Raw genomic sequence first — 70,225 nt, forward strand, 5'->3', positions numbered from 1 at the left:
AAATCTCAAGCCAAAAATCTTCTTTTTTTAAAGACAGACTGCGTACACATTGATAACATCGCACAGAGAGAGTGATAAAAAAAAAAGGGAGACATTACAGTTGAAGAAGAAGCAGTGGCCTTGGCTTGCAGCCTTGTGAGCCGTCTCTCCATTCCTTGAAAAGTTGATGTAATGGCTTTCCTCTTCATTCTTGTTTTCTTCTGTTTCTCTGGCTACTGTCCAGAGTCACCTTAAAAGACCCAAGAACAAAGACAAGGTTACGTGAGTACTATGTCAGATAATGGGAACCAATGGAACTCATGTAATGTAGAGTCAGGTTCACACTTTACATCAAGTTGAATTCTTTTTGACTCTTGACTTGGGGTCGATTTAAGTTTCATGTCATTCTCAAGTAAGGGTGATAATATTACGGTTCAAATCTAATTTAACTCGATTTTTTTAAATATTATATAATTTATAAAAATTAAAATTTAACATAAATTTTAATTTAATTTTTAATTAATTTAAACCGAATAAAATTAAATTTTATCAATTCAGTTTAATTTAATCTATTGATTTTTATTTTTTTTAATTTTTATATATTATTTTAATATAAAATTTTAATAAATGTAAGTAATTTTTAATACAAAATTAAAATTTTTATTTTATAAAAATTTAAAATATATATATATAAATTAAAAAATATATAATTCAAATCGATTTTTTAAAATTTTTAAATTTTTAATTTAAAATTTAATTTAAATCTAATATATATATTTAATATCCTATCTAAACTAAATAAAAACAAAACCAATCCAAACGTAAGCAAACAAAAACTACAAATTTAAATGGATTTTCAAAATTTTCTATTTTTTTTCCACCTCTAACTGCAACCTTTCCATAGAGTTTGCTCACTCAGTCACTTCTTTATTTCCATGCAAACTTGGAACTGAATAGTTTGGGCTAAACTTCAAGCCCAAAATTTACCCGACCCGTTTTTGCCACTAGGGCTTATGCCTAAACCCCTCTCGAATCTTCGTAATTTTCTTTAATTCCTCACCATCCCATCCCATGATTTCATTGAACTAAAACAAAAAAAACAGCCAAATTGAAAATTGAAACGAAAAATTAGAAAAAAAAAAAATGAGAAACTTACGGTTTTTTTGTTCTCATTTAAGTCGAATCCAGAAAACTCTTCATCAAAATCCAAGCATTTTCTCTTCCATCCAATCTTTAAACAACATTAACCTTACTTTCACACGAAATTACAACACCCCATCACAGGAACCCACCAAACAAGCTCCTTCCGAAAATGTCGCCGCAATCGTCGATGAACTCACTAGTTTGACTCTGCTCGAGGTCATGGACTTAACCGAAGTCCTCCGCCAAAAAATGGATGTTAAAGAGATGCCAATCATGGCAGTGATGATGCCAGGGATGGGATTTGGTGGGGCCATGAAAGGAGCCGGGAAAGGCGGGGCTGGTGGGCCCGGGAAAGGGGAAGAGAAGAAGGAGGAAAAGATGGTTTTTGATGTGAAGCTTGAAGGGTTCGATGCGGCGGCTAAGATTAAGGTGATTAAGGAAGTTAGAGGGTTTACGGATTTGGGATTGAAAGAAGCTAAAGATTTGGTGGAAAAGGCGCCTACTTTGTTGAAGAAAGGGGTTACTAAAGAGGAAGCTGAGAAGATTATTCAGAAGATGAAGGATGTTGGAGCGAAAGTCTCCATGGAGTGAGGTAACCTGAATTTTGTTTGATTTTGATTTTTTTTAATGGGCTTTTGGTTTTTTAAGCTTTGATAATCTGAGTTAAGTTTTGTATTTATAATTTGATGATTTATTAAAGTCTTAGCTTCTATTGCTTAAAAGAGATGATTAAGGATAGATGTTTATAACTTCTTCATAATAGTTGCTTCTATTAGTCTGTTTTAAGCACTGTATTCTTTGGGAATATTAGCAAATGGCGATATAGAGGTTTATCATTATCAATGATAGGAATGGATAGTATCATTCAAGAACCTTGGGAGACTTTGGACAGAAGAGAGATGAATAATCTATGTAGTACTGGATTGTGGATAGATATAAACTACATTTACAAATTTTATTTTTCTGTAATCAGATCAATGAGGTACTTGGGAACACAAATCTTGCAGTTAGCATTGTTTATTGCTATTGTTAGTCTTATTTGTGTATCTTGATAATCAGAAACCAAGAAAATTAATTGTAGTTGTTGCTGATATAGTAAGATTAGTTAATGACTGTAAAATTCAGAGTACAAGTTTATGATCATTATTTTATTGGGTGAGGTTCTCTTATTTTAGAACCATAAAGGACTTTAGGGAAAGAGTGGGAGTAGGGAAAGAGAAAAGGGTTAGAGGTTGCATTTGGTAGTGTATTGACGACCTAACATTTGTAATGATGATGACTGGTAAATGAAAATGTCAAACCAAAATTAAAACATTGCAGTTATAAATGATGGGGGCACATAATTCATTTTGAGCAATTGAAGAAACATACAGGAGTATATGTACATGAGCTAAGGGCTGGTGATGATGTAGGAAAGGATGAACCGAAGCAGAACCATGCTACAACCTCTGTTAGTATGTTAGGCATTGGTTAGAACATGGTCGAGCCAACCATGGAAAAAAAGGAAGGTGATTATTAATGGAAGTTATGGGTATTTTTAATTGAAATATGGGGAATATTGTTAATTTGTTACATTAAAATTTGATACTGCTCTACTGTGTGGATGAAAATTATGTTATGAAATTTCAGTAACGAATTATTTTTGATTGTTAACTTTGCTAGACTTCTCTGAGGAAAATGGGACAAAGAATAAGTGTCAGGCATTTGCGAATGGTTTGTTAAAATGCAGATTGACTGATATTGATGTATAATTGACAGGATTACTGTCAGGTGAAGGAGATCAATTCAGGGGTTTATTGACAAAGCCAGAACATTCTTTGAAATTTTGATTTGCTGCGTAGCTGAGTTGATATTTTGTTTTCATTTTCATCGGTCATCATTATAATTTCTTAATGATTGTAAATCACCTGTTGTAGAACTAAATTTTGATGATAGATGCACTTCACAAACCATCGTTTCGATTTTCCCGTGATGAATTTCTGTGAATCTTTACTGGCTACTGCTATGAATCAGTTGTATCCTGGAACAGAGATAAATGTCAAATAAAGTGAAAAGAAAAAAAAATCATTGGAGACTGGAGTTGTCTATTTGTTGTTCAACTTCGATTAGGACCAAGTTGTGTCGCTTTATTACTCAAGTCAATTTGTGGTAAAAGTGTTTTAACCAAATCATAAGACATATACAGCCAAAGAACAAACATGCTTTATGTGTTCAATTCACCTCAAACATGTTCAGCTGTTCACCGTCTGGGAAGCCTTTTTTCTTTTTTTGGTCCAGCAGAAGCATTTCTGATGCCAAACAATAAAAGTTGTTAAGGTTTGGGCATTTTTATCAAGCAAATTCAATCTCTTGGTTAGACTTGGACAAATACTCCAAAAGCTCTCTTCCGATTAGACCTTCATGGATTATAATTAGTTAAAGACAGAAGGCCCAAAAAGAAACCGAGCCCGACTAATTGGGCCGTTTTCATCCAGAAAAAGGTTGTTGTATGCTTGGAGCCCAATTAAATGAACCGGAAATAACGGCAGCGCAAGATGTGATCGGTTTTGCTGCTGCTTCTTCACTAGCTGCTAGTATCGCCGTAATTCGAAACGGCCGGTTCCTTTTCATTATTATTATTTTTTCAAAAAGAAATGTCACAATCACTGTGGCAATGGGGGAACGCAACGCCAGTGAGTGGCGGGCTTCGCCACCGTCGCAGCGATGTACCCTCTGGACATCGTTCGTACGAGATTTCAAGGTCGTCCTCTTCTTCTTCTATTTCCACCTCGTTCTTTATATATACATATAGTTTAGACAAAAAGTTTCAGTCTTTTTGGTGCTGAGTGGATCGAGTTTTCAAATAGTTAACGCTGGTCGACTCACCAATTTCCCGACTTACAAGAACACCGCCTACGCCATTTTTACCATTACTCGCTTAGAGGTTCTCGCTATTTTTATTCTTTTTTTTTTTCATTTAATTAGGCTTAGGTACTTTAATTTTCTTTTCTCTTCATGTAAAGTTGAGGTCTTTCTCGCTTTCATTGGAGATTAGAGTTTCTCTTTTGTATGCCGTTTTTCTTTGGATATATGCTAACAGTTTATGGGTTTGTCATGCAGGGTTTGAGAGGGCTTTATGCAGACTTCTTTCCTGCAGTTTTAGCGTCCTCTGTTCCATGGGGTTTATATTTCTTCTTGTAAGTGCCATCATCAATTTACATGGTACAACTTTTCCTTTTGATTACAGTACATTTGTTGTCAAATATATGTGCACATGTGAATTTAACTGCAGCTTAACTACATATATGCTGATGTTTTTTAATGTAAATAGATTGATTTTAATATGCAATGGGGAATACAAAGAGCTAACGTATTTTGATTTGTTGAAAAAATGTACTGTGACAATCACTCTAAAGTGGTTTTTTTTTAAACTATTTTTAGCTATGGCAGAGCTAAACAAAGGTATTCTATAAGCAGGGAGGAGAAGCTGAGCCCTGGTCTTCATCTCGCTTCTGCTGCAGAAGCTGGAGCTTTGGTGAGTATACAAACTTCAAACAATAAGACTTGGAGGAAAGACAGAAGGTTAACACTTATTAATAGTTTCAAAATCGACTGCTGATATTAGAAAGACTCAAAGAATTTCTTTTTTAATAGTAAAATTTATTGAGAACTGAGCTTAAAGTCTATTAGGATGGGTGGGTTACTATTGTGGCATGTTTGGTGGTCTAAGATGCTAAATGCCAATAGCATGTGACTGCAATTGTTTTTAAGAATTGTCAATCTAAGTTTTACCTTTTTAGTTGTTGATGCAGTTAGATACTAATTGAATGGTCTTGGTTTAAAGTAGTCATATACTCATATCTCAACGCTGATGCTTTGTTGGATTGGTCTCTAATTGGTGTTAATTAAGATACATTACAGTTTGTATTCTTTTAACAATTTCAATCTTGTTGCCTTTTCAGGTTTCCTTGTGCACAAATCCTATTTGGCTTATAAAAACAAGATTGCAGCTTCAGATTTCTCTTCATCAAAGTTGACCTTACTTTGGCGTTTATGGTCTGCTCTTCATCTTATGTTAATTTGCTAGAAAAATGCTCTGAGATATCCATATCCTTAATGAGTCATATTAACTCTGACTCCAATTATTAGCAAGCAATTAGGTTGGATATCAATCTCCTGCAGGAAAGTCGATTCATGAAATTTTAGAAGATTCACCTTTTATATGTAGATTTCTTATGCTGGTTGATATTTTTATAGATGATTGAACTCTACAAATCAGATATGCTTTTCAGCATTCTGGTTGTGAATTTAGCCCCCCTCTTGAAAATGATAGATGATCAAGAGCTGTTTTTTATTTTTCAAGATGAATACCTTTTGTACCTTTATTCTTTTCACCCGGAATTTCAATCATAGAAAATGGTTTTCCAGTGCATATAATGGCCTTTCCTAATGCTGCTAGTCCCTTAATATTGTTTTATGTCTTAATCATTTCAGATGCCTTAAGAACCATACTAAGAGAGGAAGGATGAACTGCACTCTATAAAGGACTTGGTCCTGGTCTCTTGATGGTAGTTTGCTGACTGTTTTATTCTTATTTCAGCTCTCACTTTTTACATCACTGTATAGGGTTTTCAACATTTGAATATCTCGGAGCTAAACAATTCCAAGTTGTTTAAGTAGTAGTATAGCTTATGTTATTCCCTATACTTTTGCAATTTACAATGCTTATTTTAACTTCAGCAGGTTTCCCATGGAGCTATTCAGTTCACTGCATATGAGGAACTTCATAGAATAATGGTTGATTATAAAGAGAGAAAATGGAAATCTGAAAGTGCCAAAATTTGTTGGTATGCACATGCAGTTTCCGTTTGTCTGAACTTTGGGTTTCCCTTACAATAAATTTTGATTGATACATACCAGTTGATGTACAAGCTTGAGACTGGGAGTATGCCCGCAAGTGCCTATATTTACTGTGTTTTCATGCGTACATGGTTTAACAAACTCAAATACATCTGGAGGTATTTCATTATTTACTTAAGTTTTTATTTGAGAAGCAGTTGCAGCTTTGTTAATTTGCTTGTTTAAGCATGCTAAGCAGACAAAAACACTCTTTGAACAAGTGAATTTCTACAACTGAATCATCAATTGTAGTGTTATATGTTAGGATTGTTTTCTGTTATAACCCTCTTGCTGACTTTGGTAGTTTGAACATGATACTATCAAGATCTTTTGCAGTCTCCTTGTGGTTCAACCATGCAAGGAGGCTGCAATGGGTAATGATTTGTAACAATCCCTAGTATTTTGCACAGAATTCATTTGATTATGCTGCGCTGGGGGGGTCTTCTAAAATTGCTGCCATTCTTGTTACATTTCCATTTCAGGTATGCATGCTTATAATTGGTATGAAGTCTTTGTATATATTCATCTTCTCTCAGCTGGCTGGTCATGGTGCCTAATGAGGGTGGGGAAATTGTTTTTTTTTTTTTTTTTTCATGTTATTCAAACTCGATCACAGGTGAACGAAAAATTAATTGTTATTAAGTCTTTGTATATATTCATCTTCTCTCAGCTGGCTGGTCATGGTGCCTAATGAGGGTGGGGAAATTTTTTTTTTTTTTTCAGGTTATTCAAACTCAATCATAGGTAATCAAAAAATTAAACTTTCATTTATGAATACATTTGACTTGAAAAAATGCTTCAAGTTGGAATAAACAAGGCTTTCATGAGGCTGCAGGGATATTTCCTTAAACATTGATGAATAAATGGGACAGATAGTGAAGTTGACTTGAGATAATCTGCAACTTACTGTTCTGGAATTTGAATTTGTATCAAAGGCTGTAATTTGGAATTACCTCCTATCTTATGCAGCAACAACCTAGTAATGAGGGACTTCCAAGATATATGAGTAGTTGACATGTTGTGAAGGAAACTGCATGGTGAGAACATATTCAAACCCAAATTTAACATCATTATTGCTGAGGAATAAAATTTAATCTGTATTAAACACTGAAAATATTATTAATTGCTATTTCCTTCCTCTGTATGTTGATCTCATTTGCTTCTGAGGACCTGCAGGTTTGAGGGTTTTCATTGATTTTACAAGGGCATCACCCCAAACCTTCTGAAAAACGTTCCTGCTTCTTCAATAACTTTGTATTCAAATTGTTAAGCCCAACAAGAAGGAATGATTGAAAAAAACATTTGCTCTGTCCTTAGTTTAGGAATGATTGAAAAAGACATTTGTTCTGTCCATAGTTTTCTTTACACTCTTCTATTGTTATCCATCAACAATAATATAAATGAGATTAAGAAGTAGAAAGAAAGAATTTCATTCTTGTGAGTCTCACTGTACTATGTGAAGAGTATCCATTTCTAAAGAATTTTATTCGTGTGAGTCTCATTGGACTGTGTGAAGATTATCCATTTCTGTTATCTTATTATTTTGCATTGAATCGTGAAATAGCTATGAAGGGTTTGAATATACATGGATGAAATGATGGTGTTGTTAGTAGACCGAGTGAAAAAAAAAGTAGAAAACATGATTTCACAATTCTGGAGGCAATATATCATGTAGGAATTAATGCTGTTAACCAAGCTTTCTAAAATCTGGGTCGTCTGCAAGTTAAAGCTTTCACATATCATAGGGTTAGGCAGAAACCATTCACCTCTATATTATTGGTCAAAACTTGTTCACTACTTGAGAACAATGAACTGATGACAGTTGTGGTAGGAGAGAGACAATTCTGTTTTGCAGCAATATGTCCATTGATTAGAAAACTCAGTAGACAATAATAAAGCCTGCGATGACCGCATCTTTAATAAGCATTAGTTAACGGAGATAAATCATTGAGTCTTGATAATATTGATTATGGTATCAGACTCTTTGATGGAAAAGAAATTATTGGAATATGGCAGGTCTTCAGTTGGTAATGTACAAAAAATTCAGTTGTAGGTATTCTGCTTCTATCACACGAAGGTGCCATAAACATCACAAACATCTTGTTGGATTCGGAAAACTTGTTGCTTTGTTAGTTTTATACATCATGGCTTGGACACAACTAGTTGTTTGATGATCTGATTGAAGAATCGTAATCCTGGTAAAAGCTAATAGCACATACATTTTATTCGCTAAAATTTTCTATTTTTTATGGTTTATTTACTGATAAACAACTTATACCCTTTGTTCACAACAAGCTGTCCAGGAAAGTTAATATGTACTTGCCTTACAGGTAGACATGTCCGAGCTATCTGTGCAATGGCAGAATTGTAGCTCATACAGAATTGCAGAAGAAAGCAATAGAATGAATACAATCTGAATACAATCTGTATCTTCATAACATATGAAGAATGTTCAGTCAACCGAATTGTGCTTCTGGCCAACCAACATTTTGGTGACTGCCAAGACCTGCAAACCGAGATGCAGATGTAGAAAGTAAGGTTTAATTCATGCTAATATAAGTGCTCCATTTTTATTTAAATAACAAGTCTATTGAAAGGTTAGCGTACCTATTGCCAACATGTCTGTGGTCGATTTGATTGATGGGGTGTGTTTGAACTCAAAGAAGTCTTTAGTTCTGAGTCTGTATTCAAACTCAACTGGCATTCCAACAATTTCTAGTTCTTTGAGGGCAGTTGATTGCTTCAGTCTGTCTGGAATCTTTTTTAATTTCTCACAACGGTTTATCACCAAATGCTTGAGCTTTGGCATTGCCCTTTCTTCAACTATCCACTCTTCCAATTCTTTCAGAAGATGAAGTCGAAGGATCTCCAGTTTAGGAAAACTTTCAGAGGAGAAAGTCATATCTCTCCAATTGTATGACCCATCACCCAAAACAAGCATTTCAAGGTTTGGTAGTCGTTCCAATTTGGTAATTGCATCCCTCTGCAGTTGGGAATTGTAAAGGGTTAGCTTAATCAGGTTGTATGGGAATTCTTGTGGGTCAGGTAGCTTCTCCATCTTTCCATAGAAACACAGCTTCTGAAGGTGCTCACAGTTAGAGAGTCCTGTGAGTGTTGGAAACGTTTCCAGTTCGATTAGCAGCAGAGACAAAGATTGAAGGTCCTGCAGTCTTTCTATGGTTGAAATGACAGAAGTAACCTGTTCTCTTGACAACCCATCAATGCCCAGTTGTCGAAGATTAGTCATGTTAGCTAACCCACCATCATCTATCCAACTTCCAGCCTCTATATATGGTAGGCTCTGGAGATTGCATAAGGTGTCCATCCTCAAATGCCAACTGTCTGGGGAATCAAATGGAGTATAAAGGAGCAAATGTCTGAGATGCACCATTTTCCAGATGACATTTGGTATCCTCTTAAGAAAACAACTATACCTTAAATCTAAGGTTAGTAGGTTCTGCAAGTTTCCAATAGATAGAGGAAGCTCCTCTTCTAAATTTGTCTTCCGCAATCCTAGATACCTTAGTTGAATTAAGCTTCCAATTGTGTCTGGGAGACTGACAACACGTACACCTTCCAAATCCAGGACCCTCAGCAGTTTAAAATTCTTGTAAATGACATTCAATTTCTTCTCAAACCTGAAACCAATTATCTTTCTCTTCCTTGCCACATCTACATTATACTCTCGATTGAAAAACAGAAGGGAGCGTAAATGAGGAGCAAAGTGTTTCAGGAAAGCATACTGGTCATAGCGAGAATGGATAGCATGCCTTCGGGATCTTATTGAGGTAGATTCTGATGACTCTGCCTTGTTTCCATGATGAATTTCAAGGAAATTTTCCTCCCTTCCCTGAGAGATGGCAAGGTCTCTCAGAAGATCATGAATACGGACTGTTTTGACTCTGCCAAGTAAACTTAATCTTCCCACTTGAATCATGCACCGGTCAATCAACTCATTTAAGCATTTCTCAGCCACGCCTTCAGCTGTTTCTTCACCTTCTTGTGGTAAAAATCCTTCTGCGACCCACATATGGATCAGTTTTTTCGTCTGGACAGAGACATCCTCCGGGAATAGTCCCAGATAGAGAAAGCAAGATTTTAAATGGGACGGGAGATCATTGTAGCTTAGTGATAAAATGGCAGCTATCCGGTCTTGGCCTTTGGTTAAGTGCCAGGTGATGTTACGAAGAACGCGGTGCCATTCTTCTGTTGACTTGATTTTCCGGGAGAGCAATCCTCCAAGCACTACCACTGCCAGTGGCAAGCCACCACATCTCACTACCATATCCCTGCCAAGCTTCTTTAATTCAGGGGGAAGACTGTTCATTCCATGAAATGCTTTCTTGCAGAACAATTTTAGACTTTCATCCTCCGTTAAAATCCTTGGTTCATGTGGAATGCCCCCTCCATCAGCATGCAGAGCAACCTCCTTGTTTCTGGTGGTGAGCATCACTTTGCTTCCAGTTTTCCCACTAGGGAATGCATTTTCTAGACAATCCCAAACCTCCAAACTCCACACATCATCAAGAACGACTAAATACCTCCTCTCTTCCAGGAATTCATGCAGCTTCTTCAGCAACTCTTCCTCTTTCAATTTCTCCAAAACTTCCATTTCATCTCTGTTAAGTGCATTTACATCTGTAATAATTCCTTGCAAGATCTCTCTTCTTCTGTACTCTTTGGATACATAAATCCATGCTCTACAATCAAAGTGATTCTTAACATCATTGTGGTTATACAATCTCTTTGCAAGAGTTGTTTTGCCCAACCCTCCCATACCCACAATAGAAACCACACGGCGACTTGACTCCATGCTAGTTAGTTGTGTAAGCAACGCTTTTGTGTCTTCCACTAGTTCAATAATATCATCCTCCTCAACGTGGGGTGATGGCTGTCTCCACCATCTCAGCCTTTCATTTGCATCACTTCCCTCTCTTGCACTTCTACCATTTCTCACAACACCATAAGTTTCTCGTCTGCCAGATATTTCACGAATCCTAGATCGAATACTTTCAATCTTCCTCCCCACCTTGTACAGATAAAATGGTTTGGCGACTAAATCAAATGTATTTTGAGATGCCGCCCTGGAAACATATGTTTCTATTACTTCCTCTGTGTCGTAGGCCACATCTCTAATATCAGACACCCATTGTTGCATCAATTCATTGTCTTCTTGCTTCATGTCTGCTTCCTTCAGAAAACTTTGCATCCACCTCAGTTCGTTACTCAGTTGCACAATTTTTTGGTTAACCCCGTCCAAGTATGCTGCTTCTTGTGCCAGTAAGTTTGTAAGCTTTTCCACAACTAAGGAAACAGCAAACTCTGCCATCTCTCTGTCTCGTTATCTGCCTCTTCTTCTTGTTTCTGTTTGTGAAAATGTGGAAAGAGCTACTTCCTTCTCCAGTAGAAGTCCTATTAACACTTACATATTGGTATCAGATGAAGTTTCCTTGCCAGCTTCCATTCGCATTCACCGAAATTTAGGTGCTCCTAGGGGATCATTATTCAACTATGCAGTTTCCACCTCAGGTCCCAACTTTCTTTGACAGAAATTTCCCTGAGGTTTACAGAATCTCTTAAAAAATAGTATTAATCAATTGGTTTTTGTTTTTTCATAGACCTTTTCAAATAGGCCAAATGTGTAAACTACTCTATTCTCTGTATTTCTTCTACTTTTCCTTTGTCCTTACACGCTCAAAAACCATTGACTTTGTGCATTCGTCTTCTAGAAATGGAGATAGCTATATATGGAGGTGGGAAAGATGCGCAATCTTGTCTTTTCTTTCCATCTGGCTAGGAGCTTGGTTATAATCAATGGTTGTGTTTGCAAATTGATTACCTTTTTCATATTTGTGTAAACTTTCCGAGTCATCATTTATCAGATAAGCCTTAACTGTGAATTGTCGAAGTAATTTTTAACTCTGTTGCATACTTGTAAACGAACGAAACGTTTTACTATCGGTTCGCAAATAAGTTCTTTGTTCGTCTATTAAATTTAATAAATAATTATTAATAATATTTTTGAGTTCATTAATTAAATAAATAAATCATAAACATAATAAAATTTGTTTGTGTTTATACTTAAAAATATAAATGGATAGACAAACAATTAGTAAATAAAGTTTATTTTTATTTATTTATTAAATTTAACAAACAATTAAGAATAATATTTTAAAGTTCACTAATCAAACAAATGGATCAGAAAATAACAAAATTAATGTTTATCTAGGACATTTCCAGCTGTTTGGTGTTAAATTTCCCGTGGACAATCAAAGGCTTTATTAAAGTGGGGTAGAGCTTTATTCAATGTCTGTGAAGTTTCATACTGAGATTAACTTGCTTATTTATTTAAGGTAATTGGAAATACCTTTCTACTCTAGAACCATACAAGACGAGTATACAGAGGAAAACAATAAATCAAGACTAGTCATATAAGCCTAATTTCCCAGTAAAATGCAAAACCAGAGAAGTCTGCTACTCTGCAGGAAATTTGTGAAGAAAGGATAGAATTTCCTCCGAAACTTCTTGGTGTTTTTCTTGTTGGAGAAAATGATGACCATTTAGAATAACAACTTCGAGGTTGGGAACAAGGCTCCTGAACACATTTCCCTGTACGTATTCTCTTATACCGCTGGCTTCAAAACCCAGGTCATTGTCACCCACTAGGAATTTGACTGGAACCGTAATTTCTGATCCTTGCCATGGTGCAGTGAGCTCCCAATTCCTGTTACCAATTTGAACGTTAGTTCAGTGCGGAAAAACATTCAGAGATATGAAGTCAATCATTTCTGATAAAGATTTCTAAGCAAAATAATATAACTTGATTCTTGAGGCTGACAGTCCCAAAGGAAGGCTGAAACTTACAAGTCCATAGCACGGTAGTAATTAAAAGCACCCGTGAAACCAGATTCTTGAAACTTGTCCGCGTAAACCTGGAGCTCCTCTTCAGTAATCCATGGTGGTAACCATGACGGTGTCTCAAGATAATCGATAATCTCCATGCCAGGAGGTGCTATCAGATTATCAGTCCGTGTCATTAGCAAGAACTTCTTCATCACTGTCAAATAATCGTACCTGGCAAATGCCCTCTCTGCTCTTCCTGGTTCCTATTGAACAAATCCCCCAAAGCAGTGATTAGTATAACATCCTTATGAACATGCATGTCATGACTCTTGATTGAATAGACAGAGAAGTTACCTGGAATTGGGAGATATAAAACCCATCTCCAAATGTTCTAATTAAGGATTCACCATATTTGGCTTCCGGGTTTCTACCAAAGTATGGAACAGATAAATTGATCAATCCTTTGACTCTCTCAGGCCTAAACAGGCATAAATGCCAACCAATAACAGCTCCCCAGTCATGTCCCACAACAAAAGCCTTGCCATAAATAATGAACACAAAACAGTTAAAAACTTTGATTTTTTAGACAACACAAATTGGAAAATATGTGCCATGTTCATGAGTTTATGGAAAGTGGAAATACCTGTTGTTCCCCAAAATGGTCAAGCAGGCCAATGATGTCCCCAACAAGGTGCATAACAGTGTAAGAGCCGGGGCTAAGAGGGGAATCCGAGTCTCCATAGCCTCTTAAATCAGGAGCAACTAAATGGTAGCCATGGCTAGCCAAGAAAGTGATCTGGTGGCGCCATGAATACCATATTTCTGGGAAGCCATGAAGCAATAAAACTAGTGGTCCTGTCCCTTGCTCCGCTACGTGCAGCCATATCCCATTTGTTTTTATCCTTTGATGACTCACTTCATTCATGGTCCTTCGCTTTTCTTTCAATCTCAGGGAAAAAGGATAAGAGCAGCCGAGTGCTGTTCAGTAATGACCAGTCTGGTTGACTAATACTATGAAAAAATTAATGAGGAAGTTAGTGTGTTTGAAGGTAAAAGTCAAAATTGGAAACTTAGAAATTAGACAAAGGTGACATTAGATTAGATTACTCCTACAATTAAAAATGAAAAATAAAAGACCAATGGGAAGTTAACGTGTGTAACTTGCTTGCAGCGCAAGAATATCGAGCAATCATAGTCTAACCGCAGTTTTCCAATCACGTAACCAGCCGTGGACTTTCTTTTTATATTGTACCACACATAGTCCTGGCTCCTGGAAGCAGTTAAAAATGCATTGCATTTTGCAGAATACGTTTTAGAACTGTAACTCTTGATTCACCATTTTTTTAGCGGTAAGGGTTTTTGACTAAATCCCTTTCTAGATTGGCCCAATGATATTTATTTTTGTTGAACTTAGCAAATTCTTATAAAGGTCTTATTAAGTTTATTTACGTCAAATTTAATAAATTTATAAAAAAAATTAATTTTTTACAATCTCTTAACGGATTTTAATTCAAAAGAAAAATATTCTTTTTGTTGTTTGAATTAGCCTTACACCTCAACCGTTCTAACTCTAAAAGAAAAGTACAAGCTTTTTATCATTTGAACTAGCATTTCTAACTCGAGAAAGGTACTATCTTTTTATCATTTGAACCAACAATTCTAACTAAAAAAAAATACTCTTTTTATTATTTGAACCATTATTTACACTATATTTAGATAAACATTAGTAAAAAAAAAAAAAGCAAAGCAAAGATAAAGAAAGTTTTTTAAAAAAAAAAAAAATATATGTACTCTTTATTTGAATAGCTAAAATTAATAAAAAATAAAAAAATCCTAACAATTATTATTTGATTAAATAATGGAAAGGAAACGAAATGACTTATTATATTATTTTTTTTATTATACTGTTTGATAATTTTTATTTTTACTATAACATTTATATATTTATGTTAACGTATTTTATGTTTTTAATTTTTTTTATTTTTTCATAAAAATAATCAAATTTATAAAAATAAGAAAAAAAAAATTAGAGACAATAAATTTATTAGTAAATGCTATTTTGTATTCTTAATTTAATTTTAAAATTCAAAATCATATATTTTTAATTTTAAAAAATTAATAACGATATAATAGTTATTTTATATTTTAAGAATTTTATTCTTTTCCTTTCCCTTCATTTTCCTGCAATTTGGAGTAATTAAAAAACAAAGAAAATTGAGGGAAATCAAGGAGAGTTAATTATATCTTCTTTTTATTATTATTTTTATTTATGTCATATACAAATAAAAAAAATTTTTCTTTTTTTTTTTCCTTTCCATTCCTTTCTTTTTTTTACTCTTACTTCAATCCAAACGTACTATAAATATGGGCCGTCAGGGTCGGTCCGTTTCTATTTATTTTGGGATTCTTAGGCAACAAAAACAGAAGTTACATCATCTGAACAAATGCAAGAGCATTACCACCGGCTGAGAAGGGTAGAAAAAGGCTTGTCCACTTGAAATTAGACAAAATTAGAACCCAAGTTCTAGTAGTGGTCGATTCCTAATGAAAATTTTATCTTGAATGAGATATGGTTACCATGCATTGAAGGTTTTCAGAGTTTTGGAACCAATAAGAAACCAATTCTAGGACCCTGGAATCGTAATTACTTAAAACTTGGTCATTCCCTGCAACTTTTACAATGTTTACAAATCGACGACTCACCACAGCATATATAAACAGTGATTTCAAATGATAGTGATCCAGCACATATAACGCTCTAAAACAAGACCCATATTTCAGCTTTGGATGAACCATTAGTTCCATCAGCTGCCAAGTTATAATCATAGAACTCACAATATTCAGAAACTAGTTTCAGAATGATAAAGTTTCTCATTCATGTGCTCACAGTGCACCAAGCTTCTCTCGCACGTGTTAAACACCATTAGCTGAGTAAGCATGTTCCTTACAAGTTGCTAAACAAAGACTGACTTTTCTCTTTTATGAAATACCAGCATAACATTTTGCAGGAGTTATTGAGCATTTAACTTTGATTGGGAAAATGCTTTCTCCTTTTGTTTCAATTTTCCTTAAAAGTGAAAGCTGTTTGTCTAATCTAGTTATTAAACTAATTGATACAGGAAGATACTCCTGCTGTTAAACTTTGTCATCATGGAACCACCACCTGGTCTGCTTGGGAGATCGGCCATTTCTACAGTTCTTTACATAGCGATCGTTGTCTTCAGGGCATTGCTGCAGGCATGGTTAAGAGTATTAAAAGGAGTTGTGGATTTAAAAAAACAAAAATAAGATAACAATCGCCCTCATTTGCAAATATCATCATGTCATCTGGAATCATTTAGGACATGCCCATCATTTACAAAAACAGCAGTGCCAATTCCCAGTTAGGAAATTTGAGCCACAAATAAAAAATTGGCAGTATGCCCTATGCATGACACAGATGCTGAACAAGAATGACTTGAAGAAAGAGTGGAATAACAAAGCACCCAGAGAATCAATTGAATGTCTAATCAAACCTTCACAGTTGAGCTTGATAGCATGGAGAGAATGCTGATACAGATGGAACTAACTGTCATGGCAGGGGACCATGAATCATATAGGATATCTGCAAAATACAATGGAACAATCATGTATTATCTGTTTGTCTTGTCTCAAGTTATGCAATAAAACATAGCGAAAGCACATACATGTGGAAATTGAGCAACATTACTATATGTGCATGCATGTGTGCAAGTGTGTGTTTGTGTGTGTATGAGAGAGAGAGAGAGAGAGAGAGAGAAAACATCTGAATTTTACAAATATTTGTTAAATTAACAAAATCAGCTATGCTTGGAATTTGGCAAACAATGTTGGAAAGGCACAGCAAGTAGGAAAAATAAGACATTATCATTAGCTCATTTCCCAAGCCATTGCTATCCCCACCTTGTCCGGTTGAAGAAACCACAAAAAGAATTAAAAGCAAGTCACAACCTTGTGAATGAAGCTATGTGCGTCAAGATAATGATGCAGAAATAACCTAAGATCACCCATTACTGTAACAGAACAATAGCATCACCCCACGGCCAGGAACGAGAAGGAAAAAGCTAGATTATAGTTCTCAAACATCTCATTACAGAGAAAACCCCATACAGGAAAATCAGTTTCTGTGTAAGTCTCACAAAGCTCACGACAAAGGGAAGAACATTTATACTGCTCACTTAAAGCTACCATCTATAACTTTCTTTTTCCCTTTTGTTTTCCCTATTATTATACAATGTTTAAGACAAAGCTAACAAGGGTTTTCAGTTACCAGTTATAGTAAATATTTGGAGACAAAAATTGGACTTCTACCTTTTTCCATATAGTATATATTTTGGTGAAAATGATAGGAAGATAGATACATGATACAATAATATCCAAATATCAGTGAAAATAATCTCACATAAACATCAAAGATCCTTTTAAGAATGTAAAGGAAAACACTTTTAAAGGTAACAACAAATGGAGGCAACAGTTTCAAAAAAAAAAAAAATCACTTTCAAAGGATAAATGGATAAAAATTAAGATGAAAGCAAAGGGACAAATCAGATCATGGCATATCAATTGCAATATATATTTATATAAAAGATAAAAATCTATGAAAACCTAAGAGGAATCGAAAATCACTAAAAAAAAGAGAATTTTTATGGAAAATTAATATAAATTCTTACCTAAACAAATATGGCCATTGCTATAAATATGTGGATGGAGAGGGGCCGGCTGAAGAAATATCACCTGCCACCGACAACCCAAAAATAAAAAGAAACGAAAGAGAAGAGCAAAATAATATATATGAAAAGACACAAGCTTGAAAAATATGAATATTAAAAATGGGTTTTTGAATAAAAATTAAACCTGGGGTGCTTCCATAGGGTAATGTTCAGGGAAATCCACCTGAAGTTGATAGGTTTCATTAGCGTACAATGTTCCGGGAGCTCCATTTACTTCAATTGCCCACCTTTTAAAAAAATTAATTAATTTAGAAAAAAAAAAGGAAGAAGAAGGTATCAACGGCGGGAAGCAGAAGATCTAAAAACAGAGGTAAACAATCTAAAACCTTTGGAGATTATCAGTGACTTTGTGTTTGAAACCGGAAAGAGGGTTGCCCTGCCACTCAACCAGCTCTTTTTGCAGCCGGTTACACGCTATCTTACTCAGCGCCTAAACGCACCAAATCAAATAACCATAAAATTAATTCAAACCAAAACGAAAATGATAAAAGAGAAAGAAAGTGAAGTGAGAGAGGAGGAAGCGAACCTTGCGAGAGGAGGCGGAGGAGCTGCCCATGCTTTTGTGGCCTTTTGGCTATTGTTTTTTGGGCCCTCTCTGAGAGTCTTCGAAATAAAAAAAAAAAAAAAACAAAAGAAATATCAATCAACAATGAATGAAAGAAAGTGTTTTTGAGAAAGAGCAACACAAAGGGAGTGATTTTTCGTTTCCTTCTGTTTTGACGAAAGAAAGAAAAGAAAAAAGAAAGCTAAAGCAAGAGCGACGGTTTATGAGGTATTGACCCTCTTTGTGTTCCCCACCGTTACCCCTCTCTCTCTCTCTCTCTCTCTCTGTCTCAGAGTCTTTTCTTTAATCGATGGCTTACTTTTGTTGAGGTGGTTTTTCATTTCGACAAGGTCTCTTTTATACTCAAAATGTTTCAACACTCACTTAAACGACGTCGGTTATGCAATCTCATATTAATATAGTACTTCTTTTTTTTTTTATTGATTATCCTAATCTTGGATGTTTAACAATAAAATCTCCCAATGTATTGAAGATGGTTCAATTGTCTTTTTATCATGGTAGGAAGTGTAAGCTGTTAAGTTGAAATAATTATGAAGTGATTAATTAGATAAATAAATGAGAAATTAAGAATGAAAGTTAATTAAATTGTGCCAAAGTTAATATAATCTCTACTTGGCATTAATTTTAGAGATTATTATTTTACATATAGATGGTTAAATATAAAGATCATGAAGTTTAGCATATTTGCATTTGATTAATTGACACATGATGATAATTTCGTGTTTAAAGAGCAAAGTTTATACTTATTTTTTTTCTGAATAATGAAAATTTTGTGAAGTTTAAAAACTTTGTTATAGGTTCTTTAATTGCATGTCTAACTCAAAGCCAGCTAAATGCTAAAACCCTAAAGCTAGAAAATATCAACGGCACTTCATTTCTTATTACAAAACCAGCTTTTTGCATAGCATAGCAATGCCAACAGATACGTGTACTGGCTAGTGGGTCGAACTTCAAAGGCAGATTTTGGTTGTAGATTAGAGAAAAAAAAGGCTAAATGCCCTTTTTCCTGTGTCTCCTTCTTTCTTTTCTACAAATATTAGTTTTTTTATTCTTTTTTGCAATACTGCTATTCCTTCTTAATTTCTTATCCAACGACAGCAACTAGGAAAAATCAATGTAGGAGGATCTCATCTTTCTCTTTCGGCAGGTATATGCCCACTTCTTTGACTCCTCCAACGTCTGTTCTCATTTTTTCATTTAAGAATCTTTTGAAATGGCAAATCAGGATTAAGCATATTCCAGCCTTGCTAAGTGAATGCTTTCCTTTCCTTTCCTTTGCAACAATTTGTTCCTTTTGGATAAAGATGGGTTTGGCAATACCCAGATGTCAAACCCACTATAACATATTCTGCTTTACAACATTAAACAAATTAATTAAGGATGTTCTACAAGTACAACCAACACTAATAGTTTCATTTCAGATGTGAAAAAACCATCTGGGGAAAAAATGTAGGTTACCTAAATATATTGGCTGGGGTTAAAGGAAAACTGAAGAAATGCTTAGCTGTTGGCTGCCTTCGCTCCAGGATGATGCAGTTGGCTAAATGTTTTCTAGCCGTTGGATCTTCAATTTCTTGCTGCTAGCACAATAAGAAAGATTCAAAAGACATCAACAGTCAACTTGAATAGAATATGACATTACAAAAAACATTTTGCTGGTGCAATGAAGTTTAAATTGTTTTTCAGTGTTATTCACCTGCATCGTTACACGTTTCAATCTCTTATCCAATGTTTTGGATAATATCAGAAGAGATGCCCTTTGGTTGCTAGATCAATATTCTTCATGGAAATTTGCTTGGCCCCCCTTTTCCCATTTTCATCTCATGTCATCTTTTCCTTCACATATTCTAAAGTTGTATGAGATTCTTTTAAATTTTGAAATGAGAGGAAGGGTTCAAGGGCCGTGTTTCCAGCCCCAGGACTATGGATTGAGTGAGTGTGGAAGAACTTTATGGGGGTTGACTATCATTGGGTTCAAGTAACTTTTTGATGGAACCCATTATCTGTACCTATCCAAACAGATTCTCTTTTTAGACACTCTTCATGAAGCAACCATCAACTCCCAGAAAAGAAACCAGCAAACAGAAATTTGTAGTACCTGTCGTTTTAAAAAAAAAAGACCCACAGTTTCAGGAGATTTGTTGTAATAAATCTTGTTAGCTTTCATCAATCCCGGGCCATGTTCAGCACTGATACTCCCTCGGTGCTTAGATGTCCATTCATAGACTTAGGGTTCAATTTGTTCTAAAATCTGCAATATTCCAGATAATTAATAAGAGGGTTTTGTTATCGACTATCCTTAGGCACTCTTTAAAGTTAGTTAAATTACCAATTATAGTATTATTTTTTTGTCACATCTCGAATTGAAAGAATTTAAGATTTCACAACATTACACATTCATGAGATGAACCTCATAAGCATAAGCATGTAAGATAATAAATTTCAAACTAAATCAAAATTTGAAATCTCCAATAACTTTCAAATTAATGGTTAACAAAATATAAAGTCTCCAAAATTATACACTTTACAAATGAATCGAATTTACTAAAATTTTTACTAACAAATCCTTTAATATTGATAACAAAATAGTCACTTCAAAAGCTATAACAAAGACAAATGTTAATCTTGTTAATCCAAGTGGTCATCAAAATTAAACCTCCAAAGATACAATCAAAATTAAAAAATAATAATAATAAGTATAATGACTCAGCAAATAACCGACATTTTTTTAATTGGATTAAACATGCTACAAAATATTTATGTCAAAATATTAATTATAAGATTTGAAAATATTGTTAGGTAATATTGAATTTATAAACATATTTTTAGCAATTATGCTTTCAGATAAATAAAGTGAAACAAAATATCATAAAATTATAAGTTTTATTTGTCTTTCTTAACATACTACAATCACACTCAACTTATGTGGCATCGGTCAAAATCAGAAAAAAAATCATAATTATCTCTTAATGCAATGAGATAAAAATATATAAGAAACAATCGAACAATTGCACTAAACAGAACCAAAATCACAATTCTCTGTTAGTGTAATATGACAACAATATATCACTAGTAGCACAATGAACAAAAATTATTATTATCAACCGGTGATAATATTTTAAACCATTTTTTAAATCACGTAGTATATGTCAACATTACCAACAATTAACCTCCATTGACATAGTTAATACATAGTCATATTATAGACAAAAAAGAAAACATATTTTGGAATACTCAATATATATGAATTTAATATTCATATACTTTTTAAAAACATAATTCGAACACAATAAATTTCATATATCATTCCAAAATAAAATTTTATATTTTAAAAATCGATGAATATAAAAATATATTATTACAAAATCAAAATCGGAGATCAAAGCAATATCAAAATTATATTTCAAATTAATAATAAGGAAATTATATATTTATTTTGCATGCTTAACACGATTTACAAACAAAAAGATAGAGTATTATGTCTTACATATATAAAATCTAAACATAATGAAGCTAATTTTCAGGAAATAAAATATAAAAAAAAGGTCAAATCACTTACCTTATCTTGTTAGAACCGAAACAAAAAAGTAAAACATTCCAAACCTCTCAAAGTCTATTATTTCAAAATGCTCAATATCATAAATTAATGCTACTAAATTATCAAAACAAAATCGAGATTCTCTGTTGATTTTTCTTGATTTTTCTAGAACACTTAGGGTATGTGTTAATAACCTCCCTTACAAACAAAATTATTTTGAAAATATATTTCAAAATTAGATCAATTTTTTGTGTTATGAAAATATCTAAAAATGTATTAAAAATAAAAAATTAGAAACTAAAACAAAAATTCAATAATAAAAATAATTTCTCAAGGAAAATAATCTTAATATGGATGAAGATTTAATTTTTTATATTTTTCTTAAAGAAAAAAATTTTCAAAATAGCATCACTTCAAAGATAATTTCCCGAAATATATTTATTTAACCAAAAATAAATAAAATTCAAATAATCAAAATTTTTATTGTTTATAATATTTTAGATCGATTATTGAAAAAAAAAACAATTTTTAAAATATAAAAACACAATATTTTAAATTCTAAAATTTTAATATTTTATGATCATTTGATTTATTTTGAACCACAAAATATCTAGCATACTGTAGTTTCTAGTAACAAAAAAAAAAAGTAACAATTTAAAGTAGGATGTTAAACTACAACTTAAAATTTTGTTTCAAAAGAAATGATTTTCAAAAACTTAAGTTAAAGGTCAAAATTTTGAAAATCTATCACAAACAACTTAAATTTTTAAAATTTTTTAATTCATAAAGCTAATTTTAAGTCTTTGGTTCTCTCGGTGTATAACTCATGTGACCAAACAAAATATACTACTATAAGGATCACATTTCATATTGGAAAAAACCCTCAAAGAATTAATCAAAAAAGGTTATTGAAATGTCAAGAGTTTTGGAAACTCAAAGTTAGAGTCATCAAAATTGTCAAACATCTATTTTTTCACAACTTAAAAAATTCACAACTTTCAAAATAGAAAAACAAATTAGGTGCTATAAAAACCATTGTAAAGATCTTTAAGAGAGCTTTCAATCAATACCAAATATACCAAATATGCCACCAAAAACCATTAGAAGGTTGACATGAAATTTAAAAAAAAAAAAAGCCCTAAATTAATACTTGTGTATTTTTCATAAACACCAAAATTAAACAAATTAAAAGACTAATCTTACTTATTCTATCAATTAGGAGACTAAAATTTCAAATTCCAACCTCACTTCTACTTCTCTAGGTCTACTTCAATTTCCCAAGTTGTTTTGTTCTATTGGCAGAGAAAACTAATGAGGAAAAAAAACTGCTGATAGGTTTTCTTAGTTTTTCTCCTCCTTTTATTATTATTTTTTACTTTAATAAAACTCATAAGCTAATAACCAAGTGTCCAATTTAACATTTGTTGGGCTTTATAAGACCAGGTATTACAATTTTTGTATTAAATGCAATTGTAGGTATGTAATTAAATGATTTCTAATTGGGAGCTTCTAAATACACTACAAAATTTTTTTTCAAAAATACCCACATAACAAATATCAATTTAATTTTTATTAAATGATAAAAATACCCTCAATAGTTTATACACGCCAAAACTACTTTCATAAATATCAAAAATAGATTTTCAAAAATTATATTATTTTTTCAAAATTATAACTCCAGGAAATAGATTTTCTAAAATGTAACTTTGGGAAATCTATATCCAAAAACGACAGCATAATTTTTTAAAATAAATTTTTGAAAGTTATATTATATTTTTATAAATCAATTTTTGAAAATATATAAAATTTTGTTTAAATATATATTTAATGATAAACTCTTGATAACGTTTAATTTAAATTTAAATAAAATAAATACATTTAATCTTAAAATAAATAATACTAAAATAAATCATTCTCTTGATTAATGTCTCCAAACATCTTTAACGATTTCTTCGAGATATGGCTTAATTCCATCAATGTTCTTTAGGGTGTTCAAGCTCAAACTAGCATGCATACACACACATAAGTCATGCCCATGCTTACTTAATTATATATGTGAATGGAATAGACATATTAGTTCTTAAGCACACATGAGCATAAAAATGTTCATCTTAAGACTAGAAAACTAAGAACGCCCTTTTACCCAAACAAAATCAGAAAATTAGAAAATGGTATTCTTGGTTTTTTGGAGTCTCAAGAGAAAGAATAAGTTTATACCATGCATGTTTGATAATATCAATTTTTGTTTCATTCACACACATGATCAAGTAAATAGGTTCATAAGCACATATATTTTCAATTAAGTCATTTTTGAGCAGCTTATAGGACATGGATCTACGTATTAAGGTTAAAAAATTTACTTTCAGAAGTGAAATCGAGTTTCTCGAAAATAGATATCCGAGAAATTTTAAAGATTATCAGAAATTGATATCCTTGAAGCCTTAAAGCTTTTTAGAAATGGATATCCGAGAAGCTTTAAGGCTTCTCGATAATGGATATCTGATAATCTTTAAAGCTTCTTAGAAATCTATTTTCAAGAAGTCTTAAAGTTTCTGGGATATTCATTTCAAAAAATGTAAATTTCAAAAAATGAAGAGAGAAAAAAAAATGGTAAGAATGGAAAATAAAAAGTAAGGAATGTGAGTGTATTTAGTAAAAATAGGGAATTGAATTTGAATTTTGGGTGCATTTAAAAGTGATGTGTATAGAGTAGAAAGTGAGGTGTAAATAAAATTTCCCCTTTTTAATACATTATCGTAAAAGATATTACTAATATGGAAACTTTAAATAGTGTCCTTAATAAAAATATGGAAGCATTCTCCAAGTTATAAAGGATATTACTCTATTACCATACTATGGAGTAGATATATGAAGATGTAAATTCTCATTGCTAAGTGTTAAGGGTATATAATTGTCAAAAGAACATAGTGATCTTTTTTCCTCTTTCAATTTTTAGTAGACAAACAAACGTATCTTGGTCATTTGTATCAAGTTAGTTTGACATCTCCAGTACCATCTCATCTCAGTCTTACCCTAGTTGTCCTATTTTTGTCCCCTTCAACTTATCTATAAATATGAAAATTCAGGCACCATGAAACTAGGTTCTTCTAACCTATATCTGTCTCTCATTATTACCTTCTCACTTCCTTTTTAACCTGATCCTTACTTACTTGGAGCACAAACACAAGGAATATCCCATGTTTTTGCCTCTAACTGTTTTTCCTTTTTACATTTATAAAAATACTCTAAGGTCAAAGTTCGGCACCAACACTAATATAACCATATCCGACTACTTTGGCCAAATTATCTGAGAATTTCAGATGCAGATAAACAGTGGACTTTGAAAAACATTTCTATTCTATGAAAAGGTGGATAAGTAATTTACTAACCAAAAAAAAAAAAAAAAAACACATTGAATTACCAAAAAGAAAAATCATAATGTCTTGCCACTTGGAAAAGAGAAAGCAATTTATAGACGGTAACATTAACAACTTTGCTTACCAAGTCTTACTTTCATGTCATCCACAAGATTATACATCTTTTCGACAGGCAATGACAAATCATATTTGTAAACATCACCAGCTTCCATTAATGCTTCTGGTATACCCTGCAACGTAAGTTAAGAACCTTCAACTACATCCAAGCATAAAGAGATTGGAAGCATCCCCAATGATTATAAATTGAAAAAAAAATGTGAAAGAAATATGTGGCATTGAAAAGGGAAGCTCACGTATTCGCCAAAACAAGGATGCTTGGTTAATGTGTAGAGCAAGAACACCATCAGAAGTCAAACCACCTTCCAATGAGCTAAGTAAGAAAGCGTCAAGTTTCTGCCTGCAAGAATTCTTATAATTTTGAAAACTCATAGAGATATTGAAGAGCATCGATAGCAGAAAATAGATATTAGAATCAATCCACAAAAATTCTATACTTATCTAGTGATCTTTTTCTTTTCAGGAAGAGACACCAGAAGTCATAAGAACCAAGTACATATGGATTGCTATCCATAAAACAGTTAATGAAAGATCATTTGACAGCATCAAGTACCCAAACATCCAAAAAATGTGCAATTCAAGAAGTATTTTTTGGTGGTCAGAATTCAAGAAGTTTAATCTGTTAGTTAATTTCAGCAGTTTTGTCTTGCAATTGTCATTTGAATTTCAGTCAGGTCTGTGTGTCTCTCCTATTATGGATGGTGGAGACAAAAGATAATGAAAAGATGTATAAGAGAAAAACTTATTAACAATACATGAATATGAACCAATTGACAAACATTTACCTATCATAAGATTCATCACCGCCGGTTATCTCAATCAGAACATAAAATTTATGCATTAAAGCACGTAATGAATTCCAAACTTCGTCTAAATGTGCAAAACCTAGCAGATAAAATGCAATAAGTAGGAAGCAAATATAGAAAAGTATAACAAATTAGCGATGTTTCTGTTCCAGCCTTCATTCAACCATAAACAACTAAGCTTGCAGGACTATACATTAATAAATCAGGAAAACAGTTTTCAAGAACCCTTAATCCAGTCAAAATATGAAAGTCAAAAGAAATGATTTTAGCAGAAAAAATAGCTATATAACACAGACGAAGAAAAGAGTTAGAAAATGCCACAAAAAGCTAACCAAATTGCCTGGTTATCCAAAAATTTAAAAGCAGATAGAATCTCCCCGAGTTTTCTTTTTTGCTTCCATGAGAAGTTTCTAATAAACAAGGGGAACAAAATGGTAAGCAGACAACAATGATGCCTATTATCCTATTATTTAGCATTAATTTGATACAGGCCAATCTATTGATGATAACTATTCTTGAATATTGGACCTGTTCTTTTATATTTTGGATTGTTAGTTAATTTTCTGGCATGTGAGGCCTACCACTTGTTTAAGTAGATTGTTTACCGTTTGAGGAGGTAAGGAGAGAGCTGCTAAAATCTCCAAGATTCTTGGAATGCAGCTGTCATGGTATGATTAGCACAAAAGGGGAGCAGTGGTATTGTACCAGCTGTCATGCACCCTTATTTAAGTAGACTGTTTACCGTTTGAAGAGGCAATGAGAGAGCTGCTGGCATCTCCGAGATTCTCAGAATGCAGCTGTCATGGTATGATCAGCACAAAAGGAAAGGATTGGTACTGTCTTGTTTACTCTGTTATGAGAATATGACACCTATCTTCTCTTTCTGAATTTTTCTTATTTTTCCTCTATTTTTTGGTTTTCTCCTCTTTTTCTTACTATCACCTCTAGTATACTCTTCCTCTATTTTTTCCTCCTGTTACTAACTTACTATCATTTCTGCTATACAAGTTTTTGGGTCTGCATCATAATTTAGCATAAATGGTTCTCAAGAAAAGAAATTTTAGGGTATGGAAGTAGATTAAACTTGACAGCTAGAATCATCTTTACATGCAAGAAAAGATATACTTTACCCAAGACAGGTTGAGAGGGGTCGACATAGAAACTTTAGTTACAATTCTAAGAGATCCTTCACTTGGCACTACGATGATAGAAGATCTATAAAGGAAGTTACTCACTGAAAATGGTATCCTTCGTTTCCCAGAAATGTACTTGCAACAATTCCATTACTAAATTATAAGGCGCCCACCTATAAACAAATGCTTCAAGTCATAACGCCATTTACTAAAACAATTTCAAGACCTACAAGGGAATGAGAAAAGCATGCTTCAGTTGAGACTGGCATGAGCAAAACAAATCCTGAAGATCTCCATAAAAAAAATTTACAAGATAAGTAGATAGTAGGTCTTTGAATACTGGAATAGTCAACATGTTAATAATAGTTAAACAGCTCGACTATTGAGCTCTTCAACTTCAAGATCATTTCCTCCACATCATTCCACCATTAACATTATTCCATGTCCAGAGATTTGTGTATCTTTTCCTTTTAGAGAATAGGCATCAAGAACTTTAGTGTGAGAACAAAAAAAAAACTGTAAATACTTAACAGTGTGTTTGGATTGAGAGAAAAAGAAAAAAAAGAAAGTAAAGTAAAGGAATGTAAAAGAAATAAAACTCCCATTCTCTTGTTTGGATAAATTTTTAATTTAAAAAAAAAAAAAGTAAAGATCAAATAACCTTTTATTTATCTTATAAACTCAATTTTTTTAATACCTCAATTTAGAAGAAAAGTTAAGGAAAAGAAAGTTGAAAAATATTTTTTTTTTATAAAAAGATTATTATGTCTATCTTTTTATTAATACTAAAAACCTAACAAAAAATCTAAGTAGATCACAATTATCCTATAATTTTTTCAAAGTTATCTCTTTTTTCAAGTAAGTTTCACATATTTCTTTTAATATAAAATTTTTTTATAATTTTTTGATAATTTGATTTTGATGAATGATTAAATATGAATAGATATATTTTTGGGTTTATAAAATGACAAACTAACTCAAAATCCATCGATGCATGTTTGTAAAATATTTTTTTATTTTACTTGATTAAAAACCATTGATATAATAGCAATTGTGAGGTTAGATAAGATAATAAACATATCATGATCCAGAAATACTCTAAAATCATAAGTAATAAAATATTATAATTAAAAAAATTATTATAATGAATCATTTTCTTTCTTTTTTACTCTTTATCCAAACAATAATTGTTAAAATCTCTTTCATTTTCTTTCTTTTATTAATTTTAATTATCCAAATAAAGATTACATATATCTTTTTCTTTCTTTAAAAAAAAATTATTTTATTTATTTTATTAATATTTATCAAAACATACTTCAGAAACCGTGAATTTGAAACCCTGAAAATGGGCATATCTCCTGTGATACACAGGAATATAACCTAAGGAATCTAATAATCATTTTTATTTTTATTGTTTACCATTTAGATATTAAGGATGGGGGACTTGGGGCACGGTAAGGTTGCTGCAATGCGATTGGGGGGTCACGGGTGCAAGTCGTGAAAACAGCCTCTTGTTAAAATGTAAGGTAAGATTGTCTATATTAGACCCAGTGGGTCCAACCTTTCCCAGGCCCATACATAGAGGGAGCTTTACGCATTGGGCTGCCCTTTACTATTTAGATCTGCAAGCCGTGCTATCAGTCACCAGACTCCAGCCATAGAACAAATTAAGCTCTTCAATAATGCTTCAGAAATATGATAAAACCTCATATACAAGCTGGCTGAAAATACAATGCCCTAAAACTTTCCCATTAGCAGGTGCATACTTAACTCAGGTGGCTTTTATTTTTTTCATTTTCCCTTTCTGATTGGCAGACCCACCTTACCTCTATACATTTATACTGCAGAAATTAAAAGCCCAAAAAAAGGGAAATTGAAGTAAATAAAATGTCCAATTATTGAAATTCAAAGTCCAATCAACAAGAAGATTTCTTATCGAGTACATTCCCATGAATTGAACCATAACGTACAAGGCGCAAACCACCAGCATTAGTTGAAACATTTCCACCAATTTGACAGCTTCCTTTTGTACCGTATGTCCAGAGGCATAATAAATCTAAAACAAAGCATATACTCATATAGAATGAGTAACGATAGATCAATATCCGCAGATAGAGGTGACAGAGGTATAACATTACAGGTCCATAAAGAAAGAAAAGAAATTGGCAGAATAGCAGGCAACTACCCTTGGTTGTCCAGGAAAGAGAGAAGGTTTTCTAATATGCACTCTGCTTCACATACCAATATACCACTGACCTGAAATATAGCATACAAAAATCTTTCATACGTATGATGGGAAAGTTTTGTTTTCCTTTATCAAATATAGGTTCATTTATAATTCTAAATTAACCAGAATAAATTAGGACCTATAGAAATTTATTTATAGTTTTATGTCATCATAATAAGATAGTTGGGTATCTTATACCAAAAGGATTTCATTTCTATGTACTATTTCTTCTTTGTTCACAAAGTCTCATAAGAAATTCATAAGGTCCTAGTGAATTATAGTAAGTAAGATCCACTCCCCAAAACCATAAATCAAAACGAAAGAAGGTCCTTAAGAGTCCATAGGCTGGAAACGAAATAAGCAAGAAACAAAGTGGAGAAATGAAATAAAAATATACCTTGTCAAATCTTATGATATTATTAATAGAACCAACATTAACAATCACCAGAAGAATCATATCAGCAAAAAGCAATTCATTTAGTCTAAGACAAAAAGAAACCATCCACCAAAAAGAGTATCAGACAACAGATGAAATTACCTCATCGAAAACAGGAACACTCCCTCCAACAAGACCAGTATTTCCCCCTTAGGAGCAATAGCCAAACACTTTAAATTACAATATCTAAGAATCTGTGATACCTGCAATACAAAAACGCATATAAAACTACATAACAATACCTAAGATTTTAGTAACTGTAGATATAACAAAATTTCGAAAGTTTTTGAAGAGCAAAAATTTAGAAGGTGAATCTCCTCAGTACTTCGAGGCTGAAGCAAAAGCTTACTGGGGCCTTTGTATTTATTCATCCAATCCGTATTTACAGTTTCGAGCCTATCCTCATCTTGAATAACATTTTTCTCTCCTATTAACAGCTTAAAATAACTAATGTCATCGAAATCTAACGTCGAAAATGAAGGATTTCTCTGAACAAGCGTCCACACTGAACTGAAATATCTGACTGAATCGCATTCTCTTCTCCGAGAAGTTTGTAATCGCTGATCGGATTCAAACCAATCTAAAAGCTCCTCTTTTGATTAAAACACTATAAAACTGTTGAAAACAAAAAGGAAAAACGATGTTTAAGTAAGATTTAGGCTCACAAAACTGATTTTTGGAAAAATGATTTTCGGTGTTTGGTTGAAGTTAACTTTTTAAAAATGGTCGTAAGAGGAAAAGGCAATATGTATTCTTTGTGTTTGAACTCTGACACACAAGTAAGACAGAATGAGGTCGGAAAGAAAATAGGAAGAAGGAAATAGATCTCGAATCAACTGACTTTAGTAGTGTCTAGACCTTCATATTTATAGGTATGCAATAGTGGATCATTAGGGGACAATAAGGACAGTGCGAAACTGATATGGCACTAAGCATGTCAGACCGACCTGACATGTCAAGTTGATATAAATGACATAAATACCTTTGGTTATTTGTTGAAGGCTTTTAAGATGAAAAAAGATCACTATGCCCTTTTAACCACCAAATGCTCCTAATACTATGTCCCCCACCAAATAGTCTGAGTATCAGGTTGCTGGTTGTTTGATCAACACATCCAGTGTAAGGTAGGTTGGAAAAAGAAGAATGATGTGAAATTTGATTCTTTAAAGCGACGTCAATAAGAAGGTCGGTATCGAGAGATAAATAATCTTAAGTCATTGTCCGATCTGATTAGGATCGGATCCTGTGCTTGTATCTTAAGCTGAGTGTATGACTAGCTTGAAGGTTGCCAAGGTGTAAACTGGTTGGAGTGATTCGAAATTAGTGGTGGAACTTGTCTAGTCGATGTGAAACTTATGTTTTATTTCAAGGGTTTGAGTTTGAGCCTTTACTTTGAACTTTAGCAATAAGCTGGGCATCCATTTTGTTCCAAAGAGTTGTCCGGTCTGGCCGATCTAAGCTAGGGTTTGTCTAGTCCAGATGGTCTAATAGCATTAAATAATAATAGAGATAGTTTAGTGAGAAAATTTGGAGAAGAAAGACGAAGAGACATCTGTCCATTTTCATTTTGACATACGAAATGATCTGTGCCATTCTTTTGATCACTGCATGGGTATATAAAAGGGTGTTAGGGCTCCAATTTTCCACCTTTTTGCTTTCTTTGCTATCAATCTAATTTGAACTTTCTAACCTTAAAAGCTTTTCAACCTTAAAGTTTTTTTACACTTTTTTCGATACATATTCTTAACTATGTTTTCTAATGTACGTTCTGGGGAGGTCGGGAGTTATCGGGTAAAATCTAAGGGAGGTCAACATGAGCAAAATGATGATGATCTAATTCCACCATTCATCAAAAATCGTAACTATGAAAATATGGTTTTCTAGTTCAACCCGATGTTTGAAGAAAAGCAACGACAATATGAAGAAAATGTTCGGGCAAAAAGAGAACGGGTCCTAATAACAGAAGAGCTATATGCTTAGTATACTTCGACCTATAAAATCCACCACCTTTCTCTATCTCTTAAGTCGATCCATCTTCTATGGCCGACTTTCTTTCATCTTCCTTTATTCCCCCTTATGGGGTTCAATCATATTAATTTTCTTCTGTTTTTATTATTTTCTCTATCGATATTCCCATTGTCACTTCTATTCCACCTTAGTCAATTCTTGTTGAGATAGTTTCTTCTTTTGAAGGGTCTCTACCTCTTTCTTCTTCCCTCAGAATTGAGTTACTCTCAGCTACAGTTCCACCTTGGAATCTTGGTTTTCTTCACAAGTTAGAGTCTTTTGATAGTGAAGATTCTGATAAGAAAGGTTCTAAGGAGGAACAAGAAGAAGGGAGTACCTTGATCGAATAAAGTGACAGTGAGAAAAAGAGTCTTATGAAGCAGGATGAACTGATCGAGGTCCTTGTATATACTCTATGTAACCTTGGTATGATCCCTAAGGTTATGATGAGCGAACTAAATGGCAGGGTAAATCTTGAAGGTTGTCTTAACATGTGTTCAACTTATCACATCGACATTCTAACGATGATTTTTCTTTTTTTTTTTAAAAAAGTACAATATAATAATGATGAACTCTTCAAATCAAGTCATTGATAGATTGGAGCCACATTGGCTCTATGTATATTGGGATTCTTTTATGATTGATCTAAGATTTTCATTTCATTTTTTATTTATTTCGATTTTAATTCTTATAATTTAACTATCACTCAACTCACTCCTAATTATGTACGGTACATAGTTGCCTTCATCTTTCTTTGTTAGTATTTAAACATTTTTCCTTTTTTTCTCCTATTTAGAGAATTTTTTTCTCTCAAAAAATACCAAATTGATAATAGGTGGTGCTACATAACATCTCGACTCAATAAGAAATTATTTATCGATTGTCTGAGCTCATTAAAAAATTAAAAGTTACTTTTTTTGTCTCGATAAGTAAAAAATAAATAAAGATTGTGAGCTCGTGGTTAAAGCTACTCCCAAGGATGAAGCTTGGGAGATAAGAAGTATGTCTAACGCTTTTATGGATGCATTGGTGGCTTTTTCTATCCTGGATCTATCATATCAAGATATAATTTTAGAACATACCCTTAAAGAGAAGCTCATCATTAATGCCCACAAGCTGACCTCTTTCAACGTAATAAACAAGATGGAGTATTGAGGTAGGTTTAAGATAACCTCGTAGAATTTTATTTTAACCTAATTTTATCTAACTATTAGCTCGATTTTGTAGAGATGGCTACCAACGATAATTTTGACTTTAGGTTGTACCAGCATATCCCCAGGCCCAAAAAAGGCCAAAAAATTCAACTCAAGACTCCATCTCATAAGAAAGACAAAGTCATCAACATTTCATTGCATTGCTCTTCTATAGCTCAAAAAATGAAGGCAAGCGTTAACTGGCATCTATCTTTAATATCAGCACCAACATCTTCTTCTTCTATAAAAAAACCACGAGTGCAGGTTTTCTCTTTCACTTTCGAAAACTCCGAGGCTAAGTTATTGAGGTCTAGCTTGGAGAAGACCTTGACAAGGTTAGAGTATGGTCTAACCGTCGATCGTACCATAAACTTTAATGTGGTGATAAGGTTCTGCAAGGTCACAATCCCTTCTCTTAGTGAGTATTACCTAGCTTCAACTCTATTTCTTATTATTTTTTATTTTTCTAAGTCTAAGTTCTTTCTATATAATCCAATAAAAGTTCACACCTTAGCCTCTGGAGAACACCAGCTAAGTACTCCACCACGCCTACCTTTTATGAGTCATCTACTAAAAGCCAAGAAGGATATGGTCAAACGCATTAGGTAATGTCAGGTCTAGCCTTCGTGCATCCAACAAAAAGAAAGCTGAGCTTAGGAAAAAAGAACGACGAACTTACAACAAAGCTAGAAGCCATTTCGGTTGATAAAACCTCGACTAAGTCCATGAAAGAGTAGGCCTAGCTCAAGCTCAACGATACTCGTGTTGAAATAGCAAAAGTAAGGTCGAGCTGGAGGTTAGGGAGAGAAAAAAAGTTGAAGGCAAAGGCTATGGAAAAGTTCAAGGCTTTCAATGAGTGCTTTCAAATTAAGGTAGAGTTCTTCAAAAAGAACATGCTCAGTGCTTTTTAGCTAGCCAATAATAAGGTATAGCTTAAATTCTTTGCCTTCAACCTCAACCCTTTTGATATTGATATCAATAATATCAGATTGAGGCCTTTTCCAAATCAGCCCAAGGTGAAAGAAGAGAGGAAGAGAAGGACAATGATGAGGCCATAAACATCAAGCTCAAGTTTATTCTGGGTAATAAAGATAAGGTAAAGAAGGTCAAAAAGGCTGAGATTGTTACTATTGCTCTTGTTGATGGGGATGTTGTTGCTACTACTGATATTTTTTACATGTGATTTTTTTTAATTTTTAACTTTTGTAAATTTTTAGTTAATGTATGAGATCAGTTTTTGTAATGACTTCAGATTTTGATAACCTATCTAATAAATAACTTTTGTACTTAACAAAAATGAAATAAAAAATTTTTTTGTTTAGTTTAGTCTAAGTTTCAACTTAATTTTGTCATAATTTTTTTTATTCACGCAAGTTTAAGCATGGTTAATCAAAATAATTTAAGTCCGATTAACTGAACTGAGGATTTACATAATCACTTGGATTAAATTAACTTAAGAATCTATCTAAGTTCTAGGTCAAATTTTGTTAGATCAATTTGGCATAAGCTCATTAAGCATAATTTGATTTCTGCATTCAAGTATAGTATACAAGTGTGAGCTCAATTTAGATCGACCTATTAAAAGTATACTTTTAAATTATTTATATTCCACCCTTTGATACCATGTTGCCATTCATATCCTATAACTTGTAGGTCATATCATGGATGATCTATTTAACTATATATGATTCTTTTCAGGTCGCGACTAATTTTTTACCTCAGTCATCTACTCTTGAGGCTTTAACTTTTCTAAGTATCCAGTCATTATTCCTAATGTGCCTATGTTAGACCCTTTTACTATGATAACTAGCCACATTCTGCTGATAAGCTACTATTCGTGTTAGGACTATATCCCTCTATTCTTCGATAAGGTCTAGGTCAACCCTAAGCATTTATTTATTTATTTATTTTTACCTTAATTCAACTCTTAAGTTCTAAAAGTCAATATCAACAGGTATCATAACCTCTATTTTAAATGTCAAATGGAATAAGGTTTCACCAATTAGTACCTTTATGGTTATTATTAGGGCCCATAGCACCCTTAGTAGCTTATCATCTCATTTTCCTTTTTTGACATCAAATCTTTTCTTCAAGGCTTCTAATATTGTCTTGTTCGTAGCTTCAGCCTACCCATTAGACTAAAGGTGGGCAACTGACATGAACTTGAAGTTGATTTGAATACCATTTCTTGAACCTCAAATTTTTAAATTGTTTGCCATTATCCATTATTATGGATTGAGACAAGCCAAATCTATAAACTATATTTTTTCACATAAATTTCTTGACTTAGGCCTTTGTGGTAGTGACCAAAGCCTCGGCTTCAAGTCATTTGGTGAAGTAATCATTGCTACTAAGATAAATCTTTTCTGGCCTGTGATTAAAATTAATGGTCTGTGGATGTCCATTCTCTACTGCATGAAGGGCATAAGTTGATGATAAGGGTGAGCTCGATCGAGGAAAAATGCTATACATGAGCAAACCTCTAATATTTATCACATCTTTTTATTAGTTTGGTTGTGTCCCTTCTAATAGTGGACTAATAATAGCCTTGCTTAAGCACTTTATATGCTAATGGCCAAGGTTTGAGGTGGTTTCCATGTATTCCTTCATGAATTTCTCGTAAGACATAGTCTTTCTTTTCTTCGTCAACATATCTTAAGTAAGATAAGCTAAAAGACCTTTTATATAATTTTTTCTTAATCATTATGTATTGAAAAGCATTTCTCGTTAGTGTTTTAGCTTGGATTTTATGTTTTGGTAGCGTTTTCATGGTCAAATATGCCTTGATTAGTGTCATCTAAGTTTTTTTCTGTCTTACGAGCTTATCCTCGATGTTTTTATATGTTAGCTCTTCTACCAAAACTTAGTATGGGCTTTTTGTTGTGATTTCTGAAGCCAACTTAGAGAAAAAGTTTGCTAATTAATTTTTTGACCTCAATATTTTTTTACCTTGACTTTTTTGAAACCAGCCACTAAAGACAATGCCTTATCTAGAGATTTTTTAATTTTATCCTCTCAAGCTCCAAACTCTCTAATTATTTGGTCAACCACTAACTGAAAGTCACTATACATGATTATATATTCAATGTTGAGCTTGGTGGCTAACCTTAAATCAACTATCAGTGTCTCAAATTTTGCCTCATTATTAGAAGTCTTGAACTTGAATATCAGGCTATATGGGTATTGCTGTCTTTTTAAGTTGATAAAAATAAGATCAACTCATCCACTATGGTCTATGGCTGAACCATTAACAAAAAGCTTCCAACTTTTCTTATCTAAGGTATCTATTTTTCCTCAGTTTATTTTTCATGAAAGCTCGAGGATAGCTCCACGATGAAATCTGCCAGCACCTAAGATTTCATTATCGACTTAGGTAGAATGTGCAAGTTGAATTCGCTAAGCATTATATTCTATTTGATTAGCCTTTTCGACATTCTGAGCTTCTGTAAGACCTGTCTCAGGCTTAAAAATTAGCCTGAGTTTTTTGGTCAAAGTGATAATTGTATAAGCTAACTTTTCTATACCACTGTAGTTAATTTCTAGCTCTATTAATACTTTGCTCATAAAATACATCGATCTTTGTTTCCCTTCTTCTTTCAAACCAAAATTGAGCTAATGCTTTGGTTTATAATGGCTAAGTATCAGTATAAGATTTTGCCAGACCTCGACTTAGATGGAATGGATGGAGAGGATAAGAATTCTTTGAGTTCTTTAAAAGCTTTTTTTATGCTGAAGAGTCCACATGAAATCAAAGATATTTTTGAAAATTTTGAAAAATGGCAGACATTGTTCTGTTGACTTAGACATAAATCAACTTAAGAGAGCTATTCTATCGGTTAATCTCTTTACTTCTTTTATCGAGGTAAGCACCTTTATGTTTAGGATTACTTGAACATTTTCTAGGTTTACTTTTATTCCCTTTTTGTTGGTGATGTAATCAAGAAACTTATCCGACATGACTCTAAAAATACATTTACTTGGGTTAAGCCTTATATTATACTTTTTCAAAGTGTTGAAAGTCTCTCTAAGGTCTTTCAAGCACTTAGTCATGCTCTTACTTTTGACTATAATGTTGTCTACATATACTTTTATATTGTGATTGATCTAATTTTTAAACACCTTATTTACCAACCTATGGTAGGTCACCCCTACATTTTTCAATTTGAAGGGCATTACCTTGTAATAGTAAAGGACTTTTCTTAGTAATAAACGGTGTCTTTTCCTCATTGTCCCTTATTATTTTGATTTAGTTGTAACCAGAATAAGCATCCATAAAATTGAAGAGGCCATGCTTAGTATTATTGTCCACCAGTCGATTTATGCTAAGGAGAGAAAAGTTATGTCGATTTATGCTAAGAAGAGAAAAGTTATCTTTCGGGTAGGCTTTATTCAAGTAGGTAAAGTCAAGACATATCTTTTATTTTTTGTTATGTTTTTTTACCATGATCAATTTGGCTATCCATTCAAGATAGTAGACCTCCTTGATAATATTTGCTCGTAATAATTTGTCAACCTTTTTCTTGATTACTTGTTGTCTTTTTAGGGTAAAAGTTTTCTTTTTTTGTCAAACTAGTTTTACCTCAAGATTAATGTGCAGCCTATGAACCATTACCTTGATATCAATTTTAGGCCTATCAAATGGTGTCCAGCCAAACAAGTCAGCATAATCTTTTAGAAATTGAATTAACTTATCCTTATGTTGAAGTTTAGTTTCGATCTGCATTTATTTTTTGAAGATGCCATCTTAGACTGAAATTATTACAAGATTTTAGACTAGCTTAGGTCGATTTTCATTTGAGTTTGGCCTTTGATCAATTATCTCTTTTTGTTTAATTAGGTCAAGATCATTTCTTACAAAATATATCCCGACGTGATGATTAGTATATTGTGGATAACTTGCTAAATATGTATGTAGTAAAATTGGTTTTGTATTTTTTATTTCATTCTGTATTTTGGTCAACGTTTTAGCTCAATCCAAATGACATAAGGTTCTTTATGTCAGCTTAAAAGCTTAATCATCTTTTAAGTTACCTAAAAAAATTTTTAAAAATAGAACAAAAGTTTTTTTTTTAATTAAAGCTTAAAAGTTCAAAGCGATTTAAGAGCACACTTCTATCAAGTCAATCTTACATTCTATGTTTTTGCTTGCGGCTTCCTATTTTTTATCGATTTTTGCTATTTGCCCCTTTTCAGTGCTTTCATTCTCAGTCGAATTATTAGTTTGCTTCCCAATCCTCTTTTTTATTATTATGACATAACACTAACGTGCCATGGACTAGTTTCCATTAACTTTTCTAACCCCATTGGGTGATGAAAATTTTACTTTTAGATAAAAAGTTGATCCTAATCACATAATAGACTGGTTAGATCAACCCAATATTATGTTATAGGCTGATAGGATATTTACCAACATAAATTCTATGATTTAGGTAATTGTTCTGAGTTCTACCCTTAAAGAGATTGGTAGTTTGATTGCTCATTTCATAGGCTCCTATTCATTCCTGAATCTTACCAATGTTGTAGTAATCGACTGTAACCAATATTTACCAATTCTCATATTCTTCATGGTGCCGTAGTATATAACATCGATCGAGCTTCCACTGTCGAACAGGATTCTTTTGACTACATAGTTGTACGTTACAGTCGTAATTACTATAGCCCACTGCCATGACCATGCTTGGGTTGGATTTCTTCTTGACCAAGGTAAAGCTATCTCTAATGATCACATTAATCACTTTGACGATCGGCCTATTGTTATTAGTTTGGCTTTTTTTTTTGCCTAGCTTTATCTTTTGATTTTTTTCCTTTTTCTAGCCTTTTTTCTTTACCCTAAGTGGGCTCTCTTTGGTATTGTTTATAATCTATCTTGGGCTAGCCTTGTCTTCATTACTCTACAAAGTTTTTCAGCTCACTTCTCATTATCAAAGCTTCAATATTATTTTTTAGGTCAATGTAATTTTTAGTATTATGGCTTATGTCCCTGTGAAAGGCACATTTTTTAGTCAAATCCCTCTTTGTATTTTATATCAATGGCTTTGACAATTTAAGGTTGGGATATTTTCAATTTGCATTAGAATCCTCTTTTGAGAAGTATTCCATGCAGTGTAGCTTTTTTTTTTCACTAAGGTTTCTAGCCCTATGTTGTCTCATTCTTAGGCAAAGATCATAAAAATCTTTACCTTTTTTATGACTAAGAAGGGGGGATAAGCCTCTTTCACCTCAATTAGTTTTCATTGTAGCTTCAACTTATGTACTTTTTAGCTATCAATAGAACGTTGGTAAGAATTTCGGGTGGTTCTAGTGACAAAGTTAACTTTAGGTGATACTTTTTGTCATTGAATCCACTTATCAAAGTGGCCACAACTGCTATTTGCTCTAGGTCTTTAACCTGCAGAGTTTTTGCTTTAAAACATGTAATGTAGCTTTTCAAAGATTTATTCCAACCTTGGTGGATCGACATCAAGCTTAAAGTTATTTTTTTCATTCTTCGATTACAGATAAATCAAGATAACAAAAAGTGGTTGAACTCCTTGAACATGGTGATTGACCTCAGTTATAGACTATTGTACTAGGATTAAGTTACACCCTTCAATGTGGTAGCTATGCCTTTATATATTAGAGTTTTGTTTGCACTTTGCATCATCGTGTTAGTCCTATAAAGTTTCAAATGATCGAAAGTATCATCATATGTTTTTAAAGTCGACATTTTAAATCTTTTGGGAGGCATGGCTTTATAAATTTCTTTAATGAAGGGTGATATCTCCAAGAACTTGAGCTCATCTTCAAAAGCTACTACTTTCATTTTTAGCTCTTTTTTCATAGCTTGCATTCGAGCTTTTAAATCTCTGTTCAGGTTGAAGTTCAAGGTTTATTTATTTGGATTTTTAGGTCATAGCATATGTTGAGTTGTGGTTGGGGTGTTGGTGGATTGGGGTGGTGTACTCCTCTTCTTTGGAAGCCTAAGAGGCTTCCACCTATTCATGGCTCGGTTGTCTGACAACGATTCTTCAGCTAGAGGTGATTAGGTTAGACACTTTTAAAACTTACGATGGGATTATGGTTTGTAACATCTGCTTGAAAGCCTATATCTGTTCGATCAATGCTTTGAATTGTTCCATGGTCTGTCCCATTTATGGTTGAGCAGGTTGGATAGAATATTGGCTATGATGGGTTTTTGTTCTAGCTGAGACGGTTGTTTCTCTTTCTTCTAAAGTTTTTTTCCTTGGCGGTATTATTTTGTACTCGACTAAGTAGTGAAAAAAGATTCCTTACCTGGCACGCCAAATTTTTGTACTAAGCTCTAACCTTAGGGCATTCCTAAAAAAACAGAAGAGACGATAAGAGGCAAAGGTAATGTGTGTTTCTTGCATTTGTATTTCGTCACACAAGTCAAATAGAATGAGGTCAATAAGGAAGTAGGAATAAGAAAATGAGTCTCAAATCAACTTACTTTAGTGGTGTTTAGATTTTTATATTTATAGGTGAATAATAAGAGACCATCAAAGGATAATAAGAATAGTACTGAATTGATGTGATATTAAACATATCAAAACGATATGATATGTAAGTCGACGCAAATGATAATTATTTTTGATTATGTACTGAAAGCTTCTAAAAGAAAAAAAAATCTCTATGTGACCACCAAATACCCCTAACTCGGATGATACCTGAACCAGCACTTAATCTACGGCTGAGAAGTGATTTCAATGATCGCCGGAAATTGCTCGTAGCCCTCCACTTCTCCATTTCAATTTTTTATTTTTTATTTCTTCACTGGTTGCGGCCGTAATTTCCATCTAATCAAAATCTTAACGATTTTCAACAAAAATGACCATAATACCCCTACTCACTTGCAGGCAAAATAAAATCGGAACTTGAGCCTTGGACTAAAGACGCTGCGTTTTGAGCCTTCCCGTTCCCCCTATACCTATCCAGTATGTGTTGGAGAAAGGAATACTGAGCACTAGCACAAAGAAAGTGGTTCGATGGCCTCCATTTTGAGCCAACCTGGCTGCTGCATCAGAATCCATCGACGATGCTGCGTTAACACTCTAAGATTCTTCTCTTTAAAGCCTTTCGCTTCCCGTTCCAATTCTCATCGCCATTTCTCGCAGAAGCCGATCAGAAAGACCTTCGCTCTCCGTGTTTCCAGAAGCTTCTCTCAATCTCACCACTTCCTCAACACCGGTGCCCCCTCTCTTCATCACTTCATCGCTCAAGCTTCCCTCACCGCCTCTCAACCATCGCCTGAGTAAGTCAAATACTTTATTTCTTCTTAAAGGAATTGTTTTTATTCATGGAAATAATAAGTTAAATATACAATAAAGAAATAAAGAAATAAATAATTTTTTAAATATCTGATAAATTTCATACTTTTCTTCTTTGGGTTTTTAGTATTTTGTCTAGCGATGCACCAGTTCCGGAAGTTGTTTCAAAAGGTAGAATTTATCACGAAACTTATGGATGTCAAATGAATATAAATGACATGGAAATTGTGCTATCAATCATGAAGAACGCTGGATATAGTGAAACTGTGGAAGTTCCTGAGAGTGCAGAGATTATATTTATTAATACTTGCGCGATAAGGGACAATGCGGAACAAAAAGTCTGGCAAAGGCTTAATTATTTCTGGTTTTTAAAGAGGCATTGGAAGAGTAATGTGGCTATAGGAAGATCACAGTCGTTGCATCCTCCAAAAGTGGTGGTGTTAGGATGTATGGCTGAAAGGCTAAAGGATAAGATTCTGGATGCTGATAAGATGGTTGATGTGGTATGCGGTCCGGATGCTTATAGAGATTTGCCGACGTTGTTGGAAGAGGTTGAGTATGGTCAGAAAGGGATTAACACTCTTCTTTCGCTTGAAGAGACATATGCGGATATTAGTCCTGTTAGGATTTCAAAAAATTCGGTTACGGCATTTGTTTCTGTGATGAGGGGGTGTAACAATATGTGCTCCTTTTGTATTGTTCCGTTTACTAGAGGTAGAGAGAGGTCTCGTCCTGTGGAGTCTATAGTGAAGGAGGTGGGGGAGCTTTGGAAAGAAGGTGTGAAGGAGATAACACTTCTTGGACAGAATGTGAATAGTTACAATGATGCATCTGGAAGTGAAAAGGAAGTTGAACCTGGAAGTAATTGGGCGTTGAGTGAAGGCTTTAAAAGCATGTGTAAGGTTAAAAACATGGGCTTGCGTTTTGCTGATCTCTTAGATCGTCTTTCTACTGAGTTTCCGGAGATGAGGTTCAGATATACATCCCCACACCCTAAAGATTTTCCAGATGAGTTGCTGTATCTGATGCGGGACCGCCATAATATCTGTAAGTGTATACATTTGCCTGCACAAACAGGAAGTACCACAGTTCTTGAAAGAATGCGTCGGGGATATAGTAGAGAGGCTTATTTAGAGCTTGTTCAGAAGATACGCAGAATCATTCCAGATGTGGGAATAAGCAGTGATTTTATATCTGGTAAGGTTTTATTATGTTATTTTGGTTTTATTATTTTGGTTATATACTTGAATTTGAAACTTAGGCAGTTGACCTTTATTTTCAAGGATTGACATCAATTATTATTTATTGTTAAAATTGCTACGCTGCCCTAAAAGGTAACCCTGTTGAAATCTAAAATCTTCCATAAGGATTCTAGATTAGTGTTCTACAATCTACATTGCCTGGCATATTACTTAAAGCCTAAAATCACATCAATTTCTGGTCTTTTACAAAAAAGATTGCAATAACCAGATGTTTGATTATATTGCCAACTAGGATATTTGATGTTGAACCTTTTGACCAAGCTTATTGCTTTTTTAATTAAAGTGTATACTAAGGACCAAAAACTTCTTTCTTACAAAATGGAGCCTTGCTTATTTTCATTTTTCTTCATTTGTCCTGCCTAGTGGGGTGAATCACATGTCTTTACAGAGAGCTTACTGGTTTCTTTTATCTATATCACAAGGTATCGTAGCTTTGTCTTCCTTGTTTCAAGTATACTTCTATTGATTAATATGCAAATTGCAAAACACATACTGTCTTTTTTTTTTTTTGGGAGGGGGGGAGGGAGAATGCCATTTCTGCAATAACTGTTGCGGTCGAGGTGTCTGTTTATTAATCAAGTGAAAGGAGACCCATGTCCATAAGCAAAATTAGACTTGTACCTTTGTGAGACTGTGAGCCAAGCTCATGCTTCTTTTAGAAGCATGCTTTGTTAAAGTAGGAATTTAAGTATTTCCAAGCATGCTTTCTGACAAAGAGCCTCAGATTCCATGGTTGGTAGAGAGCATGCTAGGCACATGTGCACCACTGATGAATTGTGGGTAATTAATATTTTTATCAATCTATTACGAGAAAACTAAAAATTTCTATTCTCTTGTTTGTCCATATCTTTTACAAAATTGTGCCTAGGGAGTCTAATGTGGCTGTTGGTATTAGATGATCGGAAAATTCCCTACTGCTAACACATTTTTACCATATAAGGATGTTAGCCTGCTGTTATTGGGTTGCGCTCTTATTATCTGGATTTCCTTCTGCAGGATTCTGTGGTGAAACAGAGGAGGAACATTCAGACACGCTAAGCCTAATAAGGACTGTTGGTTATGATATGGCATACATGTTTGCATACAGCATGAGGGAGAAAACTCATGCCCACAGAAACTATGTAGATGACGTTCCTGAAGAAGTCAAGCAAAGGAGGCTTACTGAACTTATTGAGGGTTTCCGTGAGAGTACTGGTCAGCGCTACGACTCTCAGGTGGGAACCATTCAAGTTGTGCTGGTTGAAGGACCAAACAGGAGAGCTCCAGATACAGAGCTTATTGGCAAAAGTGATAGAGGCCATAGAGTTTCATTTGTTAATCTTCCTTTGCTAGATCGAGATGATCAATCGGATAACAAAAGGAATCCCATTGTTGGTGATTATGTAGAAGTACATATAACAAAGTCTTCAAGAGCATCACTTTTTGGAGAGGCAGTTGCTATAACTAAATTAAGTACATTTTACAGCCATGTGGAGGAAGCAGTAGTTGCCTGTGGTAGCTGAAGTTGAAAACCGGCTGCCTTTTACTGCTGTGCGCGCTTTAGGTTTTGTTTTATTTTTATTTTTTATTTTTTGGAAAAGTTGTTTCCTTTCTTTGCCATGAAATTTCAAACGGTTTCATACTTGTTTCGTAATGCTAGAATAGCTTATTCCCGTCTGTAGAATAGACATTTATTGCTAGGGGATTAATAGCTTTAGTTGCCAAGCCATTGATTTGACGTAAATGTTGTCTAGGTTGGTCCTGCCAAGAGAAGGGTCTGAAATTTGCTATTTGGAGCTTCTGCTTCAAAATTGCTAAGAGTTGCTTTTCTGAATTTTTTTTTTTCAGAATGTGGTAGTTACATGTCAATAACGAATACCATAAAGAAAGGATGAAGGCAATTGTCGCTGCGGAATTTTCTTCTTTCCTTTTAGTCTCACTCTCCATTTTGATTCCGGCTGATTCTAGAAAGTAGAAATTGATTTTTAGGCCCTACTCCGCGCCCCCACCATTACTACGGTTAGCTGTTATTTGAGCCTGAAAGACGATGACGTTTCTCTACCTCGTCTGCCAGAGCACAAAATTATCGTAAACTGATGTTGACATCCAAATTCTCTTCTATTTCCATCTTTCTTTTACATCCTTTTCATAAAAGCGGAAAGGAAGAATAATTATATTTGTATTACTACATAACTGAAATCAAGATTGGAATCCAAAGTTCTTCATGATTGCTTTCTGACTCAACAGGAAGATTATAGGAAAAACATTTACTAAAAATGACCCTGTGGCATATATGCAGCAAGGTATCTACTTGGTTTTCCTAGTGTTGGCCTTCTCATATGATTGAGAAAGAAACATAATTTCACTAATCATAATAATCAAGTAAAATTGGATCAAAGCACACACTGCACGTTCTCCCCTCTTGCCAGCCTCCGTTGTCGTTTTGTACTACACCCACATGGTTCACATGCAAGAGAGCGGACCACTTTTTTTTGCTTCAAACTTGCAAACCCATGGGCCATGGCAAATGGCAGCCATCCATCGAGAAAGCCAAGGCAAAACACTTCAACTTCTTTGTTGGGTCATAACTCAGAACAGTTACCTCAAAAGACGGTTATACTAGGGAGAGTACTGAAGAATGATGAAGACTAGACGATGATCTAGTTTTATTCCCATAAACAAATAAAAATAAAGGGGTTGAAATGCAAAAGAAAGAGGCTGACAATTTCGGCACCTTCACTCTAGGCCCAGTGGGCTTCCCCCCATGAATTCTAAAGCTTGGGAGAAGATAATACAACAGTTGACTACACTGCTTTTAACTTACATCTGAACTTTTCAACACGTTGGTAACAAGTGTCAAACCGACATGGATTCATTTTCATGGTCCTTGCTGAGATAACTATGAATTTAATGAGTTAAAAACCTTGCCAAATGAGATCAGATTCGTTACTTAAAAATAATCAAAAGTAGCTAAACAAGAACATTAATTTAGCAGATGAAGAAGAAGAAGCATAGCAGCAACGCCTTTAACCCTGACCTACTCATTTTCCTCTATTATGTGATGTGAGCCAAAGCAGGAAGGATTGGTACATCTCTATCTAAAATGGACAGAAGACAAAACGAACAAGCGTGGAGCATTTGGCGCCCCCAATATGGCCATCTCATTTAATGATAGGTTCAACCTCTAGATTTTCTGAATCTCTCACTCTAGATGCCATCACCCCCCCCCCCCCCCCCCCCCGCCCCCTCGTTCATTTCCCTTCACAAGGACAAAGAGTTTTGTTTTTAGGTTCTTTTTGCCCTTTTCTCTCTCTTCTCCTCTCGTTTGCTTTATTTTCAAAACAGTACAAAGAGCTGCATGAATAAGGATCAGTCATGGAGTGAAGAGGTGAACAGTACTGTCAAAAACAAAAACAACCCTTTTGTAGCTTATTGCTAGCTAGAACTAGGGTTCATTTCAGAGAAGAAGCTGATCGTTGCTTTTGGTGAAGATGGAATGGGGTATTGGATTATTATTCAGTGTGTTGATGGGTATTTTTGTAGGGTGGTTTTGGTACAATAACAACAAGAAGATGAAGAGAGAAGTGGAAAAGAAGGGTGGGGTTCCAAAAGGGAGCTTAGGTTGGCCTTTCATAGGAGAAACTCTTGATTTCATTGCTTGTGGTTACACCTCTCGACCTGCCAGTTTCATGGACAAACGCAAATTTCTGTAAGATTTTTTTTCTCTAACCCACTGTTCATGTTTTCCTTTTAGGATTGTCTTCTTCTTGGCGACTTGTTTCTCCACGGCTTCTTTTCAATTTTGGATGTACATATCTATATTTCTTTTCCAAACAATTGGAAATTAAATTCTAGAGGCCTACAGCCATTGTTGTTGTGCCTGGCTCTTAATTGTTTTTCTTTCAAATTTTTTATGCTTTATATTATTATTGGTTTGGCAAACTTGCTTTTCTCTTCGATGCTAGAACCCTAGTTAGATTTACAAATCATTGCTCCACCATCATATCGTACTTTTTTTATTATTTTATGATTTAAATAAAGGAAAAATTATCAATTTCTTATTATTTTATGTAAAAATATTGCAAATTATACACCGAATAAAGTTTTAGTTGTTCCCAAATGTTTTACATGCATAGCATTAATTTCTTAGATTGGAGTTAGTGGTCCTCTGATTATTATTAGAATAAAATAATTTTTTATATTAAAAGACTCTCATCTATCAAATCATATACCATGCAATGCCAAACTAAAACATAAACTTGTAGGGTAACAATTTAAAATTTTATTTTATTTATTTCTTTTTGTTGACATTATTATGAGATTTGCAATTAGCATGGAATAGTGGCTTTCAATATTTATTATATCTTGTTCCAAGGAAAAGAAAAATCTACCCTTTGATGATATCTTCCTGTAAGATATGACAATATCAATAATATAAAGAACCCTTTATATAAGTATGCAAAAACTTGTTAATTTTTTAGACTGCTATTGGTATTGTAACTTGTCATTTCATTAAAAAAAATGTTTTTGAAAAAATTATTAATAGAACTAGTTATAAATTCCTCCTTGATTATTTAGCATTTAAAAGTTTCATAGCTCAAGTGAACACTTCAATTATTTCACATTCTTGGCTTAGGCATTGGGAACATTGCCTCAATGAGTAGGCCCCAAATTCTCCTTATAATTCATAGAATTATTTTTAAAATATATAAATGTAACATCATATACTACAATATTTTATTGTTTGCCTAGAAATTGTTTACATTAAATGATATGTCTCATAAAGAACTTTTTCATTAATGAGCTATGACAGCTATCTACTCGAATTGCCTCCCTAGCTTCAAAATAGACGGTGACATTAGCTAAAAAGTAGGAGTGAAATTGAATTTAGATAAAAACCATTAAAGCTTTGTGAGTACGAACTATGCCAATTGCCATTCTAGAGGGGTTGCAGGCGCTAACATTAGCCCCTATACTCCATCGTTGTCAGCTTTCCAATGAAACCACCGTTTCCTGCCCAATTTTCTTCTATCTTCCTCTGTGCTCTGGACTTTCATCAATGAAGCTGAACAATAAGACAAAGCAATGAAAGAAGTCTTTCCACTTCCCTGCAGCATTGGCTATCTTTGCTTACATATTATTTTATTCTCTTTCCAGGCATGGGAAGGTGTTCAAAACACACATATTGGGAACACCCATCATTGTTTCCACAGATCCCGAGGTGAACAAGGTGGTTTTACAGAACCATGGCAACATCTTTATCCCTGCTTATCCCAAATCTATCCGAGAGTTACTTGGCCAGCATTCCATACTTCAAATGAATGGTAATCTTCAGAAGAGAGTTCATGCACTCATTGGAGGTTTCTTGAGATCCCCTCAGCTCAAATCCCGTATCACAAGACACATTGAAAATTCTGTTAAACTAACTTTGAGTTCTTGGCAAGACATGCAGCTGATACATGTTCAAGAAGAAACCAAAAAGGTCAATTCAAAATATACTACTAATTCCAAATAATGATGATACTATATAATTGGCTCTAACGTAGCTGATTTCTGGTTCATGAACATGTCAGATTACATTCGAAGTGTTGGTAAAAGTTTTAATGAGTATTGGTCCTGGTGAAGATTTGAACTTTCTGAAGAAAGAATTTGAAGAATTCATCAAAGGTTTAATTTGCTTGCCTATCAAGTTTCCAGGAACAAGACTATATAAATCTCTGAAGGTGAGAATGTTATATGTATATTTACTAATGCAAACAAATTGAAAAAGAAGAAACTTCAAGAAATGCACTTGGAAAGCTATCTTAGCATAATAAATTTCTCATTTAGGTCCAAATATATAGGTTCTTGAAACATTATTCTTATGATAGCATGCAAGAACAAGATTGCACTTCAAAAATTTTTTAAGCACATATGAACCAAAAATAAAAAAGATAAAGTGAGGGTAATTTAATTTATCAAGTGATTGTATGTAAAATGATATTAAATGAATGTTAATGTAAATATCTATAAGCATCAATCATCTTTTTATGAAAAAATCACTTGAGTGAAGAATCATTATTTTTGTAATGAAGTATATCATGTCCAAAAGATAAGATTTTTGAATTTTCAACAAAAATAAAAATTTGAATGCTTGAATCGCGTCATTTGAATCAGGCAAATTTTTAGATAGATTAATTTTAAACTTGATCATTCAAATTCTCTGCAAATGATATTTGAATTTTTCTTTCTTATTTGTTATTTCAAAACTATTTGTTTAACTTCCAAACATCATTATTTAATATTTGTACATAGTAGGCTATAATAAATTTTGTTTTCATAAAAATCATTTAAAAACACTAACATTCTTTCTTTAGTAGATATGCAACAAAGAATATTTTAGCAGTTATCTTCTCTTTGTTAACCATTTTTGGAGGGTTTCAAGAAGTTTTTGATTTGTTCATTGTAGGCCAAAGAGAGGATACTGAAAATGGTGAAAAAGATTGTGGAGGAGAGAAAATTAGCTACGGGGAAAACAGACGAAAAGAGTAATGCCAATGATGCAGTGGACGTGCTGTTACGTGACAGTGAAAATGCAAACGACAAGCAATCTCTGCCGTTCGACTTCATCAGTGGGAACATAATAGAGATGATGATCCCTGGAGAAGAGACGGTTCCCATGGCAATGACCCTAGCTGTCAAATTCCTCACTGACTGTCCTGTTGCACTCCACCAGTTGATGGTACGTAACATAACCAAAATAATAATAATAATAATAAACGGCTAGGATTATTTTGATTTCATCTGCAAAATGGGTCCCAAAGCCAACTGTTTGACTTTTTTTGAATTTTTCCTTGGCAAAAGAAAAAGTCTCCCTCAATGTAGACACACGAGCACATAAGCGTGCAAGACAGATTGTACCTGTAGAGGGCCGCACATTGTGTCCAAAAACAGACCACACGATTTTTCCTCCTATTGATCAGTTTTTCAATGTAGAGAGTCCCCAACAAAATTAGGTACAAGTTTCTGCATGCTCTGATCAAGGTTAAAGTAATCTAATCTAAAAATCAAAAGACAAAACGGATAGAACTTAACTGGGAATTGATGTATTGAGCTGTATGTTGGGCTACCTCTGGACAAAATGACAAAAAAATGTTTTGAGTTGGTCTGGTTTCGTGTTAAGATCTCTCTGGGAAGGCACATGAAGAAGAAATTGATCATGGGTCAATTAATCTTTTAAGTTTAAGGTTAGAATTCAAGGGAAGACTGTAGTTTTTTACAGAAGGATGTTACCATAGTTAGGAAATGGAAATCTTGAGAAATTGTTGTAAAGAAGATACGTGACAGTTCTGAAGTCTGCACTAGCCTTTTTCCTTCTGAAGAAACAATGGCATTAGTTTTGGCTTCCTTCATTGAAAAAATCAAATTTTTATAATTTTTCTTTTTGAAGAAAACAAAGAAGATTTTTAATTTTTTATGTAATGTTGATGTTGATTTGTGCAGGAGGAGAACATGGAACTAAAGAAGCAAAAGATGAAATCTGATGAAGACTATAGTTGGACTGACTACTTGTCTTTGCCTTTCACTCAAAATGTAAGTCAAATTTCAGAGAAGATGCTTTAAAAGTTTCTTTTTACAAAAAAAATGCATTGACATGAACTTTTTTTTTTTTTTTGGTAGGTGATAAGTGAAACTCTTAGACTGGCAAATATCATCAATGGAGTTTGGAGGAAAGCACTCAAGGAGATAGATATTAAAGGTAGTTTCATTGTATTGCTTTGAGCTTGACTTCGCAGAAATACCGAAAAGAACACTTCATTTGACATAACTTTTTGATGGTTGTTTTTGCAGGTCATTTAATACCTGAGGGATGGTGTGTTCTGGCATGTTTCGTTTCTGTTCATATGGATGAGGAAAATTATGAAAACCCATATCGTTTTGATCCATGGAGATGGGCGGTAGCTTAAAATAATCTGTCACTGATTCCCTTTTAATTTTTTCTTAGTAATTGCACTACTTCACTAGACAAAATGTACACTTGAATTTTGTTGGTTTGCAGAAACTTGGAGCTGCTGTTAACAACAATAGCTTTACACCATTTGGAGGTGGGCAGAGGCTCTGCCCTGGTTTAGAACTATCAAGGCTTGAAATTTCAATCTTCCTTCACCACCTCATCACCAGTTACAGGTAATTGATTAATCTTGTTCTCTTTAATCATAGAATTCTGGTTCCGCTGCTATGCTTTGCCATCTCTTACAGTCTGTCAAAACTCTAAAACAAATCTTTTTTTTTCTTCTGATATATGCAGATGGGTTGCTCAAAAAGATGACATTATCTACTTTCCAACAGTTAAGATGAAGAGGAAGCTGCCAATTACAGTCACCCCCCTTATGCAACTACCAGTAGTTTGGCCCATCGAGGAAAGTCTGTAAAAAAATATCTATATCTATATCTATCTCTCTCTCTCTCTCTCTCTGTCTATCTCTCTCTCTCTATATATATATATATGTATATATATATGTATATATATCAGTCTCGATTGGATAGACAAAACCTGACAGGAACTTTGGAAGTTTTATCCCCATACCAAAAAAGGGCCATTGGGGAATGGTTGCAATGATCTTTGAGAAATGAATGGGACTGTTATTATGGTGTTAGTTCTCATGTCACCATCTTTTTTTTCATAGCAGTAGAGGTCCTTCCTTGGGCCCTTTTTCGGTCCTTCAATATTGAATGCAAGTGGGGATGATAGTATAATCTAATTCTCACCTCTAAAGCTTCAACCGATTAAATTTTCTTTTGTTGGGTTGATAATAACATTTGCGGTAGTACAAAAATCCTTGTTTCACTGCCTCCTTCAATAATCTTCCATGGCAAAGTAGAGGAGAATACAACGAAAGAAATCAAAATCATCTTAAACGGGGAATTGCCTTCTAGATTAACAGCAATAAAAGAGCAAAATCATCAAAATCGTATTTCGTTCGTCGCTGGTAAAAAAAACAAAAATACAAAACAAAACAGATGAGAGAAGATTTTAAAGGCTGAGAAAACAAGGGTTGATTGATTGATGAACATTCTGCTAAAACTGATCCAAATTTGAGCTGTTGCGGTCTGGTATAAAAACACTTACTCATATTGACAACATCAAATCAGTCACTTTAAGGGAATGCTACAAGACTCCCAAGCAGGCAGGCACGTTAAATTCATAAAAAGCAGCTCTGAACTTTTTAAGTGAATCCGACCAAAAGATATAGCAGAAGCTTTCTGGCTCCAACTGCTTGACAATGAAACAAAATAAAAAGGACAAACGATCAAATTTTCACATGCACGCTTCCATTTGTGCCTTCTTTTTAATACTATTTTAGTCCTTTCTGCTTCGCAGGTGTTTTTCTACTTTGTAGTGTTCAAGAGTTCTTTTTTTCATCAAAATAAGAAAAATAAAAGTAAAAAGTGCAAGAGTTCGGTAATCTATATATACACATGGAGTAGCTCAACAATACTATGTTACTCGGGGAGAGTCCCCTACGAGCAAGTGTAAGATATGGATTTGCTCCTTTTTTTTTTTTTTTTTCAAGTTTTCCATACTTAGAGTGGCAAATAGACTCTCCAAGAAACCTCAAACATGACAAAATACAATTTTCCAGTCTACAAATGAGAAAGTGCAGAACTAGAAAGTCCACGTCTAAATGCCATTAAGTTGGGCACTGGCTGGTGTAACCAAACGCTAGGAAGGAAACACAACCAAGAGGATTCTATAAATTAGGTTTGATGTCGCAGCAAATACCATCAGAAGACGAAGCCTATGAGCAAGTGATATTTCAAGCCATGGCCTTTTTCTTCTCTTCCTCAAGCCGCTGCAGTTCCACCAGCCTTTCGGCCCACGCTCTTTCCCTTGCCACTGTAGCCATCTTACAGTCTACTTGCTTAATCTTCTTCCTATTAGCCTCCTACACCAGAGCTTTCCTCTCCTTAGCCTCTGCCTGCAGAACCCCACAGTAAGACATAAGCATTTTCCCCATAATCAAATATGTAGACGTTAAAGATATAACCAGCCTACCAGAAGACAAACAGAAATGGACTATAGAAAAAGAAAAATGTACACTACAGAGACAATTCATTGGTGCATCCAAAAACACAAAGCACATTGTATGATTTATCAACCAACCAACAACCAAACCAAAACATAAATGAAATCTTTTAAAAAAATTTCTCTCAAATAAGAAAGCCTAAGCCTGTTAAAAGTGTACCATAAGTGGCCCATGCAAGCACTTGCATTTAGATATTTCACTCAAAAACTGATTCTAAAATCTTGTTGTAATAATTATAAAAGAAAAAGAACTGAAGACCAAATAGTGCAGTGCCGGCAAGGGCAACACAAACTGCTAGACATTACAAGAGATAACCAGTTACAAGTCCAACCCAGAGAAAATGTTAAAGATATTACAAAAGTTCCAAAGGAGCAATAACATAGCCATGGTTTCAGAAATGAATTGCATAAAAGGGAAAGCCAATTATAATCAGCAATTAATATTACTTTTCCCTTTTTTCAGTTTTTCTTTAGAGACGGAGAGTATATTCTTAACAATATAACTATGGTTTTAGCTAAATTGACATCTCTGAAGCTACAAAATAATGAGTTTAAGAGATGACCTTCTGCAATACAAAATAGAGCTTCCCAATATAATAAGAACAATTATCATGTGCAAAAAGTCCATCATATTTCATGTTTTACGGATTATGAAGCCATGCAACATTCATCCTGCCCCAGGAAGCAATGGTAAAGGCATAATATGAATTGCCCACCAAAGACGGATTTTGATAAAGTAGTCACAATAAATGCTGGCTTTTACATGAAATGAAGAACAGACAGTGACCACAGTTTACAGATATATTGGTTCATCCTTACACATGATTCAGCTTAAGCTGGAATGTTTATTGCAGGCTATGGTAAAAACTATAGCAGTAGTACGGAGAACCTTCTGATCACTCCGAGAATAGGAGACGTTCAACTGGGGAAACATGAGCCTACCCTCATTTCACATCCCAAAATCCCTGGAGGCAAACTAAAAAATAACTTACTAAAAACATTGCTCAGATATATACCTTCATAATTTCTTCTAAATGTATTCAATAAGGTAACCAGTTATGCAAATTGTAGCTCCAAAATCCAACCATTCACTTATAAATCAGCTTTAGTGAAATGAATAATTGAGATTTGGATGCATCTTTAATTAAAGGCAAAATGGTTGATAATGCATATAACTAAAACATTAGGCCAGTCCTTCCTCATCATTAACATAACTCATAAAAATTAAACATGTTACAAACTAGATAGTTGCTATAGGAATCCGAAATCAATGAAACTTTTTCAATGTGGCTTAGGGAACGCCACGCAGCCTCATTCTCTTTTTCTCATTCCTTCATTGGGATTATTTGGAAGAATAGGCTTCTTTTCCCGGTGTATACTTTACCCCGCATTCTTAAATTCATTAGCATTTCCTACTCCTTTTCCCTATTTCTTTATCAATGACTTTTTTTTTTTTTAAACAAAATTAGCACCTTTAAAAAAAAAAGGGCTTCTAAAACCATAATTCCACATGCATTCCTATTAATTAGGAGCAAAAAATAAAATATAAAGCCTGAAAAGATAAATTAATTAAAATTGGAAAAAGGGTTTAAGAGAGGTTGAGTAAAGGAGGTACCTGGGGGTTTCAAGCTGGCTCTTTTCCGCCATGGCTTGTCTTGGGGCCTTCTCTTTGGGAAACGACTATCCGTTAAGCTATGCAACTGATTGGATATGGAGACCCTGGAGATTGGCGGTTTTGGGCCATGAGGAAGAGGAGAGACTCGGCGTAGTTGCTGAAGCAGGGGAGGCCCGGGATAGGAGAGTCCGACATGGCGGTCGAACGATGCTTCTTAAAGCTCCAAATCCCATTTTTTTAGAGCATGAAACAGTTACGTTTACAGGTCCAAAGAAAGCTTTGTTTTGGTTCCTGGCTTTTACTTTGTTATTGTTTGAGCAGAGTGGAAAAAAATCAAACGAGAATGAAAAGAAAGGGTTGGAGAAGAAGACGAAGCGGGGGCAAAAAATGGGCTAAAATTTTTGGGACAATGGGACCGAATTTTATTCCCTAAATTTTAAATCTTATCAACCAAAAGCCCACTGGACCCAACCCACTTTCTTCAGTATAAAATACAACCCAATTCTATGCCTTAGTGGTTTAGCTGAGTTTCATTGCAATCCTCAGGTATATTTTACTCAATGATAAATGTATCTACTTATTTAAGATAATAAGTGCAAGTCTTTTATTAAAAAATAAATTGGGTTCGAATCCCTTTTCTTTCCACAAAACAATCATGGCTGCAGCTTCTAGTTTGTGGATGCGCTTTTGTAGCTCACACATGCAAGCTTTTCATGGTGCAGCTGTATCCATTATTTTAATTTATTCCTCGCAGCATAATCTTTTTATTATCATTTAGACGTTTTTAAGTTAATTTTTTAAATAACAAACCTTCACATGGAATCACTTCAATTTGTGTTAATGGGTAGATGATCTTGGGTCGGGACGTTAATATTTTCTTCTTCCAAAAGAAAATTGGTGTTACAGTTACTGAAGCTAGGAAAACTAGAGAGATAAAAACAACAGCAACACAAAGAAAATAAGAAGGATGGCGCTTCTATTGAGATATAAGCAACCGCAAAAGCAACATTTACATTATCTGAATCTTTTGGTCATGAAAATATATTCCTGCTTGATTAAACAAGGAGAGTAAAAGTAACAAGTCCTCATTAAACAGCTTGGAAGGCCTCTTATCTTCAAACCCACCTGTTTTCAAAATCCCAACAATTTTCTCTTTGAACAATGCCATTTCGACATCAGAGCAAGAAGATGCAAAACCATCCTCCCCATCAGTTCTTCTTCTTCATTGTTACCATCATAATCATCATCACATTCATAATTCTTGCAGTCAATGCATTTTCTCCATTCGAGCTCGTTGTTTTAGCCAATTTCGACAGCTCTATCACCTTCTTCTTCTGCTTAAACGTAGCCCCTAGCATCCTATTCTTCTTGCTAAAACAAGTCCTTGTGAAAGCCCAACACTCATCAAGATTAACATCTGGAACTTCAGCTTTTGGTTGGATTATTACAACAGAGGAGTCAACTTTTGGACATGGAAGAAACTCCCTTTGCTTACATCCATGACAAATTCTACATCAGCCACCAACTTCACATTCACAGTCAATCTGTTAAACTCCGAGTCCCCAGGCTTAGCCAGTAACCGACGTGCATACTCCTTTTGAAGAAGCAATGTTTGCACTCCTAAAAGGGTTCCCTCCATAAACCAATTTAGCCACAAGAGGGGAAGATATTCCTTAAGGAATGTTGGCTACAACAAGATCAAATTGAGGAAACTCTGCCTTCATTGCATCTTTACACATAAAACTGCAAACAAATATTTTAAAAAGAGTGAAATGAAAATGTGATTTTTAGATTTAAAATGCATGACTTTACCTTTATATAGAATAATAAAGAGTTAAAATAAACACCCAACAAGGCCTAAGTCTACTTCCTAGACAAGCCTGGAACTTTCTCTTAGGCATTTCATCAAACATGTACATATATTTTTTAAAACTTACATGGAACCTACCTTGCAACCGTTTCTCAGCATCGAGTTTTTGAAGAACATACACCATTCTTTTATCAATTTATATCGCAACGACCCTTTTAGCAGCTTCAAGGAGCTTGACAGTAAGAATTCCTGTCCCGGATCCGATTTCTAAGACGGTGTGGGTAGGTCTTACGTTTGATCTTGGAACAATAGCGTCGAGAATCCGCGTGTTAGTGAGATATTGGCCCTTGCTCTTACATAAATAAATAATAAATATAAATGGTCTTATTGATTTTCTTTTCTGTTTCTAATTGCCTGGTCTTTGTCATCATCTTCATCATTAATTTTTTGAGAATAATGACTGGATTTAGTGCCGAGATTTCATTGAGAGTTTTGAAAGAAAATAAAAAGAGAAAGGTGAAGTGAAGTTGATTTTGGTAATGGTTAATGAACTGAACGTTACTAGAATTTGATTTCTTGTTTTTTTTTTTATTGGTACGTTAGAAATAGGAGGGAAAATGGGAATATAACATAGCCAGGATTATAGGCCAGGAAGAAATGGCCCAAAAGGCCAAAACCCAAAATTTGAACACCATGACCCCAAACCACAACTCAATGGGATTTTCAGTGGGCTTCAGTCAAAATCGGACTTTGTTTTTCAGTGGGCTTAGCCTCTTTCCTTCATCATGATTGGCCCCAGGTTTTTTTTTTAATAAAAAAAATTCGAATCTTGTTCTTTGAACAAAAATACATATATGAATAATTGAGAAAATTACTGGAGTCGGGTTCATAACTATTCTTACATGATGTCATACCATGCCCATTTAGGTGCCTCAGTTTGCAACCTAAGCAAGGCACCCCAAGTATCAATCATGATGCCTTCACATAAAGTTATAAAATTAACTGTTTCATGCTTGATGCTGTCTGCTCATAGGAAGAAAGATGCAACCTCGATAGCAATGCTCAGCTGCATGGTTCCATATCTGCATCTAAATAAATAGGAAGTCATAATCAAAGAGGATCACAGCATGGAAAGCTAATCATTGGTTCTTGCTTAATTTTGGGATTTATCTATGTTTTCAATGAAAATCTGATCTTTTGGAAGCATGAAGAAGCTCAATGATTGTTTCCCTCTTGCCATTGGTACTTATTTTTATGTTACCTGTACCTATATGTTTTTTGGCGTTCTGTTTCAAGTTTATTGATATTATTTAATATTTTATCTATAAAACATATGTATATATACACACACATACATATAAAAATATACTTCAGTTACATACACTTATATGCGTATATGCAAATATAGAATTTAAAATTTATAAATATTTAATATCTAAAATTTTTAAACTTAAATAAATTAAATAAATATAAAATTTTGTTCAGTAACCTAATTTAACTAACATATATTATTTTTAGAAAAAATTATAAAAATAAAAATAATTATGAAAGAAAAAATATTAAAATTTGATTAAAAAATTATTGTATCGTTTAATACGAGTCAAATTAGTTTGCAAGAATCAATAAAAAAATAAAACAATACATAAACTTTGATGTATCAATTTTTTGGGCAACTGATACCAATAACATTGGTAAATACTCATGAATTGTTTTTTTTTTTCAATTACTTTTAGAACAGCAATTGCAAAGCAAAATTATATTAGGGTCGACTCTTCGATGAAGTGAAACCCAAAGATTTCTGTCACATTCCGAACAAGGATCTTGAATATAGTTGTCCATTGGATGGTTCCTTCTTCTTCTTCATTTTTTTTTTTTGTTGTTGAATATATATATATATATATATATGTGTGTGTTCGCGCGTGTGTTAATAAAAAACTAAAAAAAAGATTAAAGAAAAAGAGCAAATAGCATACAATTTTACATCTTTTAAAATTACTTGTAATTCAACGGCCTTTGCTCTTGAGCGGTTTAACTATCTCACTCTATAGCATAATGGTCTTAAAAGAAGCTGAATAAAGGGCAACGTTTTCATTTTTCTGCAAGAAACTATTACTAAAACTTTCAATTTTTTTCTTCGAAATATTAAAACTACCGTATACTTTCTCTTTTAGTAGGTTTTTTATTTAGAATTCCCCGTTGACTACATGGCACATGCCTTCCGGCCAAACCTGTCAACTTCAAATAATTTTTTTATAAAAATATTTTAAATAAATAAATTATTCGATCTCTCGTATCCTTAAATATGTTCTACTTCACAAAAATCATGTAATCATTGGTAAGATTTATAATCAAAATCATCATTTATATCAAGATAAATGAATTTACTTATTATAAATAAAGATAATTTTAATTGATTCATATAATTATTTTTTAAAAATATTATTTAAATAAATTTATTATTTGAATTTTAATAATTATAATATCTTTTCTTATATTTATTGTCTCCTTTATAAAAACCAGAAAAAAAAAAAAAAGGGGTTTCAGACTTTCATATCTGGAAGGTTGTCTATTTGATATTAGAGCCAATAAGAGATTAGTGATGAACTCAATCTGATGAATAATGGCCCACCAAAACCGATAAAAAAAAAGTGCAAAAAAGGGAAGGAATCCAATCTGCTTTTTACAACAATGGTGTAGTTGAAGGATCATAAAAGAGATTAGTATTGCTGAAGAGAAGAAAGTTTAGGGAAGTGTGATTATGGCCATGGAACCCCTAAGAATAAATAAAGCTACAACATCTAGGTCCCCCTCAAGTATGGAGAGAAATTAAGGCTGTCATGTGTGGATAATGATTCCTCGAAAAGTGACCCCAAAAGTCTTGGGTGTGAAGGAGTTGGGTTTGCAAAAGGCATGCAACAAAAATAATCCTAACGGATCAAAAATTTGGGATCACATGATTCTTAATCAATTTGCTTTAGTTTGTAACTAGGATTCATGTGCTTGTTAATCATTACCATATTGATAAAATTTACCCATTAATGCTTTTAGTTCCTTTTTTTCCACCTTAATCACATGGTAGACATAGAAATATATGTAAATATATGAAATATTTATTTTCAAACATGTGAATTTTTGCTATTATTTTTAAAAAATAATATTTATTATTAAATTTTCAACACTTACAATTATTTTAAAGTTTACCTCTTTTATTAAAAAAAATAAAATAAAGAGTTTACTTTCGTCTAACGTTAACATGGTGGGAAGATTAGTGGGGTAATGAAAAATTTTCCATTTTTTTTAGGCTTTTCAACCCGTTTCCTTGAATTGATCTTTGTGTTTAGCTTTGATGTTAACTTTGATTAGGAAGACAATCTTTTTTACCATTCAAAATTTCAAGGATTGGGATAGACCGGCCAATCAACCCAATAAAGATTCCGAATTGCTTTGAGATGGAGAATGCTTTTAGTGCTTTTTTCTTTTCTTTTTTTTTTTTTCGTTTTTAATAGCATTAATTACTTTTATTAGTAAATCTTTTTCAATATTCTGTTTTGATACGAGCAAAAATATAAAATTAAATTGAACAAAACTAAATAAGCCTAATTATGAATTAATTATTCATTTAATTGTTGGCAAAAAAATTGATTTTCTTCTTTTTATGTTTGAATTTCAATTTTTATTTTTTCCTATTCAATAAAAATATTTAAAAAATCAACGGAGTACTAATTTTATATTACATGTATGTTAATCAAATTTTTAGAGGGTACTAATTCGAAAAAAATTTAAACACCTAATATCATTTTTAGTAAATAAATAAAAATTGAGGAGAATGAAAATTAATAAATAAAACATCTATAAAGGCTTGATTTTTTCTTCTATATGCTCTCTCCTACGTGTTGTTTTTTCCTTTGCAAAGTAGAAACGAACAAGTTCCGTACAAAGTCAAAAGGCCCCAAATTTGATCTCGTGGCAGCAAATATACGACGCCATCCGGCATAGATTTTCCCCAATCTTGGTTCCCTTAACTTTTGTTCAAGGGACCCATGCCCCATTAACTCCACCCAAAATTAAAAAAAAAAAAAAAAGATATGTTACTCACTAACTCGTATAAATTGCACCTAATTTCACCGCAGACAACCCCGGTTCTGTGCTTCGTAAGAATATTCGAGGCCGAGAATTAGAAGGGGCAAATTTGACAACTCGCCATAACGGGATCGTTTCCACCGACGTTAATGGAACAAGGATCTTGACAGATTACCCTCTCGAGAGATCTCAGAAAATGGAGCGGATAATTAACGGCCCTTAACGCCGTTCCACTTGTTTTTTTATTTTTCATTATTTTGGTCCTAAAATTCTGAAAAGGCGAAAAATGAAGAGTCACGCGCGGCACGTGCACCGACGCTTAGGGAGTTAATGAGTAAAAACTGTCAAACTGGACCCCACGAAAACAGGCAGACAAACCTTCAGATTTGATCTTGTTTCTTTCACGTGTAACCATCACTCGCCAACCAATCAAAATCAAAGCCATCCAAATGCATCAGACACGTGGAGCCATCGTTATCTCTGGCGCGCTTTCACTTCTGTGCCACAGATAACCAACTATTCTAACGACTACTTTTAACGGTTCATAAATACTGGCCGCTTTAATAATCATAACTCTAAGTCTAACACTAATAATGAATTAAACTTTTTTTGCCTAAAAGTTTGTGCCTTAGAGCACATTATCTTTTGATAATTTGGATTATTAGATTTTTGGTACGTTGCCAATAATCATATAGTTTTTTGTATCTTCTTTTTTAGAAGTTGAAATTATAATTAAGTAGGCAAAAAACTAAAAAAGATACAACTCGTGGCTACCATCATATAAACCCTTTTGTGTTACTTGATAGAATTTTTTTTTAATAGTGTTTATGTCTATATTATGTGATGGATTTAAAATTTTTTAAAAAAATATTTATTTGTAATATATAAAAAATTATAAATAATAATTTAAAATAATAATTATTATATTATTATAATTATTCATTATGAGTTCTCATATTTTTAAAAAATATAATTACATCATTATTAACATTATCAAAAACATTATTTTTAATATATATATATAATTAAACAATTATTTAACAAAGAATAAAAAATTTTGAAAATCTTCAAAAGAATATTTGGGATGTCTAAGAAAAAATAGACCTCAAATTTTTTTATTTTTCAATTTTTAGAAATGTCATACTCAAAGCAACATTTGCATCTGCCTCCTCTATACTTAAAGATTAAAATATATTAATAAGGTCTTTTAATATTTTGAAAATATCAGAAATTGAACTCTTAATCATTAAAATTAATTAAGAATTTAATATTTTATCAATAATAATTGTTGACAAAGTATACTAATAAATTAATACTAAAAGTAAAAGCATTGAACTGTTTAATTTTTCTTAACAATTGAAGCGTTTTATTTAATGATTAAATGCATGAATCTTTTTACTCAATAGAATAATATATTTGAGTCTTTTTTTCATAAACAAAAAAAAAATGAAGGTGATTCATGCAGGTGAGTAAATGTTTGGCTAACAAATTTTCCTATCTATAAATGATCTAGATTTCTAGATGGGTAGTTTTGTATGAAACTTAACATCAAAATAAATAAAACACATTTTTTTACTATGAAAATATATAAAATACAAATACAAACTACCTTAATATATATATATATATATATATATAAGCACATAGCAAATTCCTGCTGCTTTTGTTAAAAATTGAAAGTACTTCTTCCTTCCTGACTGCTCAACAGACATCTCTAATCCATTATTGCCAGAAAAGACATGATAATGGTGGCCTAAACAAACTCTGGGATGTGGGTTCTGCATACCATGAAGAATCATGCATAGAAAATATCTATAAATTTTAATATAGAAGGTTAACTGCATCATCATATCATGGACAAATTGAGGGTTTGGTAACCAAGAGGAAGCAGAAATCTTTGCTTCACCAAAATTATGCGACCTTGATGCTGGTGTCTGTCTTTAATAAAAAGTGGGAGACCAATTATATATACATATGTTAATCATGCACTTTCTCGTTTTTATATGGGTTGCTTTGCTCATCTTAATGCAGATGTAATTGAACGTTAGGTGTGTGTAGGGCAGCTTTCAGTGCCAATCTTTTACTTTGTTTAGTAAAAGAATAAAAAAAAAAAAAAGAAAATGTTTGTTACAAACTTTTTAATTAATGGCTTTAATTTAGTTACTGAAAAAGTAGTAGTTAGTTAAGTTACCTATCATATGAAAGAAAGATATTAGTTGGAATAAAATTCACAAAGTTGAAATCGATGCCTATCTTTTTCTAGCAGAGAATATTTTTATGGCCATCAAAGTTGATAGATTAAGCTATAAGGTTTTACCAATCTGATTGTAGTAGGTTTTTTGGATTTCTCCAATTATTGATATAGGTTATTCAGGACAGGGTAAGAATATATAGAAGACAATTTGATGATGTGCATGTGACATGAATTTGATTTATGAAGTAACATTGATGTTTTGATGTAACTTCTTTTTAAGATCCAAATCATATGATGAAAATATGAGAGTTTCATAAGTGATGAAACGTGTATGCATGTGTCATGATAAGAATCAGACCTTATTATTCTTCAAAGGAGATCCATGCTTGAAAATTCAAAAAATTATATGTGCTGAAATATCAATCTTGCAAAGAAAGAAGAAGAAATTGATTAAAATTTTAATGTTTCCAATAAACACAATTTGTTTAATTTTCATTATCCAATTGCATTGGTTGAAGGGGGTTCGTGAGTACCGACTCTTTTATGCTTTCCAGCTTACAAGTTAGGGGATAATCCCTTTCAGTCAATAAAATTGAAAGAAAAAAAAAAAGATGTTTAAAAGGTTATATTATATGATAAAAAAAGTTGAAGCATTGAATTTTACACAAAACGATTGCTGAATGCAAAGCATCAAATCAGGCAAATTCAAGTCAGTTTAATCCACTTTGTCAATTGCAATACTTGGACCAATTGTTTTCAAAATTCCTAATTTATCCCTGATCTCATCCGATCCCATTAACTACGGTATACTTATCTTGTTTACCTGCGGAGAGGATATTAAGCCTCTGACAATCTCTCTGGTAGAGCAACCTCATGCGATCAGTCTGTCACCATTCACCAGGACAAGTAGCAGGAAAACCTGCCTTGACTCCCTTGAAAACCATTTCATTTTCAATGACAACCTAAAAGGGGAACAAAAAAATAAATAAAAGAATAATCAATCCAAATTAAAAAAAAAAATTATGATTTGAACAAACACTTTAAAAGGCATTAATCTACAGGTGACAACATAAATGAGCAACAATGGCAGTGGGTGACCTAATAATAAGGGATTAAAATATGTAAACAAATCCTCAATCTGCGCTTGGAATCGGAAGTGGGAATCAGACCCCACGGGCTTGAGGGTTGAACTATCGTTTTGCACTTTCCTTTCCGCTCATCTCGGCGTTGAAAGGCAAAGGAAGACATAAGTAAAAAAGGTTTGAAACACTGACACTGGGCCTTTGGTGGCTAAAGCTAGCTAGTTTCAGTTTACCAACCTAACGTGCATGCCATGTGGGGACTTATCAGAAACAAGATCCATCTAATCAAACCTTAGTTTGACTTTTATAGTCTGGATAGATTAATTAAGCAAATTCAATTAGTTGGATTAAAGTGGTTTTTTTCATGGGAGAGTGAAGTTTAGAATACTTTAGAGGACAAAAAAAATTACAAGCGTTAAATTGAATTTTAATTTTATAATAATTTACCTTTTAAAAGTTTATTTGAATACATGATGAGATAATTTTTATGGTGTCATTTATATTAGTTTATTTGCCAGACCCTTATAAGTCAAGTCAAAAAATTTAAGAGTTCCTCTCATTATGCAACCAAAAGCGAGGCTTAACCATTTAAGTTGAACTCAAGTTCCATTAAAAGGTTTTCTATTACAGTAACTAAACTAATTATATTTATTATAAAGTTCCCCAAAAAGCTCTTCATAAATGGTAGAGAGAGAGATAGGGCTTGTAATCTAATCCTTTCATCTAATTCTTTCTTTCTAATTATGAGGTAGTAATATACATACTAAAAGTTATTGAGGTTGGATTATGCAAACAGAGGTAGCCTTTTTACGTACCATAAATTTTTACACTCATTTTTAAGAAAAAGATTCTAAAGATGCAAATTAAAGTTTTAACTATCGGAGATTCATTTCAATTTTTCTTTATAAGAACTCTTTAACATTTATCTTCTTTGATTTACGGATAATAGCATCTATAATTTGGATGAAATGCTCCTTTCAATTTTATTCACTTATACACAGCTCAATCCAAAACTAATTAATAAGTTTGACTTCATGATACCATTTACTTCATTCACTTGGCTATACTCTTTAAAGGATTTCAAATGTCAAAACCTTATAAACTTGAATTAAACGTTACTTAGTGCTACAATATTTTTTTTTTCTTAATATCATTGAATGTTTAGTTATAGATTTTGATGCAAATGTGAAAGTATTTTTCTTTAATTTATATTATTGTTAATGGTGTTTTTAGATGTCTTAACTGGAAGAAAGGGAGTGAGATAGAAGGAAAAGACAACTATGACATGTAGCCAGAAAATACAGTAAGGGGACACTGGAGTTATTATTTCGAGGCTTGTTCTAATGCTCAAGTTAGTATGATACCCGAGGTAGGGTTTGGAAGTAAGGAAGAAGATGATGATGGTGAAGTGTGTGAAAGAAGCTTTAATGAATAGAAAATTCAAAAAACGTTGCTCTAGTTTATGTTACCTTGAGTATCTGATTTTTTACCTACCTCTTACTTGAGATCAAAGGTGGTCTGATGAGATATTTAAAAGTTGATAAGATATCTATGTGGAGTTTGAGAAAGATTTAAGTGAATGGATGGGAATTGCATTTAATGATCTTAGGTAGGCATGGGCCATATTTAATAATCATGGGTAAGTTGGGTACTGATGGGTTAGTTCTAGAGTGACTGCTTTGACAAGTTATTAGTGGGGCCTTAGGTAAATCCTTCCTTTGGTTGAAGGCGAGCCATCCTTTTAGAGCAGGTGATGTGGTTGCTTGGGCGTGTTTTAACTAGGTGACCCAAAGTCCTAACTATATTGACCAAGCTTTAACCATTGACCAATTAACTTAGATGTAACAATTGCCTCTAAGCGTGAATGGATTATAAAGTGATTGCTTTCAAACCATTATCTAAAGCCAAAAAATTGAAGCAAGAGTGCTTTGGCGAGGGATCTTTTTGTCCTGGTGAGCTTGGTGTGATGATGTGTCTTATTGGAAGTAAGATAAACATATTTGGCGAGCAATTATGTTGAGATGTCCCTGTAGTCAGGGTAAATATTTTGGCGAATTCAATTATTGATATGTCATGCTAGGAAACAGTGACTATCTTTAGGTGAGCTAGAAGGTTGGTAGAGTCACAAGGACCAATATGTGAGGACTTAGAAAAAATTTCTATGAAAATTTTGTACTTATCTGTAGAGTGTGCGTGATTAAAAAGAACCTGATGAGATAGTGTGATGCACGCGTCTATGTTTATGAGAAAAGTGATTAGGCAAACTATGTCTCTAACTTTGAATGGAAAGCTGTCAAATAAATTTATTTAGTGCATTTTTTCAAAATAAACCACTTTTATGGCCAATGAATAGATGTATTTTCCCAAAATGTGTCTATTTTTGGCGGTGGGCAAAAAGTCTTTTAAAGGAAATTAATTTTGGCATTGATTTTGGGAGGTGAATTTATTTTTTCGCCAATCTCAATAATGTGGTTAAAAAGGTATTAATAGTTTTAAAATTTTCACCTTTTAAGAAGCAATTAAAGTGATATGTATATTATCACTTCACCTTCACCCTTTGGTTAGGTATAAATAAGGGATTTGGGTTTTTGAGTCCTTCACTTTTGCTTGTTGTTTTTGAAAAAAAAGTTTGTTTCTGTGTTTTGTCTTATGTTTATGTGAGATACTGAGAGAGAAAAAGATGACCTTAAAGAAAATTATCGTTATTGAGGGCTTTAGCTAGGATGATTAGGAAAATACCAAAAAAACTAAGAAAGTAGCTTATAATTGAATCCATTATTTCATATGAAGTTGGTTCCTCTTGTATCATAGTCAACCAAATCATACAAAATATAGGTCTTTGGGCTTTTTCATAGTTTGCTGGAATATTAGGAATTTATGCCATTTTGCTAAATTTTCAAGGTTTGAAGCTTGATTTTGATGACTTATGTGTCTTTAAGCTGATTAAGCACGCTAAAATCTTAATGAAGGAAGTAAACCAAGAAGGTGGTTTTCATCCTTTAATATGATGTTTACCCAGCTCGTTGAGCTCCTTATTGGCATTTCAACAAGTAGGAAAATAAGGAAAAATCACCATTGCCATGTTTTTGGTCTCGTTCACCTTGAATGATAAGAAAGATGTTGGAAAAAATAGTGACTATACCAATTTCATAGATTATCTTCTTATTGTTCACATATATTAATAAAAAGGCAAAGTCCCAGAATGTTTGATACAAGTTACTTTTGAAGGTCTTTATTTGTTGGGTTTTAGCTCATAATGGTTACATATAGAAATAATAGTTTCTTGGATCCAAAAGTTAAAGGAGCATGATGTTAAGGAATCAAAGCTTGAAAAACATAGGAAATCTAGCTTTCATAGTAGTTATGTGTTCGTCATATTTCACTTATGAAATTTTTGTAGACAAGAATTGGCTAGACATATATCATTGTTATCCCTTAAGGCTTTCCATACTTGAGTTATAGTCTTGTACTTTTCAATAATCATGTATACATTTTTTAGATATTAATGAAATGAATTTCTCATTATCCTTGTCTCATCTGACAATATTACTCTTGATCATTGTAGTGTTGACTAATAATATAATCTGAAGACTACTATTTACAAGATTTAGCCATCTATTTGTTTGTAGAAATTGACCAAGATAAAAATGAAAAAATTGGCCAACTAGTTTAAGTGAACTTTTAAATCATAACTTAGCATAATAATTCAGCCAAATTCAAACCTTGTTCAAATATGTTTATCTTGTAAATATCGATTTTTAGCATAAAATAAGTTAGTAGAGTGAACATTAAGCAATAGGATTAAATTTCAAGGACTCATGCAAGTTGAACCAAAATGTATGATCAATATGGTAAGATTAGCATGTAATGAGTTAAGTTATTTCATAGAATATAAAAAAGTTATGTAAATTAATACTGTGAACTAACCTTTTCTTTTTCAAGAAGATAAAATTTTAGACTTAATGGTCTAGCCTATTGGCTAACCTTAAGGATTGTAAAAAGAATAAATCGGTAAAAGTAAGCATTGCTTCAAACTACTAAGATGTGATAATGAAAATAAATAACTTGTTAAAAATAATAAGATATACCTTGCTATGAGACAGTTGATTTGCTATATGAATTTTGACATGTCAGCCTTAGTTTAGCCAAATTAGTGTGGTGTTGATTTTGGCAAGATAGAAGAGTGACATATGGGTTGTATTAAACATGCTGTCTTGAAAGTTTTAATGCAATAAATAAAAGTGCTAGGGGCACATTGGGTGTGATGGCATAGAGCTTTAAAGCAAAAGATGAAGCTGCCAAGGGCACATTGGGCTTGTTGGCATAAAGCTTTAATACAAGAGATAAAAATGCTAGGGGCACGTTAGGTGTATTTGCATGGGGCCTAAACATAAGAAATAAATATGCAAAGGGCATATTGGGCGTATTAACATGAAGTGAGAACTATGTTAACCCATATATTGTAACACAATAAGAGATGTGCTAGAGGCATGTTGAGCATGTTGACATAGAGCCTTAATACAAGAGATAAAGTGCTAAGAGCACATTGGGTGTGTTGATAGGAAGTGAGATCTATATTAGCCCATATGACTTAATGCGATAAAAAATGGTATACGAGGCGGGTTAAGCAAGTTGGTAGAAAACGACAATTGTGTTAACCCATATGCCTAAACATAATAGAAAATGATGCATGGGATATGTTGAGCATGTTGGTAGGAAGTGGAGACTATATTAACCCATATGCCTTAACACAATAAAAAATGACACACAAGATACGTTAAGTGTGTTGACAAGAAGTGGAAACTATGTTAACCCATATGTCTTAACGTAATAAAAAATGACATATAGAGCACGTTAAGTGTGTCAATAAAAAATGGAGACTATATTAACCTATATGCCTTAACTCGATAAATAAAGATGATGCACAAGGCATATTGAGCTTGTCAACAGAAAGTGAAGACTATGTTAACCTCTATATCTTAATGTGATAAATGAAAATGGCGCACGGGGTATGTTCAGCATGTTGGTAGAAAGTGAGGACTATGAAAATCCATATGCCTTAACAAGAAAAATGAAGATAGTGCACGAGACATGTTAAGTATATCAACAAGAAGTGAGGACTATGTTAACCCATATGCCTTAACGTCATAAATAAAAATTGTGCACGGGATACATTAAGTGTGTTGGTAAAAAATAAGGATTATATTAACCCATATACTTTAACATGAAAAATAAAGATGGTGTATGAAGGGCATTGAGCATGTCAATAGAAAAGTAGGGATTGTGTTAATTCATCTGTATTAACATTTTCAGTGAGTAGCATTCAAGTCTTTGGTACAGAGTTGCCCCCTATGTTCTAATCTATAAGTTTCAAATATGATAACAATTAAAATTTTATATGGCCCTTTCTAGTTGGGTGATAGTTTTTTCCTCTCACTCTCTGTTTTACTCATTTCATAGTTTCTAAATACCAGGTCACTAACCCGAAAGTGTTTATGCTTAACTTTTAAGTTGTAATATTTGTGACCTATTAGGCTCTAGCAACCATTTTGACTTCAACCAAGTCTCTAGTATCTTATAATAGATCTAAGTTAGCCTTCAAAGCTTTTTCATTCTGATCGGGATCAAAATGTGCTGTTTTAAATGTGTTTATGCTCATTTCAACAAGTATAACTACTTATGTCCCATATATTAGTATGAAGGGCGTTTCTTCCATGGTCGAATGATCAGTGGTCTTGATCACCCAAAGCACATCGAAGTTTTACCCATACCCTTTTTGTTTCATCCAACTTTTTTTTAAAAGCAGTTAGAATTTTTTAATTTATGTATTCCACTTGCCCATTTGTTTAGCAATGGGCCACTGAACTATACTAAGGCCACTTTAAAATTTTTGCAAAACCATTTCAATTTGTTAGCCTAAAATTGTTTTCATTTTTTGCCATGATGGTGTGAGAAAAATCAAACTTATACATAATATACTTCCAAACAAAGTCTTTTATTATTTTGATTATGATTGTGGTAACTGGTCTTGCCTCTACCCACTTTATGAAAAAGTCACAGGCCACTATCATGAATTTTTTTTACATGATTTTTATGAAAAATGGTCTTAGAATATCAATACCTCACTGCTCAAATGGCCATGGATTAAAAATCTTATTAAAAGCCTCAGTTGGCTATCTAGGGATTTTGGTGAACTTTTGACACTTATAACACTTTTTAACTAGCTTAACTACATCTTTTTTCATTGTAAGCTAGTAATAGCCCTGTTTTAATGCTTTCTGTGCTAGGGCTCATTCATTTACATGATGGCCACACACCTTTTCCTAAATTTTTCTCAAAATATATTCTACTTCAAATGGGAAAGTGCATTTAAGAAAGAGGGCTAAAAAAGCTTTCTTGTATAAACTCTTTCCCATTATTGCAAATCATACTACTTTTTTCTATATCGTTTACACTCCACAAGATCAGTGGGGCATTTTCCTTTAAGGTATGCTTTAATAGAAGTCATCCAACTGTCATTTTCTTCTATGCACAAAATAAGTGAGGTTTACAAATACTTGGGTATGGGTACATACTTTAACAATCTCTTATTATGCTTCTTGATCTCAATAGATGCTGCCAATTTGGACAAGGAGTCAACCCTAGTGTTGTTGGCATAAGAAACCTGCTATAAGGTCATTGAGGTGAAAGATTGATTCAACTATGATTGTATGGTATTTGATAAGTATGGGGTCTCTGACTTGGTGAGTGACCAATTGTGAGTCAATATAAACAATTAAGTCCTTAACATTCAGACTTGCTACTAATTTCAGTTCTACAGTTAAGGTTTTGTGGTTAGCTACGTTATTAAAGACAAAGAAACCCAAAGACAATCCATATT

At 33.4% G+C, this 70,225-nt stretch overlaps 7 protein-coding genes, 1 long non-coding RNA gene and 3 pseudogenes across 12 annotated transcripts in view; 4 read left to right on the top strand and 7 right to left on the bottom strand.

Moving 5' to 3' along the window:
- The window catches only part of LOC111293278 (uncharacterized), a 3,303-nt gene extending 3,062 nt beyond the window's left edge, over positions 1 to 241 (bottom strand). Inside the window, exon 1 of the mRNA XM_089767287.1 lies at positions 99 to 241. The gene's annotated coding sequence lies outside the window, so the exon portion shown is untranslated. The remainder of the gene's footprint in view (positions 1 to 98) is intronic.
- A 790-nt stretch (positions 242 to 1,031) lies between these two features.
- Positions 1,032 to 4,604, top strand: LOC111291991 (uncharacterized). Of its 3 annotated transcripts, XR_016345717.1 has the most exons (3): positions 1,032 to 1,714; positions 4,222 to 4,298; positions 4,543 to 4,604. XR_016345717.1 is itself a non-coding variant. In XM_022884163.2 (2 exons), the coding sequence occupies exon 1, from the start codon at positions 1,123 to 1,125 to the stop codon at positions 1,711 to 1,713; it is 591 nt and encodes a 196-aa protein (XP_022739898.1). In that variant the 5' UTR covers positions 1,032 to 1,122; the 3' UTR covers position 1,714; positions 2,785 to 3,098. The 3 variants fall into 3 exon arrangements, 2 of the variants coding, with proteins under 2 accessions (XP_022739898.1, XP_022739897.1); XM_022884163.2 differs by lacking the exons at positions 4,222 to 4,298; positions 4,543 to 4,604 and adding an exon at positions 2,785 to 3,098; XM_022884162.2 differs by lacking the exons at positions 4,222 to 4,298; positions 4,543 to 4,604 and adding an exon at positions 2,881 to 3,098 and having other exon boundaries at positions 1,034 to 1,714.
- On the top strand, positions 3,371 to 7,441 carry LOC111293279 (folate transporter 1, chloroplastic-like; annotated as a pseudogene). Its single transcript, XR_016345716.1, has 10 exons — positions 3,371 to 3,862; positions 3,969 to 4,045; positions 4,222 to 4,298; positions 4,543 to 4,636; positions 5,064 to 5,157; positions 5,596 to 5,669; positions 5,845 to 5,948; positions 6,411 to 6,482; positions 6,970 to 7,037; positions 7,177 to 7,441. The product of XR_016345716.1 is annotated as a folate transporter 1, chloroplastic-like (transcript).
- A 758-nt stretch (positions 7,442 to 8,199) lies between these two features.
- LOC111291990 (putative disease resistance protein At1g50180) lies at positions 8,200 to 11,685 on the bottom strand. The gene is made up of 2 exons (XM_022884161.2): positions 8,608 to 11,685; positions 8,200 to 8,506 (listed from the first exon to the last, which is right to left on the bottom strand). Exons 1-2 carry the CDS (start codon positions 11,327 to 11,329, stop codon positions 8,457 to 8,459), a joined length of 2,772 nt encoding a protein of 923 aa, XP_022739896.2. The 5' UTR covers positions 11,330 to 11,685; the 3' UTR covers positions 8,200 to 8,456.
- A 424-nt stretch (positions 11,686 to 12,109) lies between these two features.
- On the bottom strand, positions 12,110 to 13,848 carry LOC111292332 (epoxide hydrolase 2-like). Its single transcript, XM_022884659.2, has 4 exons — positions 13,487 to 13,848; positions 13,198 to 13,380; positions 12,865 to 13,106; positions 12,110 to 12,724 (listed from the first exon to the last, which is right to left on the bottom strand). The coding sequence occupies exons 1-4, from the start codon at positions 13,766 to 13,768 to the stop codon at positions 12,475 to 12,477; spliced, it is 957 nt and encodes a 318-aa protein (XP_022740394.2). The 5' UTR covers positions 13,769 to 13,848; the 3' UTR covers positions 12,110 to 12,474.
- A 1,746-nt stretch (positions 13,849 to 15,594) lies between these two features.
- LOC111292136 (putative ubiquitin-conjugating enzyme E2 16) lies at positions 15,595 to 18,466 on the bottom strand. 2 transcript variants are annotated; one of them, XM_089766685.1, is made up of 7 exons: positions 18,372 to 18,466; positions 18,118 to 18,194; positions 17,918 to 18,021; positions 17,716 to 17,818; positions 17,532 to 17,595; positions 16,359 to 16,447; positions 15,595 to 16,074 (listed from the first exon to the last, which is right to left on the bottom strand). In XM_089766685.1, exons 2-7 carry the CDS (start codon positions 18,145 to 18,147, stop codon positions 15,979 to 15,981), a joined length of 486 nt encoding a protein of 161 aa, XP_089622811.1. In that variant the 5' UTR covers positions 18,148 to 18,194; positions 18,372 to 18,466; the 3' UTR covers positions 15,595 to 15,978. The 2 variants fall into 2 exon arrangements, with proteins under 2 accessions (XP_089622811.1, XP_089622810.1); XM_089766684.1 differs by having other exon boundaries at positions 18,118 to 18,466.
- Positions 18,467 to 20,077: 1,611 nt separating this feature from the next.
- Positions 20,078 to 40,840, bottom strand: LOC111293280 (D-2-hydroxyglutarate dehydrogenase, mitochondrial-like; annotated as a pseudogene).
- A 108-nt stretch (positions 40,841 to 40,948) lies between these two features.
- LOC111293062 (CDK5RAP1-like protein) lies at positions 40,949 to 44,316 on the top strand. Its single transcript, XM_022885778.2, has 3 exons — positions 40,949 to 41,241; positions 41,385 to 42,454; positions 43,516 to 44,316. Exons 1-3 carry the CDS (start codon positions 40,976 to 40,978, stop codon positions 44,019 to 44,021), a joined length of 1,842 nt encoding a protein of 613 aa, XP_022741513.2. The 5' UTR covers positions 40,949 to 40,975; the 3' UTR covers positions 44,022 to 44,316.
- Positions 44,317 to 44,778: 462 nt separating this feature from the next.
- Positions 44,779 to 51,135, top strand: LOC111293281 (3-epi-6-deoxocathasterone 23-monooxygenase CYP90C1-like). The gene is made up of 9 exons (XM_022886073.2): positions 44,779 to 46,207; positions 47,656 to 47,980; positions 48,072 to 48,221; positions 48,947 to 49,219; positions 49,981 to 50,070; positions 50,158 to 50,236; positions 50,329 to 50,435; positions 50,537 to 50,664; positions 50,786 to 51,135. The coding sequence occupies exons 1-9, from the start codon at positions 45,990 to 45,992 to the stop codon at positions 50,907 to 50,909; spliced, it is 1,494 nt and encodes a 497-aa protein (XP_022741808.1). The 5' UTR covers positions 44,779 to 45,989; the 3' UTR covers positions 50,910 to 51,135.
- A 782-nt stretch (positions 51,136 to 51,917) lies between these two features.
- LOC149516403 (uncharacterized) lies at positions 51,918 to 54,636 on the bottom strand. Its single transcript, XR_016345719.1, has 2 exons — positions 54,180 to 54,636; positions 51,918 to 52,457 (listed from the first exon to the last, which is right to left on the bottom strand). It is a non-coding gene; the product is annotated as an uncharacterized LOC149516403 (long non-coding RNA).
- A 120-nt stretch (positions 54,637 to 54,756) lies between these two features.
- LOC111292581 (ribosomal RNA small subunit methyltransferase, mitochondrial-like) lies at positions 54,757 to 56,389 on the bottom strand (annotated as a pseudogene).
- Between the last annotated feature and the right edge of the window lie 13,836 nt (positions 56,390 to 70,225).

Source organism: Durio zibethinus, chromosome 10, assembly GCF_047325235.1.
Source record: "Durio zibethinus cultivar Kanyao isolate XHJ-2024 chromosome 10, ASM4732523v1, whole genome shotgun sequence".
Taxonomy (NCBI): Eukaryota; Viridiplantae; Streptophyta; class Magnoliopsida; order Malvales; family Malvaceae; genus Durio; species Durio zibethinus.

Coding starts and splice junctions, on each gene's coding strand:
- LOC111291991 (XM_022884163.2), top strand. CDS start 1,123: ATGAGAAACTTACGGTTTTTTTGTTCTCATTTAAGTCGAATCCAGAAA.
- LOC111291990 (XM_022884161.2), bottom strand. CDS start 11,329: ATGGCAGAGTTTGCTGTTTCCTTAGTTGTGGAAAAGCTTACAAACTTA. Junction 8,507..8,607: donor CACAGACATGTTGGCAATAG/GTACGCTAACCT, acceptor CTCGGTTTGCAG/GTCTTGGCAGTCACCAAAAT.
- LOC111292332 (XM_022884659.2), bottom strand. CDS start 13,768: ATGAATGAAGTGAGTCATCAAAGGATAAAAACAAATGGGATATGGCTG. Junction 13,381..13,486: donor ACCATTTTGGGGAACAACAG/GTATTTCCACTT, acceptor ATTTATGGCAAG/GCTTTTGTTGTGGGACATGA. Junction 13,107..13,197: donor TTTATATCTCCCAATTCCAG/GTAACTTCTCTG, acceptor TTTGTTCAATAG/GAACCAGGAAGAGCAGAGAG.
- LOC111292136 (XM_089766685.1), bottom strand. CDS start 18,147: ATGGGCAGCTCCTCCGCCTCCTCTCGCAAG. Junction 17,819..17,917: donor GTCACTGATAATCTCCAAAG/GTTTTAGATTGT, acceptor TTTTTTTAAAAG/GTGGGCAATTGAAGTAAATG. Junction 17,596..17,715: donor ACCCTATGGAAGCACCCCAG/GTTTAATTTTTA, acceptor TGTCGGTGGCAG/GTGATATTTCTTCAGCCGGC.
- LOC111293062 (XM_022885778.2), top strand. CDS start 40,976: ATGGCCTCCATTTTGAGCCAACCTGGCTGCTGCATCAGAATCCATCGA. Junction 41,242..41,384: donor GCCTCTCAACCATCGCCTGA/GTAAGTCAAATA, acceptor TTGGGTTTTTAG/TATTTTGTCTAGCGATGCAC. Junction 42,455..43,515: donor AAGCAGTGATTTTATATCTG/GTAAGGTTTTAT, acceptor TTCCTTCTGCAG/GATTCTGTGGTGAAACAGAG.
- LOC111293281 (XM_022886073.2), top strand. CDS start 45,990: ATGGAATGGGGTATTGGATTATTATTCAGTGTGTTGATGGGTATTTTT. Junction 48,222..48,946: donor GACTATATAAATCTCTGAAG/GTGAGAATGTTA, acceptor TGTTCATTGTAG/GCCAAAGAGAGGATACTGAA. Junction 49,220..49,980: donor TTGCACTCCACCAGTTGATG/GTACGTAACATA, acceptor TGATTTGTGCAG/GAGGAGAACATGGAACTAAA.